Source organism: Natrix helvetica, assembly GCF_964273705.1.
Source record: "Natrix helvetica genome assembly, chromosome: 1".
In the NCBI taxonomy this organism is placed as follows: Eukaryota; Metazoa; Chordata; class Lepidosauria; order Squamata; family Natricidae; genus Natrix; species Natrix helvetica.
This window is the reverse complement of record NC_138548.1, coordinates 345,721,813-345,793,901: the sequence shown is the minus strand read 5'-3', so window position 1 is coordinate 345,793,901 and position 72,089 is coordinate 345,721,813. Positions and strand designations below refer to the sequence as shown.

The window sequence follows — 72,089 nt, the reverse complement described above, 5'->3', positions numbered from 1 at the left end:
GGGAGGGCAACAGAACGGGGGGGGGGGGTCAAACACAAAGCCCATCGGCCAAATCTGGCCCATGATGTGGTTGGATCCGGCCCATAGGACCGTTCTGGAATATGTAAGGGGCCAGCTTGCATCGCTTCGGCCTAATCCACCCAATGCAAAGAGGAAACATGCCAGCAGTCTGGGGTGTGGCATCAAGCTGGCCATGCCCACCCAGTTGGTCATGCCCAGTGAGTGGCATCAAGCTGGCCATGCCCACCCAGTCAGGCATGCCCACCCAATCAGCCACGCCCACCCCCAGAGGTCAACCAGCCCTGAGGCAGGCCTCAATGAAATTGAGTTTGATACCCCTGCAATAGAGGGAAAAGAAGGACCAAATAAATTGGAGGGGAAGGAAAGAGAAGTGGAGTGGAGAAAGAGAAAACAGAAAGAGTGGTGGGGAGCTGAAGACTCAGACGGTTTGAAGCTCTTCCAGTGTGATGACCCCATTGCTCCACTATATCATGGGTGAAGGATAAGCTGTCCATTCCACTTTTGGATCAAGAACCATGGGTGGATCTTCTCTCCTTTAAAATTTATTTTCGGAAAAGCAAAAATTTCGGTATTCGTGTCAGCATCAACAAATCCTAAGAGGCCTTGTGGGTAGTCCAGAGTAACTCGGATCCTTTTCAGAGTATGGCACAATGTCAAATTTGTCCTGGGATGGGTGATTGCCTCATACCGCTTGTCAATTCGCTGAATTCCCCAGTAGCCCCCTCTAGAATCAAAAAGAATCTGCCCGTTTCTGTTTGAAGTTTCCCTAACAATTCCCACCCCCCACCACTCCTCTCCCTCCACCACCTCTACCTCCCAGCACATCTTCCCAGCATTGAAGGCCTGGTGGCTTATGACACTGGTCATCAAGTCATATCTCAGAGGACTGCTAGCCACGGGCTGTTTCATGGCTTTCCATCTTACGCTTTTCAAATCAGAGGAGACATAGAGCTCGGGATGAGCTGTGTTCGGATCCAGAGTCAGATTTGCTGTGTGGAAGAAAGAAAAGTTGCGGGGGAGAAGGAATTACCACCTTTCTCATGCCATCTGGTTTATTTAATTGATAAAAATATTGCAACTGGTGGCCAAGTTATGCTGAAATTGTATCTTCTAAAAGACCAAGAGGCTTGCTCACAATCTGGTTCTATCTTTGTCAAAAAGAACAACAAAAACAACAACGCCCTATTCCAGTAAGGGAAAGGGTGTGGGATACATGAAGAAAAGAAATTAATCTATTTAATCCCTGGGAAAACTGGCAGATAATCCTCAAGTAAAGCAAGTTGGTTTAGGAGAAAAGAAATTCATAGCTCATTATTAGAGCAAGGTAAATTTAGCCAAGAAATTATAGACAATTACATCACAGAGTTTAACTTCAATAACATTTCAAATGATGGGTTTTTTTTGCTCCATAAGATAAAATTTATTTTATTTTCTGCTCCCCAGCAATACACCTTTTAACGCAGTGGAGGCATATTTTTTTTTGCATGTGATGAAGTCACATAATTTATGTAATTGAGATATACCAGTGACGGCGAACCTTTTCGTCCCAAACTGAAATGTGCGTGCATGTGCGTTCATGCTGGAGCAACGGAAACCCGAACACTAAGTGGCAGGTGCATGCATGCCTGTTTTATGGCCGTTATTTGGCGCTCACAAAGACCAACTGGCCTGAGAAGACATGCACACCGGAAACCCGAAGAGCAGCTGGTGACAGTGCAAGTGCCCACAGAGAGGGAGGGCCCTCTGGCACGCGGGCCATAGGTTCCCCATCCCAGGTATATACATTACCACTTGCATATCTTATCTAAAAATCATGTCCATTCTGTAAAATCTACAGTGTGGGTGTCTGTCCGTCTCTCTCTGTATGTAGGTATGTATTTGTGTGTGTATGTATGTGTGTATCTCTGTGTGTGTATGTGTGTATGTATGTATCTGTCTGTCTGTCTCTCTCTCTCTCTGTATGTATGTATGTATCTCTGTGTGTGTATGTGTGTATCTGTGTGTGTGTGTGTATGTATGTATCTCTCTGTGTATTTATATGTATCTCTCTGTGTGTGTATGTATGTATGTATGTATCTCTCTCTCTTTGTGTGTATGTATGTATGTATCTCTCTCTGTGTATGTGTTTGTGTATGTATCTGTGGGGTATATATGTATGTATGTATGTATGTATGTATGTATGTATGTATGTATGTATCTCTCTCTCTGTGTATGTATATGTATCTTTCTCTCTGTGTGTATGTATGTATGTATCTCTCTCTCTTTGTGTGTATGTATGTATGTATCTCTCTCAGTGTATGTGTTTGTGTATGTATCTGTGATGTATGTATGTATGTATGTATCTCTCTCTCTGTGTATGTATGTGTATCTTTCTCTGTGTGTGTATGTATGTATGTATCTCTCTCTCTGTATGTATATATGTATCTCTCTGTGTGTGTATGTATGTATGTATGTATCTGTGTGTGTATATGTGTATCTCTCTATGTGTATGTGTGTGTATGTATGTGTGTGTGTATGTATGTATGTATGTATGTATGTATCTCTCTCTGTATGTATATGTATCTCTCTCTCTGTGTGTATGTATGTATGTGTGTATGTATCTCGCTCTGTGTGTATGTATGTATGTATGTATGTATGTATGTATCTCTCTCTCTCTCTCTCTCTCTCTCTGTATCAGTGGTGGGTTTCAATTTTTTTAGAACCTCTTCTGTAGGTGTGGCTTGCTTTGTGGGAGTGGCTTGCTGACCATGTGACCGGGTGGGAGTGGCTTGCCAGCCATGAGACCGGGTGGGAGTGGCTTGCCAGCCATGTGACTGGGTGGGCATGGCCAACTTGTAAAATGTGGTGACACTCACTTAACAACGCTTTTGCTTAGCAACCAAAATGTTGGCTCAGGAACTCTGGCATTGAAGTATGCAAGTCTTTTTTTATTATTATTAAAAGTTTTAATAAATTTTACAAATATTGCCCCCTCCCCTCCCCTTCCCTTCCTCCAACCTCCCTCCCCTCAACCTCCCAGAGCAAAATACAGGGTATAAACATTTAACAATCATATGCTAACATAAGCTAACTGAATTCGACATCCTACCTCCTCTTGTGCTTTAATTCCCCTTTTGTTATGCTAACTTTAGGTAAGTTGTAACATTCCTTATGCCTTCACTCATAAGCTAATTGAAATTTTTTAGTCTGATATTTATTTTGAATATAGTCAAGCCATCTTTTCCATTCCAACTTGTATTTCTCATCTGAGTGGTCCTTCAAGTACGCTGTAATTTTGGCCATCTCTGCTAGATTTATTACTTTTAGCGTCCATTCTTGAATAGTAGGCAATTCTTCCCTCTTCCAGTACTGCACCACCAACAATCTTGCTGCCATCGTTAAGTTCAAAAGTGTGCAAGTCTTGAAGCTGTCAAGTTACAAGACCCTTGCACCCCTAACCCTTTAGGAAAAAAACCCAGGGGTGTTCGAACTTGATAGCTTTAAGACTTGTGGACTTCAACTCCCAGAATTCCTCCTCCAGTCATGTTGGCTCAGAAACTCTGGCATTTGAAGCACGCATGTCTTAAAGCTGTCAAGTTACAAAACCCTTGCACCCCTAACCCTTTAGAAAAAAAACCTCAGGGGTGTTCAAACTTGACAGCTTTAAGACTTGTGGACTTCAACTCCCAGAATTCCTCCTCCAGTCATGTTGGCTCAGAAACTCTGGCATTGAAGTGTGGAAGTCTTAAAGTTGTCAAGTTACAAGTCCCTTGCACCCCTAACCCTTTAGAAAAAAAAAAAACCCAGGGGTGTTCAAACCTGAGAGCTTTAAGACTTGTGGACTTCAACTCCCAGAATTCCTCCTCTCGCTCTTCATCTTGATGATGTGTGGACGGGAGGGGGGAGGGAGCTGGAACCGGTTCTAAATGGCACTGTAGATTTCTGGAACCTCTTCTATAGAAGAGGTTAGAACTGGCAGGAACCCACCCCAGACACACCCCTGGTGTGTGTTTATGTATGTATGTATGTATGCATGCATGCATGCATGCATGCATGCATGTATGTATCTCTCTGTATGTATGTAATGTATGTATGTATCTCTCTCTCTCTCTCTGTATGTATCTCTCTCTGTGTGTGTATGTATGTTGTATGTATGTATGTATCTCCCTGTGTGTGTGTGTGTGTGTGTGTGTAGGTATGTATGTAGGTATCTCTCTCTCTCTCTCTCTGTGTGTGTGTGTGTGTATGTATGTATGTATGTATGTACTGTATGTATTAATGTATATGTACTGTTGTAAGTCGAGGACTACCAGTAGTCCTTCCCCACAAAGAGGTCATGTGATAACCTTCTTTTGTGACCTTCTGACAAGCAAAGTCAATAGGGAAGCCAGATTCACTTAACACCCTCACTTAACAAAGGTCTCACTTAAGAACAGAAATTCTGGGCTCCATTGTGGTCGTAAGTCAAGGACTTCCTGTATATGAGCTTTGATGCTGCGTATCGAAAAGAATCCCATTTTACTGTATGCTGGAAAAGGCAGACCTTACCTGTCACACTGTCCTTAGCCGATCCGCAAGGAATACAATTCTTTACGCAACTGGAGATTGGCTTCAATGGACCATTGGGAGAGCTGTCATTCTGTGAAGCTTAAGCAATAAATCAACTTTAGAGCCTGGATGCCATCCGAGATCATTTATTCTGGATCACAAAATAAATACCTTTGTGATCATTTATCCTGGTTCACAAAACAAATGCCTCCACTAAATAGAAAACATTGGAATTTTGTAGGTTACCAGTTAACTGTTAAAAATTAATTATTATGTTAGTAATTAATAATAAGCATTTATTAATAACTATCAATAACAGTTAATTACACTCCCACCAACACTGACAGGGCAAGCCACTTGTACATAAACAGAATGCAAACCCCACTTCTTTCTAGCACTGATTATGCTACTTAGTTGGGTAATGAAACATCTGCAAGAAAACAATCAATCTTAGAAAGCAACAGGGACCCCCACAGTGAATAAATACATTAAACAGTAGAAAAACCAAACCAAGACAAAGAATAATAGACAAGGAGATATAAAAAATTACGGAGGCACGTCACTAATTCGCCTGTCCCCTGGGTCCCCCCAGGGCTGCTGGCATAACCAGATCTTGAGGGAATCTCTGGAAGCTAGTGGTGATACGCCCAATCTCATATTATCTCATATAAATCCTCTCAAATATGTGGTATGATCTATATGCATGTGAATTAGGGAGGTGTCTGCCTAATCACATACTTTCATCTTATTTTGGACCTAAGCCATGTTTTTCCTCTTGTCAATTTGTAAACAGATCTGGTCTATCTTTTCAAGTGCATCTTGAAGGAGCCATTCTGGCACAGTCTTGGAGGCAAATTCTGCTGACAGGCTTTAAGGATTCGATCCTGACTGGCTCAAGGTTGACTCAGCCTTCCAGCCTTCCGAGGTGAGTAAAAGGACCCAGATTGTTGAGGGCCATAGGCTGACTCTGTAAACCGCTTAGAGAGGGCTGTAAAGTACTGTGAAGCGGTATAGAAGTCTAAGCGCTTATAGCCTCTACAATTTCACCATTACAAGTGATGTATGCAGCATAATATATATTCTTCGGTATAGAAGTCTAAGTGCTTATAGCCTCTACAATTTCACCATTACAAGTGATGTATGCAGCATAATATATATTCTTCGCTCAGACTGATGGACTGCATATTGAGAGTCCATTCAGATATATTTCAGCAAATGGGATGGGAAAAACATAAAAATGCTCTCGGCATATTTTTCTGATCATCCAGGATATCTTGGAACATACAGTGGGAAACATACTGTACAGATAGTCATCAACTTATGACTGCAATTGAGCCCAAATTTTGGTGTTAGGTCAATGAGGTCACCAGATGACTGTGCCCGGTTTCATGATTTTTGTGTGTGTGCTGAGACCATGAAACCAATGGACATTTTTTGCTGGAAACTGGGAGTAAATAGCAATCGCATTTAGACTTATATACCGCTTCACAGTGCTTTACAGCCCTCTCTAAGTGGTTTACAGAGTCAGCCTATTGCCCCCCACAATCTGGGTTCTCATTTTACCCACCTCAGAAGGATGGAAGGCTGAGTCAACCTTGAGCCTGGTGAGATTCGAACTGCCAAACTGCTGGCAGCCGGTGATCAGCAGAAGTAGCCTGCAGTACCGCACTCTAACCACTGTGCCACTGCCAATAACGTCTTAAATGGTGGTCACCTGAGCACAGGATGCTGCAAAAAGGCATAGAGGTGGGCCATTTGCCAAGTGCCCCAAATCCGATCACATGACTTGGGGGGGAGGGGCTGTCCAAGCTTCAAAATTGGGTCGTAAATCGCTCTGGGAAGGTCTCTCGTAACTATGAATGATCATAAGTCAAGGACTACCTGTACTGATGGCAAATTGTGCTCCTGTGACAAATGTGACAATAAAAATATTACCTGAGTAGATGTAATTTTAAACCATCACTGTTTATCTGCATCACTCCTGCTTAGCAGATGAGGTGTACTTATAGCAATAGCACTTAGACGTATATACTGTTTCCCAGTGCTTTTACAGCCCTCTCTAAGCAGTTTACAGAATCAGCATATTACCCCCAACAATCTGGGTCCTCCTTTCACCCACCTCGGAAGAATGGAAAGCTGAACCAGTCAGGATCAAACTTATGGCAGTGAGCAGAGTCAGCCTGCAATACTGCATTCTAACCACTGTGCCTCCACGGCTATATGGTAGCAGGGGAGAATGATGACAGGTTGAAGGAAGAAAGCAGAACATCTTTTTTTACCTGGAAGAATGAGAACAATCAAAAGCACACCCAGGACCACATTTCCTACAGCCGAAATGCCAAACAAAACTTTCCACAGGAGAGGATTCATTGAAGGATCTGTGGGATTGGAAGGAAATTGTGAAGTTCATCCATTCCTTAATTTACATCATGTATTGTTGTACATCCTCCTCCTCCTCCTCCTCCTCCTCCTCCTCCTCCTCCTCCTCCTCCTCCTCCTCCTCCTCCTCCTCATGTTTCCAACCGATATGATCCTGTGCTTTCTTTTGCCAATTGGGCCCGCAAAACTTGCTGATGTCATCACTCCATCTTGTTTTAAGTCTCTTCCTTAGATGCTTTTTATCAGGTGGGATCCATTCTATGACTGCTTTGGTCCACCTGTCATCAGTTTGTCTTGCTATATGACCAGCCCATTTCCATTTCCATTCTTTTACTCTCTTGATGGCATTGCATACTTTCGTTTGTTCTCTTATCCATGTGCAGGTCTTTCTATCTTTCTTTCTATCTGGTCTTGTGATGACAAGCATATATCTTTCCACGGCTCTTTGTGCCACTCATAGCTTTTGTATCAATTGTGAGGTTAGTATCCATGTTTCACTGGCATATGTTAGAACAGGTAGCATGCATTGATCAAAATTTTTCTCTTCAGGCACAGGGGAAGGTTTTTCTTGAAAATTATGCTTAGCTTACCAAATGCCTGCTAACCACATGTAACACGTTCAATTTCCTTTATTGTATCACCTTCTATTGAGTTCCGTTAGCCAAGCTATCACATTTTGACATTTATATTTTATTAAGTTTTACTAGTCTAGGTGAAATGTTAATATATTTTTCTAGTCCATGTTGGGACCTGTATACTGCATGAGTCAAAAGAGGGCCGTGAAAATATTTACAGACCCTTTACATCCTGGACATAAATTGTTTCAACTCCTACTCTCAAAATGACGCTATAGAGCACTGCACACCAAGACAACTAGACACAAAAACAGTTTTTCCCAAATGCCATCACTCTGCTAAACAAATAATTCCCTCAACACTGTCAAACCATTCACTAAGTCTGCATTACTACTACTATTAGTCTTCTCAGCGTTCTTATCACCCATCTCCTCCCACTTATGACTGCAGGACTGTAACTTTGCTGCTTGTATCCTTACGATTTATATTGATATTGATTGTTCCTGATTGCTTAATTGTACTCTATGACTCTCATTAAGTGTTGCACCTTATGATTCTTGATGAATGTGTCTTGTCTTTATGTACACTGAGAGCATATGCCCCAAAGACAAATTCCTTCTATGTCCAATCATACTTGGACAATGAAGACTTCTATTCTATTCTATTCTGTTCTGTTCTGTTCTGTTCTGTTCTGTTCTGTTCTATTATGTATGATGTGCTATAAATAAATTAGGTATTGTAACATAAAAATTCTTGAACAGGTTGAATCCAACTGCATCCACAGGAATTTACTAAGTGACTATGGGCTGATCATACTCCCACTCTCAGCCCAGTCTACCTCAAAGGGATCTTTCGGTTGGAAAATAAAACAGGCGGGGGTGCTGTGGACACTGTTGTGTGCACCTGGAAGTGTGACGTAAGGCAACAACAATAACAAAACACTGCCACCATTCACCTAGAGAAGCTTATTTTTTTTAATGCAACCAAGCTTCCCAACTCAGCATTAAATAGCTTGCCTATTTACACATATTTTGGAAAAGCTTTATGTGACATACAAGCCAGTGATAAGAGAGTACCAAAATTAGATAGCAGGGGCAGAAAGAGTGATCTGCGGTTCTTCTCTTGGAGTCTGGGAAGATAATTTTACAGAGCATACAAAGATTTCAGAGAGGGGGACGTTTTGCTTCCTTATTCATGGCTAGAACCTTCTTGGCCTGAGTTCAGGTTCTTTTATTACAACGGTCGCGGGGAGGGGGGGATGCGAGGACAAAAGAAGATCACAAGGTCGGTTGGTAGACCGTGGCTGCTGGCTACGCCCGGTCGTTTGTACCAACCCCCGCAACCTAGGTGGTCGGGATCTACAGAGACAGGGCCTGCGGCTGATGCTTTGCAATGCAAGGTCCGTGACCAACAAGGCCCCCCTCATTAATGAGTTGATCTCTGAGGGGGAGCTGGACCTTGCAGGAATAACAGAGACCTGGTTGGGTCACGAGGGTGGTTTACCCCTTGTGGAAATGTGCCCACCAGGTTTCCATGCATTCCATCGGCCTCGGGCCCTGGGTAAGGGTGGAGGGGTGGCGGTGGTTATACGGGATGGTCTAGAGCCGAGGGAGTTCACTGTTTCTCAGATACCCGGGTGTGAGTCACTTGGTGTGAAATGGGGCCCAGGGAGGCAGTGGGGTTTGCTGATTGTATACTTGGCTCCTCGCTATACGTCAGCAGCCCTGCCCAAGCTCCTCGAGCTGATCTCGGAGACGGCGGTGGAGATCCCCAAACTTTTGGTTATGGGGGATTTCAACCTGCCGTCGACGGGAGCAGCATCCGAGGTGGCTCGGGAGTTCATGGCTTCCATGACAGCCATGGGCCTGACCCAACTAATTCAGGGTCCCACACATGAAGGTGGCCACACACTGGACCTTGTTTTTGTATCTGAGCAGTGGACGAGTGATCTGGGAATAGGGGACTTAGTCATTAGTCCCCTGTCATGGTCAGATCACTCTTGTCTCCGGCTAGACTTCCCTGGCACTACCCCCCACCGCGAGGAGGCGGAACCAGTTTGTCCAAGCTGGTACCGCCCCAAGCACCTGATGGAACTAGTTAGGTTCCAGTCGGAGCTTGGGCCACTACCTGTAGCCCTGACCCGCGCTCAGTCAGAGAACCTAGTGGCCGCCTGGAATAGGGCGACGGCTGGGGCCTTGGACCGGGTTGTGCCTTTGCGACCTCTCCTACGGCAGCGACCCACCCGGGCTCCTTGGTATACCGAGGAGCTGAGGGTGATGAAGCGCCAGAGGAGACGTCTAGAGAGCAGGTGGAGGTCCTCACGGTCCGAGTCTGACCGAACACAGGTAAGAGCCTATTTACGGACTTACCTTGTGGCATTGAGAGCGGCCAAACGTAGACATTGTGCCGCTCTTATTGCATCTGCGGATAACCTCCCTGCCGCCCTGTTTAGGGTCACCCGCTCCCTCTTGGTGCAAGAGACGCGGGGGGCACCCTTACAGGGAAGAGCAGAGGAGTTTGGAGAATATCTGCAGAACAAAGTCGCTCAGATCCGGAGCGGATGGGCCCCCTCCGGTGGTCTGGACAGGCCGTCAACAGTGAGTCTTGTGAGTCCATTCTGGGAGGAGTTTGACTCTGTTACCCCCGAGGATTTAGACAGTTTGCGTGGAAGGCTGCGACCCACCACATGTTCATTGGACCCGTGTCCCTTCTGGCTGGTACTGGCATCCTGGGAGGTGACACGAGGCTGGCTTCTGGGCCTGGTGAACGCCTCATTGGGTGAGGGATCCTTACCTACCGTCTTGAAAGAGGCGGTGGTGAGGCCCTTACTCAAGAGGCCTTCACTCGACCCAATGGAGCTAGCTAATTATCGTCCAGTCTCCAACCTCCCTTTTTTGGCGAAGGTTGTTGAGAATGTGGTGGCGCAGCAGTTTCCACGTCACCTTGATGAATCCAATTATCTAGACCCACGCCAGTCCGGCTTCCGACCCGGGCACAGCACGGAGACAGCCTTGGTCGCGTTGGTTGATGATCTCTGGAGGGCCAGAGATAGAGGTTGTTCCTCTATCCTGGTCCTATTAGATCTCTGAGCGGCTTTTGATACCATCGACCATGGTATCCTTCTGCGCCGGCTGGAGGGGATGGGAGTCGGAGGCACCGTGTTACGGTGGTTCGACTCTTACCTCTCCGGCCGGATGCAATATGTGTTGACAGGGGGGCAGAGATCGACCCCGAGGCCACTCTCTTGTGGGGTGCCGCAGGGGTCGGTCCTCTCGCCCCTTCTGTTCAATGCATATGTGAAGCCGCTGGGCGAGATCATCCATGGTTTGGGGGTTGAATACCATCTGTACGCTGATGATACACAGCTGTACATTTCAACCCCAAACCACCCCAACGAGGCTGTCGCAGTGATGTCCCGGTGTTTGGAAGCCGTCGGGGTCTGGATGGGGGACAACAGACTCAAACTCAACCCCTCCAAGACTGAGTGGCTGTGGCTTCCGGCACCTCGGTTCAGCCAGCTGACCCCATCGCTGGCCATAGGGGACGAGCTACTGCCCCCTGTGGAACGGGCGCGCAATTTGGGCGTCCTCCTAGATGCCCGGCTGTCAATGGATGACCATGTGGCAGCCGTGGCGAGGGGGGCGTTCCACCAGGTTCGCCTGGTGCGCCAATTGCGCCCTCTACTGGACCGGGATGCCCTACGCACAGTCACTCACGCACTGGTGACGTCTCGCCTAGACTACTGTAATGCTCTCTACATGGGGCTTCCCTTGGGACGCGCCCGGAGACTGCAGCTAGTCCAGAACGCGGCCGCGCGGGTTGTCATGGGGAGGTCTAGATACTCCCACGTAACACCGCTCCTGCGCAAGCTGCACTGGCTACCTGTGGTTTTTCGGGTGCGTTTCAAGGTCCTGATTACTATCTTTAAAGCGCTCCATGGCACAGGACCTAGTTATTTGCGGGATCGCATCCTCCCACATACATCCCTGCGGCCAATCCGCTCTCACAGGGAGGGCCTTCTCCAGGTACCGTCCACTAGGCAATGCCAACAGGCAGCGCCAAGGAGCAGAGCCTTCTCTGTGAAGGGCCCAACCCTCTGGAATGACCTCCCCCCCCGACATTAGAACCACCTTGGACTTCCGCTCCTTCCGACAAAAATTGAAGACTCACCTGTTCCGATTAGCTGGCCTAGCATAATTAATTATAAATGTTACAACTATGAACTCCTGGAAGCATACTCTCAACTGGTTATTTTAAGGGTAATGTTTTAATGTCTTAATTTTAATTGATTTTAGGGCTTTTAGAGCCATATTTATTCTTCTGTACAGTACTCTTAATTTTAACCTCCTCCACATATATACGTATATTTATATTTATATTTATATTTGTATTTTATCTGTTATTTGTTGTGTGGACTGTACACCGCCCCGAGTCCCTTTTTGGGAGAGGGGGCGGTTTAGAAATGCGAAGAATAAATAAAGAATAAAGAGCTACCGTGGCACAGTGGTTAGAATGCAGTACTGCAGGCTACTTCTGCTGACTGCCGGCTGCCTGCAATTTGGCAGTTCTAATCTCACCAGGCTCAAGGTTGATTCAGCCTTCCATCCTTCCGAAGTGGGTAAAACGAGGACCCAGATTGTTGGGGGCAATATGCTGACTCTGTAAAACCGCTTAGAGAGGGCTGTAAAGCATTGTATATAAGTGGCATATAAGTCTAAGCGCTATTGCTGGGGCTAGAAAGAGGAGGTATTGTAGGCAGATGCAGCTTCTCAAAGAAAATTTAGGGGATGAGGTATGTGCGCTTTGAATCTCTCCTAGGAGAGATGTGTTCTAGGGCATGGCCAAACGTTAACCTGCAATGCACCTTTCCTTCAAGCAGTCTGCTAGCCTAAAATTTGCTGTCCAGATTTCTGAGACCCAGGAATGAGAAGGGTGGATGGTTCCACCTTTAAGGTGCTAAGGAAAGACCAGCAAAGGAAGGTGATTAGTGGATTCCCCCAGCTTTGTTTTTCCTCCCTTTGTCACAGGGCTGACAGTGGGTGCCTCAGATAAAAATCTGCCGTCCATTACAATATTAAGGCAGGAGGGGAAAAATACAGGATATCGACCTTCCATATATAGAAAGAATCACAGTATCATTTACAGGGTCGGAAGGGGACTTGGACTTCCTCTGGTCCGATTCCCTACCAAGGACAAAAATCTTTCCACCAATCCAGACACTGGATTGAATGGATGGAAACTAATCAAGGAGAGAACCAACTTAGATCTAAGGAGAACTTTCCTGACAGAACAATGAATCAGTGCTTCCAGAAGTTGTGTGTGTCCCATCCCTGGAGGTTTTAAAGAAGAGATTGGACAACCTTTTTCGGAAATGGTGTAGAGCAGGGGTGTCCAAACTTGGGAACTTTAAGACTTGTGGATTTCAACTCCCAGAATTCCCCAGCTAGCCTGGCTGGGGAATTCTGGGAGTTGAAATCCACAAGTCTTAAAGTTCCCAAGTTTGGACACCCCTGGTGTAGAGTTTCCAGCTTGAGCAGGGAATTATAATAATAATTATTATTATCAGAATAGAGCTGGAAGGAATCATGGAAGTTTTCTAGTCCAACCCTCAGCTCAAGCAGGAGATCCTATGCCATTTCAGACAAGTGGCTGTACAGTCTCGACTTAAAAACCACCAGTGTTGAAACACCCACAACTTCTGAAGGCAAGCTGTTCCACTAGTTAATTGTTCTCACTGTTAGGAAGTTTCTCCAGGTTGTTTCTTGTCTTGCTTTCTGGTGCTTTCGAAAATAAGTTGATTCCCCATTCTTTGTGGCAACCCCTGAAATACTGGAATACTATACTATCATGTCACACCCAGTCCTTGTTTTCTCTTGACTAGCCATACCCAGTTCCTGCAAATGTTCTTCATATGTTTGAACTTCATTTGTTGGACAACAAGACCTCCAAGGTCCCTTCCAGCTCTATTATTCGGTTATTCTGAAAATGAGACTTGCAGATTTTACTGAATGTTAAAAATACATAAAAAGAGCATGTAGCATTAAAGTTAGAGGCATTTGGTATGTAAATGAGGCATTCTCTAAAGTTGCTTTAAACATAGCCTGATCAAACTACTTTAACAAAATGAAATTCAATGGTGAAAAAAGTAAGGTTCTACATTCAGGCAAGAAAAACGAAATGGACAGGTACAGTATAGGTGGTACCTTGCTCAATAGTAGTAACTGTGAGAGAGATCTTGGAGTCCTAGTGGACAACCATTTAAATATGAGCCAGCCATGTGCAGCAGCTGCCAAAAAAAGCCAACACAGTTCTAGGCTGCTTCAACAGAGGGATAGAATCAAGATCACGTGAAGTGCTAATACCACTTTATAATGCCTTGGTAAGGCCACACTTGGAATACTGCATTCAGTTCTGGTCGCCACAATGTAAAAAAGATGTGGAGACTCTAGAAAGAGTGCAGAGAAGAGCACCAAAGATGATTAGGGGACTGGAGACTAAAACATATGAAGAACGGTTGCAGGAACTGGGTATGTCTAGCTTAAGAGAAAGAAGGACTAGGGGAGACATGATAGCAGAGTTCCAATATCTCAGGGGTTGCCACAAAGAAGAGGGAGTCAAACTATTCTCCAAAGCACCTGAGGGCAGAACAAGAAGCAATGGGTGGAAACTAATCAAGGAGAGAAGCAACTTAGAACTGAGGAGAAATTTCCTGACAGTTAGAACAATGAATCAGTGGAACAGCTTGCCTCCAGAAGTTGTGGAAGTCTTTAAGAAGATGTTGGATAGCCATTTGTCTGAAATGGTGTAGGGTTTCCTGCCTAGGCAGGGGATTGGACTAGAAGACGTCCAAGGTCTCTTCCAACTCTGCTATTGTATTTGTATTTATATTTATTTGTACATAAGGCAAAGTCATCTCAATTTCATTTTTGCAGTAATTGATTAGACACAATCCCATTCCACTCATGAATCCTTAGTAATCAATCATGTCTAGTGGATTGGAACCATCTGCTCTACAGGAAAAAGGAAATCCACTTGTCAGTCCTGCTGCCATGTTCCTTTTGGATCTTTGGCGTGCCACACTTCTATTCTACTATGCTGTTTCTATAGTGGGGAATTGGGAAGGGAGATAGTTCAGAGTAGAATGTTATGTAGCCAAAATAAAATTCCTTTCTAGAAAGCCAAGGTCATCCTTTGTCTCTACACTTCTGCACCTGACCAGAACTGAATGGGTGGAACTGCCAGCATGGCAGTGGAAGATTGGACCATGTGATGGACTTATGGGTGTGGGGGTAAGATCATGAACTTTACACTTGGGTGGGGGAAACGGAAGAAGTTTCAGATTCGAGTTTCCCCAGATGTGCCAGCATGGCTCTCTTAATAAATTGGAATTTTGAGCAATACTTTGCCTTGGACTCTGATTTGCTTTTGGATGATATCTGGAACGCTGACACCACGCTAAGTAGATGCCACACAAATATTGCAACAGAAGCTGCTGGAATTTCCCACTCATAGCTTCTCTCCAGCCAGTGCCAGCAAAGTACATCACAGGACACAGTAACTTCATTTTCCACTCATGTGGAGGAAGACAAATTAGACTTTTAAATACTTAAAATGTGGGTGAAATCTGTTATATGCCTTCATATGCGTTCTTCCCTTCAATCCGCTATTTTTATTTAGCAGAGATGACCACAAAAGGAAACTAAACTTGTTGCAAACTTCTCTTCCTCCCACATATATGAAATTATAATCTCAAAGAAAGCAAGTTTATCTTATCTGGTCAAATGGATGTGAATCTGTGTTCCTTTTTCTTCCAATTTTATTTTATTTTCTTTCTGTCTAAAATTACTGCATTTATTATTATTTATTTATTTCTTTGGATTTCTAAACCGCCCCCTCTCCCAAAAAGGGACTCGGGGCGGTGTACAGTCAGATAAAATGCAGATAAAATACATGAATAACAATATAAATAGTATAAAAACAATTAAATACTAAACATTTAGATGGAGGAGAAGAGACTGTACAAGAAATAAATATGCTATGGAAACCCTAAAAAACATCCCCAATTAAAATACCCAAACCCAGTTAAAATATATCCCCGGGAGACAAAACTAAGAGAGTGCCAGGCCAGCTGATTGAAACAGGTGAGTTTTTAATTTTTGACGGAAGGAGCGGAGGTCGGTGGTGGTTCTGATGTCGGGGGGGAGGTCATTCCAGAGGGTTGGGCCCATCACAGAGAAGGACCTACTCCTAGGTGTCGCCCGCTGGCATTGCCTAGCGGACGGCACCAGGAGGAGTCCCTCCCTGTGTGAGCGGATTGGTCGTAGGGACGTGTGTGGTAGGATGCGATCCTGCAGATAACTAGGTCCTATGCCATGGAGCGCTTTAAAGATGGTAATCAATACCTTGAAACGCACCCGAAAGGCCACAGGTAGCCAGTGCAGCTCGCGCAGGAGGGGTGTTACGTGGGAGTATCGTGTACTCCCCATGATGACCCGCGCGGCTGCGTTCTGAACTAGCTGCAGTCTCCGGATGCGTCCCAAGGGAAGCCCCATGTAGAGGGCATTGCAGTAGTCCAGGCGAGACGTCACCAGCGCATGAGTGACTGTGCGCAGGGCACTCCGGTCCAGTAGGGGGCGCAATTATTAGGTGATAGAGAAGGAAGAAAACAATACTGTAGACAATTTGATGGGGCAATTTGATTTCTCTGAAGCACATTTTGCAAAACAAGAAACTTAACACATTATCCAGTGCTGTGTCAAGGAGAGAAGGAAACTTAATATAGGAAATTCATTCTATAAAGACTTCCACTGGCATGACAAGTTGTCACACGAGTTCCATTAGTATGATACTACCATAGTGGCAATACATACTAGTAATGCACTAGTAAAAAAATAGTGTTCCACTCATATGATGAGTTGTCAAACTTTGAGAGGGATCTTGAAGTTCTACCAGACTACCACTTAAGTATGAGCCAGCAGTGTGCTGCAGCTGCCAGAAAAGTCAATGCAGTCTTAGGCTGCATCAACAGAGTGATAGCATCAAGGTCACATGAAGGTTAGTACCACTTTATCCTACATTAGTAAAACCATATCTAGAATACTGGTTCCAGTTTTTGGACACCACAATATAAAAAAGATGTTGTGACTCTAGATAGAGTAAGAACAACAAAGGTGATGGGAGGCTAAAACAGATGAAGAAGGGTGGCAGGAATCAGGTATGTCTCGGGTATCTAACAAAGAGAAGGACTAGGAGACATGATAGTAGTTTTCCAAAGCTAATACGCTCATGGGTTGTATAAACAGAAGCATAGAATCAAAATCACACGAAGTATTAGTGCCACTTTACAAAACCCTAGTAAGACCACACCTGGAATACTGCAACTAATTTTGGTCATCATACCATGAAAAAGATCTTGAGCCTTTGGAAAAAGTTCAAAGAAGAGGAACTAAGATGATCAAAGGCCTGGAGACTAAACCATATGAAGAACGGCTGCAGGTTTTGGGTCTGGCTAGTCTAGAGAAAAGAAGGACTAGGGATGACATGATAGCAGTATTCCAGTATTTCAGGGGCTGCCACAAAGAAGAAGGGGTCAAATTATTCTCCAAAGCACCAGAGGGTAGAACAAGAAACAATGGATGGAAACTAGATAATCATGGAATTAACAACTCTGTCTTGCCTCCTCCGATCTACCAAAGTTCTTTCCCCAGTGTGTGATAGCTTTCTACTGGATTCCCCTCTGTCCTGCCTCCTCCGATCTCCCTAATTTCGGCCCTTAATCCTTCAGTTGTCTATTTTCGGGAGGTTTTCTCCTCCCCCCCCCCACTTCATAGGAGTCTCAAAAAAAATTGCCACATGGCTTGGGGGGGGGGGTCATGTGACTGAGTCTGCATGAGTGATGCCAAGTTGGCCATACCCGCCCGGTCACATGACTGCCAAACCACACCCACAAAATAGGCCACACCCACAGAATAGGTTCTAAAAAAATTGAAACCCACCACTGGAACATATGTAATACTCTTTCCTCCTCCTATTTTCCCCACAGCAATAACTCTGTGTGGTGAGTTAGGCTGAGAGAAAGTGACCAAGCCAAAATCCTCCAGCTGGTTTTTATGGCTAAGTCAGAACTAGAATTCATTGTTTTCTTGTTCCTAGTCCAGTGCCTTAAGAACTAGACAAAACACACACACACAGACAAACTGTCTCTGTCTCTCTCTGCATCCCTCTCATAATTGCTAGATATACAGAAAGAACTTAAAGCAAGGGACATGTAGATAATCAAGGAAAGTGTTCTCTGTTAAACAGAAATGACATTTGACAAATATAATTCCCCCCCACCAAAAAAACAAAACCCAATAGGGACTAGGTTCACTTTCACCCTTTTCTTAACTTCTCTTTTTAAAAAAACCTTATTTCCAATAGGCAGAGTAAAGTAAAGAAAAATAAGCTGTTAGATATTACCTTTCTTTCCTTTGATGGGTGGCAAAGGATGTTCTCTCTTACTTGGATCTATACTCATATATCCATCTTCATCCATCCTTTATAACTTTTTGGTTTTTTGTGGGGCAGTGGCAAGTTTTGTACTCTTCTTAAGAGGAAGTGACAGTCCGTTGAGGTTCTTCAAACAGCCAGTCTGACACAATTGTGTAACTGGTTTCGCAAAGCCAGCCTCCGAGTTAGTAAATATTTTTTGCCCAAGTGGGATAGGAGACCAGCTTATTCCTTACTTTCCATCATCAGTAGTGGATTGGTGGTTGAAGTTGCCCATAGGATTGTAGTTAGTTGAGAGGTATTTTTAGCCGGATTCAGACATGGAGGTAGCCATTTCTGCTCTTTACTTCCCAATCTGTTTCTGTAGGCTTAGTTACAGGTGTTTACTGCAATGTCTGAGGAAGACGTCAGGTGTCTGGATTGGGAAAGTAGTCGGAAGGAGTTGTGGATGGCACACCTCCTATGCAACAGAATGACTCATCCCAGGATATGGTGAAGAGCCCTTATTGACTCACAACTAGATTGCCGAAGAAGGTGCATGGAAATAAAAACTTCTACACAACTTTGGGGCCCCTTTGTAGGCAACCAGGCTCTTCTTCCATTAGAAATGTCTGTTGATATTTCATTGGGAACTCAATGTTTGGGTTTCACCCATTTTGTTTCTATTTCTCCAAGTCCAAATTGCACACCAAGTCTGATGGGCAGGTTTTAAAGTAAGAGCGAAGAACAGAATGATCGATTTTAGAATGGAGGGGTTTATTTTGGTTCCACTTAGTTACCAACATCCCACCCATATCATTAGACCACTCATGCTCTTGATGTAGAAGGAAGAAGGGAGGGAGGGAAGAGGAGGGAGAGGAAGAAGAAGAGGAAAGAAGGAGGAGGAGGAGGGAAAGGGGAAGAAGAAGAAGAAGAAGAAGAAGAAGAAGAAGAAGAAGAAGAAGAAGAAGAAGAAGAAGGAGGAGGAGGAGGAGGAGGAGGAGGAGGAGGAGGAGGAGGAGGAGGAGGGGGGGAAGGAGGGGAAGGAGGGGAAGGAGGAGGAGGAGAAGGAGAAGGAGAAGGAGAAGGAGAAGAAGAAGCAGAAGCAGAAGCAGAAGCAGAAGCAGAAGCAGAAGAAGAAGAAGAAGAAGAAGAAGAAGAAGAAGAAGAAGAAGAAGAAGAAGGAGAAGAAATGTCAAAAGTATGTATGTTTAAATACCAACGTCTAGGCCGTTTAATCATTGAAGGACAGTATCCTTTATATTTTAAAAAATCAGATATTGCACCAGTATACAGCCTCAGCTTACAGCTGGTCACGATGTGATCTACAGTTTGATGTGGGACCCTGCAGCCACACTGAGGTGAGGATACCTGAACCTCATTTATACAGAGAGTCCCAGCAGACGCCACGTGAGGTGTGAATTCTATTCAGGATTATCCATCGCTGAGGAGATAGTGGCACCTTTTTTTTGTGGGATCCTTTATATGTCTTCCTATGTCTGGATGTTCAGTCACCTATTTGGCTTTCCATTGGGAATTGATGTTTAAGTTACAATACATGATGTAAATTAAGGAATGGATGAACTTCACAATTTCCTTCCAATCTCACAGATCCTTTGAAGAAGAGACAAAGACAACCAGCAATGATATATCCTGTTTTCCCGAAAATAAGACCTCCCCAGATAATAAGCCCAATAGGGCTTTTGAGCGCATGCACTAAAATAAGCCCTCCCGGAAAATGTTGCCTCACAGCAGCTGCCATGAGGTAACCATGCTCGCCACCTCCTGCACTTCAAAAATAATAAGACCTCCCCGAAAATAAGGCCAAGTGCTTATTTCGAGGAGTCAAAAGAAAATAAGACCCTGTCTTATTTTGGGGGAAACATAGTAGTTTAACAGCTGATCTCCCAAAGAGGCCACTAGTGGGTGGCTCACGAACTAACATTCTAAGGTCCATTTTATTATTTATGTCACCATTATTGTGCCTTTTGTAACAGAAGCCCAAAGTCACCTACTTATTGCTCCCTCTTCCTATCACAACAATCCTATGAGGTAGTTTGGCCTGAGGGAGAATGGACGGTTTCAAAGTTCTCCAAGGAAGTTCCATGATTGAGAGGGGACTAGAACCTGGATTTCCCTGCTCCTCCTCGTCCAACATCTAAACAATACAATAGTTCTGTTTGACTGTCCTGCGAATGGAATTTGCCTAATCTGTTTTAAAAGCCATCTGGGCTGATGGCCTTCAACTTATAACCAATGAATTATATACAGGAGTTATACGCAACATGGACAATGCTTTTCCCTCCTTAAATTCAGTATAGGAAACATGAATGAAGAGTGAACACAACTGCAGTGGTACGTCTGAACCAGCCAAGCAGATTCTACAGTGTGTCTCTCTTCCCCAGCAAGAGGCTCCATGAAAGTTGGAACTTGATGGGGGCAAAGAAATAGTTACAGATGGAGAAGTTTTTAAAGCTGTGGGCAGTGGTGGGATTCAAATAATTTAACCACCAGTTCTCTGCCCTAGTGAACAGCTGGGTAGGTGGGGCTCAGTGGTCATGTGGCTTTGTGGGCGTGGCCAACTCAACATCACTCAGGTCAATGGGGGCTTCGCCTTAGCTATTACAATGTAACAAGGGTTAACCGGAGAGGCAGTTTCTGTAAGCAGGGCAATAAAGATTAGGCTAGAAGCAACACCATAGTGTTTCCTTCCTGCCTTCCTTACAGGATTAGCCCCGTAAAGTGGAAAAAAGACAAAATGAGATTTCTTCCAACAACCGGTTCTCCCAAATAGGTGCTAACTGGCTGAATCCCACTACTGGCTGTGGGGTGCTTAAATCTGGCCTGCGGGGCCGGCCTGGAAGTATCAAAGGACTGGCCTGCGGGGCCTCTGCCGGCCAAAATGTTTTTGTCCTGGAGAGTGCTGCAGAAGACTGGGGAGGCCAAAACTGAGGTGTGGGCAGAGGTGGAATTCTACCAGTTCAGACCGGTTCGCGTGAACTGCTAGCTCTGACAATCAGCTGGAAGCAAACCGGGTTGCCCCGATGATCAGATGGGCTCACCCACCTGCCCGCACTATTTTCCTACCTTTATCTTCTCAGCTGATTCACGTGGCAGAGCATATTGTCAAGCAAATCAGATGTGTTACTCCTCCCAAAAAACCCAGAAGTGAAAATTTCTTCAAACTGCGCACACGTGTGCAGCGCACGTCAGGCATCAGAAGTGTACGCACACACGCAAATCGCACGATCACCGAGCCAGTTGTATAACCGGGAGGTTCCTACCACTGGGTGCAGGGGGATGTGCATGCCCCCCACACCGCATTTGGGCTGGCAGGATGCTGCAGGAGACGTCAGTCCCATCTTCCCGCACTCCCCAACCTCCCTCACTGGCTGACGGAGGAGAACTACAATGCTGATCTGGCCCTCAAAGAAATCCAGTTTGATACCTCTGGTCCAGTGGTGGGTTGCCACTTTTTTTACTACCGTTTCAGGCTCCCATGTGTGATGCATCCGGACGGGTGGGTGGACCTCCTGCTACTACCGGTTTGTCCAATCCGGGCCGAACTGGGAGCAACCCACCTCTTCCCTGGTCTATATACCAAAGAACCAAGGGCTTTTGCTGAGTATGGTGTAAATACACCTCACACAAGCAATGAGTGATTAATGTGTAGAATTGTGTCAGGAAATTCCATATACAATGACAATAATTGTCTAACACACTCTGTCGAGTTAATTTAGGAAAGCAAAAGAAAGTCCTTTGTGTTCCAATGAATCTACAACAATTTCCATACTTACCTGATTTTGGGTTTCCCAGAGAAGGCAGGAAAAAAATGATTTTTGTCTCCAGATTCCAAATTATTAGAGGAGATCTCAGTTCCATCTACTCTTTGCCCACCGAAATGTAGTTTATTTGGGGCTTATAGATCTCATCAATTGACATTGTTCATAATGGGTGAAATCCAGATGGTGATGAGGTTCCTTCCAATTCACAGTAAACCACTTGATGAGTCATGCTAAGACAGAGTTTTATAATCATAATTTATTGCTCAAAACACATGGTTGGTTTTCCACAACTTGCTAAAAATGAGGCATGATTTTACCCCTTTTCCTTTTATGTTCTGATTGTTAGATAATTGGCCAGCGGGCTTGTTAGATTGGGTAATGGAAAGGCACACACAGGCTTAACGGTAACAACAGCTCTTTATTAAGTACAAGTGAGAACAATCCAGCGAAGGTTGAGTCTGACAGCAGCCCTTTTATAGGGAGCTGTCAGACCCTTCGACCCATAGGATTAAACCTCTGTTCCTGCCGTTGTATTGTACTCTATTTGCTCATTCACTGGAGACCCCTTTTGCTTCCTTTTTCCCCTTATTCTCCAAAGCACCAGAAGGCAGAAGAAGAAATAATGGTTGGAAACAATCAAAGAGAGAAGCAACCTGGAATTAAGGAGAAACTTCCAAACAGGGAGGACAATTAACCAATGGAGCAGCTTGCCCCCAGAAATTGTGGGCACTCCATCACTGTAGGTTTTAAAGAAGAGACTGGACAGCCACTTGTCTGAGATGGTATAGGTTCTCCTGCTTGAGCAGGGGGCTGGACTAGAAGACCTCCGAGATCCCTTCCTATTCTATTCTATTCTATTCTATTCTATTCTACTCTACTCTACTCTATTTAGAAGATAATGCAGCTATTTTCTAAATCAAAAGGGAAAAGGAAGGTCAAAGGAAATCAAAGTCACCCATGACAATGGTTTGCATGGAAAAACACAAGCAATGAAGGAGAGCTGAAGGCAGATAGTCTGAATTTCTTCAGTATGATGACCCCTTTTCTTCACCATCTCATGGATGGAGGAGAAGCTGTCCATTCCCCTTATAAATCAAGAACCAAGCGTGAACCTTCTCTCCAGCAAAATTTGCTTTAGGAAAAGTGAAGAGTTCTGTATTCGTGTCACCATCAAAGAATGCGATGAGGCCTTGTGAATAGTCCAGAGAAACTCGGATCCTTCTCGGCGAACGACTCAGTTTCAAATTTGTCCTGGGATGAGTGATGGCTTGGTGCTGCCCGTTAATTCTCTGCACTCCCCAGTAACCCCCTCGAGGATCGAGGAGAATCGGCCCATTTCTGTTTGCAGATTCCCTAACAATTCCCACCCCCCACCATTCCCCTTCCTCCACCACCTCCACCTCCCAGCAAAACTTCCCAGAATTAAAGCTCTCTTGGCTTAGGACGCTGGCCAAAAGATCGTATCTCAGAGGACTGGCCTTCACTTGCTGTTTCATTTCCTTCCATCTCACACTTTTCAAATCTGGAGATACGTAGAGCTGGGGGTGAGCTGTGCTTGGATCCAGAGTCAGGTTTGCTGTGTGGAAGAAAGAAAACAGTTTTGGGGAGAAGGAATTACCATCTTTTGTGCGCCATCTACTATTTCTTATAAGATTAAGATAAAGCTGGTTGGGGAAAATAGCAATTGAATCAAGGAATTGTATGTCTTTTCAGGATAGCTTTTGTTCAATTACCGTATTTTTCAGAGTAAAAGACGCACCTTTTCCCCCCCTTAAAAGAGTGTGGAAATGTTGGTGCGTCTTATACACCGAATACAGCTACTTTTGGTTTTTCCCGAAGCCCCGCCCCCTCATACCATTTTTATGAAAAACGGGCGAAAAAGGGGGACGTTTTGGACTTCCGCCACCCCCCCAGAAGCACTCTGTAGGCTTCAGCAGGGCTGAAAAAGGGGGGCATTTTTGCCTTCCCCAAGCCTTGCTGAAGCCTGCAGAATGCAGCTGGGGGCCAGGGAGGACAAAACCCTTTCTTCCTGACTTACTTCTTTGAAATCTTGGTGTGTCTTATATACCGGTGTGTCTTATACTCTGAAAATACGGTAAATACAGTAAGCCTTCTGTTTTACAGACACCCTATCAGTGGACTCCGGATGCAATAGAAAAAAACTAGACTTCATATTTTACAGTCCCTTGCGGGAGAGGGGGCGGTCTAGAAGCATTAAATTAAATACAGAAATGTTACCTGGGTTTTGCAAAATCAGTAATCTATATATATAAAAATGGCTGTGTGTGTGTGTATCAGTGGTGGGTTTCAAATTTTTTTAGAACCTCTTCTGTAGGTGTGGCCTGCTTTGTGGGAGTGGCTTGCCGGCCATGTGACCGAGTGGGAGTGGCTTGCTGGCCATGTGACTGGGTGGGAGTGGCTTTCCGGCCATGTGACCGGGTGGGAGTGGCTTGGCAGTCATGTGATTGGGTGGGCGTGGCCAACTTGTAAAATGTGGTGAAACTCACTTAACAATGCTCTTGCTTAGCAACCAAAATGTTGGCTCAGAAACTCTGGCATTTGAAGCACTCAAGTCTTAAAGCTGTCAGGTTACAAGACCCTTGCACCCCTAATCCTTTAGGGGAAAAAAGCCCAGGAGTGTTCAAACTTGACAGCTTTAAGACTTGTGGACTTCAACTCCCAGAATTCCTCCTCCAGTCATGTTGGCTCAGAAACTCTGGCATTTGAAGCACACAAGTCTTAAAGCTGTCAAGTTACAAGACCCTTGCACCCCTAACCCTTTAGGAAAAAACCCCTTCAACTCCCAGAATTCCTCCTCCAGTCATGTTGGCTCAGGAACTCTGGCATTTGAAGCACGCGTCAAGTTACAAGACCCTTGCACCTCTAACCCTTTAGGGGAAAAAAAACCCAGGGGTGTTCAAACTTGACAGCTTTAAGACTTGTGGACTTCAACTCCCAGAATTCCTCCTCTCGCTCTTCATCTTGATGATGTGCGGATGGGAGGGGGAAGGGAACTGGAACCGGTTCTAAATGGCACTGTAGATTTGTGGAACCTCTTCTATATAAGAGGTTAGAACTGGCAGGAACCCTCCCCTGGTGTGTATGTTCCAGCATAACTCTGGAACACCTCAAGCAATTTCAACCAAACTTAGTACATAGATGATTTACTCTCTGCGGACAAATACTGTGTGGGTAAGGCACTCCTGACACCCCTTGGGGGGGGGTGTTCTGTTAAGTTACAGCCTGTTTTGCCTTTAAATGGATTCTACTGTACTGCCATAAAATGGCTTCTACTGTATAGCGCATTGGAGTTCCCATGGTAACGGCTTCACAGTACTCCACAAGGGAGCTCCCTCTGGTAAGGGAGAAAATCCAACATTAGGAATTACGTTTGGTCCGGACATTTTCCCCCTATAAATAAATACCCAGGCAACGCCGAGTTATCGGCTAGTTTAAAATAAATTACAAAGTCACTTTGCACAATTAAGCTATACAGTTTTGCATAATTTACATAATGTTTCCCTATATTGTGCACAAAATGGCTCTTGTGTAAAATTTCCATAAATTCTGATTTAACAGATGTTTGGCTTTAACAGATATCCTTTTCCTTCCATTTCTCTGTAAAAGTGAGGTTTGATTAAAACTTTAGTTTTGCTCCTACTTTCCCTTCCTCTATTTCTCTCTTGTTCAAATGAATGATTGCTAGTTTTGGCGTGTTGAGCTCCTTGCCATATAGACTTGTCCTTTCATATGTTCTCTTCGTTGCCTCCACAAGTAGTTCTCAACTTACAATCATTTGTTTAGTGACGGCATTGAAAAAGGCGATTTATGACTGGTTCTCACACTTATGGCCGTTGCAGCATTTGCACAGTCATGTGATCAAAATTTGGGCACTTGGCAACTGGGCATGTTTTTATGATGGTTGCAGCATCTCAGGGTCCTGGGATTGTCATTTGCAATCTTCCTAGGGAGCTTCTGAGAAGCAAAATAAATGGGGGAAGATTCCAGATTCCAGCTTAACAATCCCATGATTCACTTAACTGCAGTGATTTGCTTAATGGCCATGGCAAAAAAAAAGTCATAAAATGGGACATGACTAACTTAATAACTGCCAACAGAAATTTGGGACTCAGTCTGGGCTGTAAATTGAGGACTACCCGTATTAAAGTTTAAATCCTTCAGTCCTTTATTTTTCTACTTTCCATTCCAGAATCTGCTGAAACGCAACAGCCCTGAAGCATTGGTTTCGAACTTTTTCAAGAGGCAACTGGACTTTCTGGTTTTTCTCTGAAGACGTTTCACTTCTCATCCAAGAAGCTTCCTCAGAGCTGAAGAAGCTTCTTGGATGAGAAGCAAAACGTCTTCAAAGAAAAACCAGAAAGTCCAATTGCCTCCTGAAAAAGCACCTTTGGGGCATCCATGACCAGGATGACTTGAGAATCTCCATAGACATTATCCTCTTATTTACTTTTGTATTTTGTATTTTACAATACTTTTAATAAAATGTAAATGGACAAGAAAGACTAGGCAGGAGAACACAGCTCACACTCCTGTTAAATTCCTGTTATTGCTGTCCTTAGGCAGGGGTGGGTTCCTGCCAGTTCTAACCTCTTCTATAGAAGAGGTTCCACAAATCTACCATGCCGTTTAGAACCGGTTCCAGCTCCTTCCCCCTGCCCGTCCACACCACCCTTGCCCCACCCACCACTCACTGATTGGCTGGCTCACTAATCGCCCCACCCGCCTCTAAGAGTCCTATCTAAACCTTAAAGTCTTAAGGCTGTCAAGTTTGAACACCCCTGGGGTTTTTTTTCCTAAAGGGTTAGGGGTGTGAGGGTCTTGTAACTTGACAGCTTTAAGACTTGCACACTTCAATGCCAGAGTTCCTGAGCCAACATGACTGGAAGAGGAATTCTGGGAGTTGAAGTCCACAAGTCTTAAAGCTGTCAGGTTTGAACACCTCTGGGGTGTTTTTTCTAAAGGATTAGGGGTGCAAGGGTCTTGTAACTTGACAGCTTTAAGACTTGTGTGCTTCAAATGCCAGAGTTCCTGAGCCAACATGACTGGTGGAGGAATTCTGGGAGTTGAAGTCCACAAGTCTTAAAGCTGTCAGGTTTGAACACCTCTGGGGTTTTTTTAAATAAAGGGTTAGGGGTGCAAGGGTCTTATAACTTGACAGCTTTAAGACTTGTGTGCTTCAAATGCCAGAGTTTCTGAGCCAACATTTTGGTTGCTAAGCAAGAGCGTTGTTAAGTGAGTTTCACCACATTTTACAAGTTGGCCACACCCACCCATTCACATGACTGCCAAGTCACATCCACTCAGTCACATGGCTGGCAAACCACTCCCACCCTGTCACATGGCCGGTAAGCCAGTCCCACAAAGCAGGCCACACCTACAGAAGAGGTTCTAAAAAAAATTGAAATCCACCACTGTCCTTAGGTCCCGTTGCAACTGAATGGTCAACTTCTTCAGCAATGCATATAGCCAGAGGAAAGCATAATAACTGCCAAACGGACTGGTATCCCTTTTGGCGTCGTTATTATCTTTCCCCCAAAAGGTCTTCAGCATTGAGCAACATCAGATGACCTCGCTGTCAGGCCTGCAGTTATATTCCTTTTTAGGATATTTGGCCTGCCACACTCTCTCTTATTTCATTATGCTGTTTCATTAGTGTAGTAATTGGGAGGGGGAATAGAAAGGAGTAGAATTGTGGAATGTGTTGTTGTCATTCCTTTCTAGAAGCCCAAGGTCATTTTTTGTCTCCGCACCTCTGCACCTGACCGGAACCAGCTGGGTGGAGATGCCAGCGTAGCCGAAGAAGATTGAACCATGCGATGGCTTTATGGGAGTGGGGATAAGATCATGAACTTTCAACTGGGTGGAATCCCAGGAAGCTTTTTGATTTGGGATTCCACAGATGTGCCAACATGTCTGTCTTATTAAATTGGAACTTTAAGGATAGCTCTGCCTTGGACTCTGATTTAATTCTGCATGATATTTGGAACGCTGACACTCACTTTATTTTGCACTCCGATGCCCCTTTTGCTGGGAAGCCACAATGACCACAGTGCAGCTTCAAAGGACACTGGCTCATCCTGTCACTGGAGCAACGTCTTATTTCTGAAAACACTTCACCAATGTGTGAGCTTTGACACCACATCTTGGATGCCTTTGAACCCACAAACAGGAATAACTATGTTGTTCAATGCTTGAGCAGTTGGAGTTTTACCTGTTATGCTGTTCATAGCAGATTGACAAGGAATACAGTTTAGCATGCAACTCCGGATATGGTAAGGTGCAGGTTCTGAAACAGCATGAACCTGGAAATCTTAAAAAAAAAATTGAGTTTAATGCCATCCAACACCACCATCTGTTTTTTATTGGTTCACAAGTGGTTCAGGGGAGTAGAAAACCCATTAGACTTTTGGTATTTGGAGTTATTTTAAGAAACAAAGTCCCTATGAATAAGAGTAAAATGTCAAGAAGTTGCTTTGTCTCTGATTCAGTTATTTTAAAGCATTTCCTCACCAATGAGCCCAATTCGCAAATTCAAGTTATTAATTTCCCGGTCACTCATGCCGTGCTCATCTTCTGTTCAGACTTTTGCAATGTGCTCTACATGGGGCTACCCTTGAAAAGTACCCAGAAACTTCAGCTGGTACAGAATGCAGCCGGGCAGGCAAATTTGGGCACCCAAAGAGCAGGGATTATAACACATTTCCTGCACAAGCTGAATTGGATGCCAGTTTTCTTCCTGGTCCAATTCAAGGTATTGGTTATGACCTTTAAAGAGGGGTGAAATTCAGCAGGTTCTGACAGATTCTGGAGAACTGGTAGGGGAAAGTTTGAGTAGTTTGGAGAACCGGTAAATACCACCTCTGGCTGGCCCCAGAGTGGGGTGGGAATGGAGATTTTGCAGTATCCTTCCCCTGCCATGCCCACCAAACCACGCCCACAGAAACGGTAGTAAAAATATTTAAATTTCACCACTGCTTTAAAGCCCTATATGGCAGGGGACTAGGCTACCTACAGTATCATCTTTGTCCTATTACATCAGCCATTCCCACTCGATCAAAGCAGGGAAGACATGTTGTGGGTCCCATTGAACAATTCTGACTGGTGAGATCCAGAAAGAGAGACTTTTCTGCTGTTCTCCCCACCCTTCGGAACATCCTGAACAGCCATGGTGGCACAGTAGTTAGAGTGCAGGCTGCTTCTGCTGCCTGACGGCTGCCTGCAATTTGGCAGTTCGAATCTCACTAGGCTCAAGGTTGACTCAGCCTTCCATCCTTCTGAGGTGGCTAAAATGAGGAGCCAGATTGTTGGGGGCCATAGGCTGACTATGTAAACTGCTTAGAGAGGGCTGTAAAGCACTGTGAAGTAGTATATAAGTCTAAGTGCTATTGCTATTCGACCCACCCATGGAGGTGAGGCTGTCCTCTGCTGTCCTGGCCTTTCGGAAAGATGTAAAACATGGCTCTGTGGCCTTGCTTGGAGTACACAATGGAGCACACAGCCATGGTGCTGATTCAGAGGTGGGTTCCTACCAGTTTGAACTGGTTCAATCAAACCAGTAGAGGTTTGGCGGCCTGGGTCACTGGAACTGGCAGCGACCCAGGCCTGCCACGCCCCTGAACCAGTTCTCTTATGGGGCCGCCATCTTGTTTTTTTCAGTGCAGAAATTTATTTGTTTTTTTTCATTTTCTAAGTTTTTGTGTATGTGCAGACCATTTTATTTGCAAATGCGCAAATGCGCTTGGTTTGCGCTCGAGCGAAGCACCGAAGTAGCAGTGATGCCAGCAGCAACCCACCTCTGGGCTGGTTAGTACCCTGAAAACTCTTCCCTCTCCCTTTGATTAACTTTTAACGTTGAATTTTACTTATGCTTGCCTCTTTTAAACATTTTACATACTGTTTTTATGTTTTAATATTTTATTTGTGTGCTGCCCAGAGTCCCTCTGAGGGAGATGGGTGGTTTCTGAATTTAATAATTAAAGAAATAAATAAAGTATTTTGGGTGTGAATATGGTTCTGTGTATCTCTATAACAATGCGGTGCAGCATAAAAAAAGCATGACAAGCTAGGAGACTGCAGAACTTGTCTTACCTCCACGCACGAAAAGAATCAAAACCACAGCCAGAGCTAAATTTCCCACCATCGAAATGCCAAGCGTAATCTTGCAGCAGAAATTAAAGGAGCAACCTGTGGATATTAATCATAGAGTTTAACCTTCCATCCCTCCACCAGTTTCCATAACTGTGTTGTGGGGGTGTTAAAATATTGGGATTAGGCCCAGGTTTACACTCAGCCATGGAAACTCACCATTTGAGGGTCAGGCTCACTCTTTCAGCCCAAACCTTCCTCACAGGGACATTAGATGGGGAAGTAAAGCAGATGCTACAGGTGTCCACAGGATCTTGTTTTTGAAATTATGAAAGTGGCATTGTTTGTTGCACTACAAATTCTGTTCCTCTTGTTATATTGTGTGAGATGAAGACAGAGTTACAGAAGGGGGTCCATCAGGGGTGAAATCCAGCAGGTTCTGGAGAACTGGTAGTGGAGGTTTTGAGTAGTTTGGAGAACCGGCAAATACTACCTGTGGCTGGCCCCAGAGTGGGATGGGAATGGAGATTTTGCAGTATCCTGCCCCTGCCCCACCCACCAAGCCACGCCCACAGAACCAGTAGTAAAAAAAATTGAATTTCACCACTTGGGTCCATCATTCTTCTACCCTTTCAATCATAATGGAGCTAGAAGGGATCTTGGAGGTCTTCTAATCCAGCCCACTGGTCCAGGAGGAGACTCTATACAATTTGAGGCAAGTGGCTGTCCACTCTCTTCTTAAAAGGTTTTCCATTTCCTTTCAGAAGATGCTGAAAGAGAGATTGCTTTGCATTTCTCCTATATTTCCTTTTGGTTTAACTAATTCCTCAGCAGGGCCTATTGTAACCATAAGAACCAGAAATAAAAGTCCTAAGAACAATTTCAAAGTAAATGCTAAAATGAAACATAAAACCAAGAGATGTGGCAGTCCAGTTTTGCACCTAGAAGCTAAATAGGTTGCCTCTTTCCAAAAGTTTTCTGGGAAGGCCTTAAACGAAGACTCAGGATAATGAGCAAATGATAAGTAGGCAGCAGCTTTTGCAAAGGCCAAAAACGATCATGTGGTCTTTCCTATGGATAATTTCAACTTCTTCCAGAGTAGCTTGTTGTGGCCTGGAAGCAGAGTCGGAGAGTGAGGAGGTTGGGGAGGAACATGGGCCAGTCCTGGAGGCTGGGGAAGGCTCGGATAAGAGCTCTGTGTCAGAGGCAGAGATGAGGCCAAGGCCGTCTGGCAGTTCTCAGCTGATTCAGAGCTAGACAGCAGTGAGGCAGAGGAACAGCTGGAGCCTGTTCCCAGTGTGCGCATGCACAGAGCTGCCAGAAGAAAAGAACAGCTAAGAAATCAGGGTCGACTTGGGAATAAAGCCACAGGTGGACGGTGAATGCCCCCCCTATAGGAAATAAAAGAGGAACGAAAGAGGAGTGGGCTTTTGCAGGAATCAATACATTCATTTGGTAGTTAGATTCATTTCAGGAGTGTGAAGATCTGTCCGTGAATCTCAGAGATTCTGTGCCAAGTCTTTCCTTGCATAGCACTGTGTTTGGGAAATATTTACATGGCAGCTTTCCAAAATAGATAAGATCTGTGGTCATAAATTCACCTTTGAAAGACTGTTTGCCAGGCCTTTGCGGAACGTGAATGAGAGAAATTCACTTTCACTTAATAAAAGGGGTTTTGTCATGACCAGGAATCTGCTTTGTGCTTTTCGGGGAAGCCTAGGTCAGAAAACAGCTAATCCTACTTTGGCCACAAGTGGGAGCCATGAAGGGGGGGCGGGTTGCTTCCTTATGTGTAGCTGTCTTAATAATAATAATAATAATAATAATAATAATAATAATAATAATAATAATAATAATTATTATTATTATTATTATTATTATTATTATTATTATTATTATTATTATTATTATTATTATTATTATTATTATTATTATTATTATTTTATTTGTTAGCCGCAACCCTCTCCCGAAGGACTCGGGGCGGCGTACAATAAAAACAAATAAAATACAGATATGGACAAACATACACAGGAACAAAGACATATACATGTGCGTGGAGGAGGTAGACAGATGAGTGGAAACAATTAAAAACACAATTTAAAATCCCTTAAATAAAATTACAAAATTAAAAACCCGTCAGGAGCGATATGAAATTATGGTTGAGCCAGGTCTTGACTATATGTTTTTGTAGAGAGAAGGAATTGTAAGTAGGTGCAACCAGTGACATGCTGTCAGGTGAGACAAGTGAGGCACAATCTCACCGCTCTCATCATGAAAAGAAAAACAAATGTAAAAGGAAAAAGCTGAGCTAGTTGCTGCCTCACCATGGATGACTCTGCTTAACTGTTTAAAAAAAGCCTCTAAAAAAGTGCCCTCTACTATGAGGCAGGAGAACTGCATGCCTCATCTAGTCTGACTTCAGGCGTTTTATGATCACTTGAGCAGAGTTAAGCAAGGTTAAAAGCCTAAAAATTCCTGACGTAGGTGAGGCATGCAGTTCTCCTGCCTCATAGTAGAGGGCGCTTTTTAGAGGCTTTTTTTTTTAACAGTTAAGCAGAGTCATCCATGGAAGCCAGGCAAAGAGCCATGCTGTAGCACACACACTTTCCCCCAGCCTCTTTCTTTTGGAAGGCTCGGATCGGCTCCCCTCCGGCTTCTCTGCCTCTCCTCTCACCCCAGCCTGCCAGCAGGAGGTGAGTGGGTGGGCTTTATTGCACTCCAGGCATTTCCCACCCAGACAATAGGCTGCACTTGCAATGGTGGAGGTGTTTGGAGAAGGCAGAAGGGGAATTGGGGGGTGTGTGGCAGAGGAGCTGCTTTCAAGCCACTGGAAAAGATATCCAATCCAACTTTTGTGTTTGTGTGTGTTTGTTTGAGAGTGAGTGAGAGAGGGAAGAGGGTAGGAGAGATAGTCCAATCCAACTTGTTGTGTGTGTGTGTGTGTGTGTGTGCGTTTGAGAGAGGGGGAGGAAGGGAGAGAGGGAGGAAGGAGGGGAAGGGAGAAGAAAAAGAAAATGAAAAAAGGAAACTTATTTCGCAAAGGAGAAAAACAAATGCTGTCATTTTAAATCAAAACTGAGCATGCCTGACTGTGAAATTCTGGAAGTTGAAGTCCACAAGTCTAAAAATATTTGAAACCCACCACTGTGTCAGTGCCTCACCAGCCATAAACCTCACCGCACGTCACTGGGTGTAACTTAGCAAAGAACATTATGGGGATGAAGTGCTATGCTTTGAATCTTTTCGGTGAGAGATCTTTTCTAGAGGCAGAGCCCTGCACTTGTTCTTGAGCAGCCTAGAAAGTCTTCTAGCATAAACTCTAAAGATCTTATTCTCTTCCAGGAAGGAGACCTGTGGATGGTGCTGTCCTAATAGGATAGGATAGGATAGGATAGGATAGGATAGGATGGGATGGGATGGGATGGGATGGGATGGGATGGGATGGGACGGGACGGGACAGGACAGGACAGGACAGAATAGAAGAGTTGGAAGGGACCTTGGAGGTCTTCTAGTCCAACCCCCTGCCTAGGCAGGCAACCTTACACCACTTCAGACAAATGGTTGTCCAATCTCTTCTTAAAAACTTCCAGTGTTGGAGCATTCACAACTTCTGGAGGCAAGTTGTTTCACTGATTCATTGTTCTAACTGTCAGGAAATTTCTCCTTAGTTCTAAGTTGCTTCTCTCCTTGATTAGTTTCCACCCATTGCTTCTTGTCCTGCCCTCAGGTGATTTGGAGAATAGCTTGACTCCCTCTTCTTTGTGGCAACCCCTGAGATATTGGAACACTGCTATCATGTCTCCCCTACTCCTTCTTTTCATCAGACTAGACATACCCAGTTCCAGCAACTGTTCTTTATGTGTTTTAGCCTTCAGTCCCCTAATCATCTTTGTTGCTCTTCTCTGCACTCTTTCCAGAGTCTCCACATCTTTTTTTTTACATCGTGACGACCAAAACTGGATGCAGTATTCCAAGTGTGGCCTTAACAAGGCATTATAAAGTGGTATTAACACTTCAGGTGATCTTGATTCTATCCCTCTGTTTATGCAGCCTAGAACTGTGTTGGCTTTTTTGGCAGCTGCTGCACACTGCTGTTAAGGAAAGACCACATAGTTAAGGAAGATGGTTAGTGGATTCCCCTGGCTTTGTTTCTCCTTTCCTTGTCACAAGCCTGACAAAATTGTATAGAATGTGAAGGATGTGTGTTTTTATTTTATTTTATTTATAGTTTTATTATGTATGATGTAACCTGAAGACGGCATTTAATTTCATTGTACGAGGTGCAATGACAATAAAGTAAACTTAAGAACACATGCTTATCTTTAGAAGCTTCAGATCATATGGGCATCAGCATGTATTCCATCTTCTTTGCTTTTACAATGTTTCATCTGCCTAATATGACCTGATCATAAGATGGTGGAGAAGAGGGAAACAATATGAAATGTAGCTCAAATGTAGCTCATAAAAATCTGACGAGGAAGGAGTATGTGCATTTTGTAAAAAAGAAGAAGAAGAAGAAGAAGAAGAAGAAGAAGAAGAAGAAGAAGAAGAAGAAGAAGAAGAAGAAGAAGAAGAAGAAGAAGAAGAAGTTATATGAAAAGCCGTTATACAGACACCAAAAAGTTGTTAGACCATAGGAAGTTGAAATACAGGAAGTTCAATCAATAAAAAACTTCAGTTTTTATGACAATTTTATTTAAAGTTTACAAAAACTTAAAATAACACAGGTAAAGAATAGAAGAAGCAAGGAGAGAAAGAAAAAGTGCAGAAAGAATGAATGACAAAGAAATAGAAGAAACCTCTGATTTCCTTTTCAGTAAATAGAAGTACAATTGTAAAATTATGTTTACCTATAATTGCAAAAAAAAAGTCTCTCATGTTTTCTACTATCCAGTTTTTTTTCCTCATAATCAAAACCATAAATCATAAGAACACATTTTTCCAATTCATTCAGAAAGTCTAAAAGGGGTCTCCAATCAGCTTACAGATGTAGATAATATTAGTATTTGTATTTATTAGTTTGTCAAACATGTACAAGATAGCAGGTATAAATGTAAACATGGATATAAATGAAAGAAATGAATACAAATAGATGGGGACAGTAGGACAGGGACATTAGGCACACTGGTGCATTTATGCATGCCCAATAATAACAATAACAACAACAATAATAATTTTCCTCTGATCAAAGAAGCTAATTTAACCATCATCATGAGAACATTAACATGATTAGAAATTATTTTTTCCATCATCTTCAGCAACCATTCCTCCATTGTGGGGTAGCATAAAACCTAACTATTATCACAAATTCTAAATCTACTGGTATTTTTTAATCCCTCTAAGGTCTTGTCCCATTGCAGCAAATGAACAAATTTGCTTCAACGTTTGAAAACTCAATTGTTCACCATGCCCACCTATCAAAATGGCAAATTTAGTCTGTAGATTTCAGATGTATTCTCCAGGAAGAAAACAGAAGAAAAAAAAGAAAATTTCTGCATGCACCTATAGATATTAAGAAAGACAATCTTGCTTTCTCTTTTTTTTCTACAATAAAAAAGATAATAAAAGGAAATATAAGCAAAGAAATTCAATACATTATGCTTCATATAATTACTGCAGCCAGAATCTCCTTTGCCCAAAATTGGAAACAAAAAACCATTCCCTCAAACGCAGAGATCATAAAAAAGGTTCCAGAATGCGTGGAAATGAATAAATTAACTATGGAACTAAGAGACAGAGAGGAAACAGAGTACTACAAGAAAAGAATACCAATAGCGGAAAGCTGTAAAAAGTCATTGTGATTACACAATTGTGATTTTAATGTTTAAAAATGCTGAATAGAAATGATATTTTAAAAAAAAGATAAAAGTCCTAGGGACTGGATTTACTTTCACCATCTTCTTAAATTGCTTTTAAAAAATTTACTGCCCACATTCAAAGGGCAATAAAAGGAGCTTTAAGTTGTTACCTTTGCTCTGTTTAGAAGCTGGCAAGTCTCTTTTTTGGGCGTCCATATATACTTGTCCATCTACATCCATCTTCCAGAGCTTGTTGTTAACGGCAGTTGCAAGTTTCACAGTCTTCAAAGGAGAAACCACTAATTCCTTGAGCTTCTGAAACAGCCGGTCTGAAGCAATTACATAATTGCCTTCAGAAACCCAGCCCTACAAATGATGTTTCATTCAAAGAGTGTGGGGGGAGTGGGAGGGTTATTCCTTAATGGTAATCATCAGTACACAACAGTGGTGGGTTCCTACCTATTCAGCCACTACCTATTCGGTAGTTGTTTGGCGGCCTGGGTTGCTGGAACCGGCAGCGACTCAGGCCTGCCACGCCCCTGAACTGGTTCCCCGCCGCCGGCGCCATCTTGTTTTTCAGTTCTGTGCGTACACAGAACAATTTTAATTGCACTGTGCATGCGTGCGCAGTGCGCATCAAGCATGCACATGAGCAAACCGGCAGTAGTGCCTGCCGGAACCCATCCCTGGTACATATCTGATGCTTTGTGGACAAAGACGATGATGAAGATGATAGGGGACAACTAGCGAGTTGTGGGCAGATATTTCTAGGTGTGTTGAGACTCAGAACCTCAATTTCTAAGGACGATCACTCCATTTCCATTTGATTGATGAGCCATGGTGGCACAGTGGTTAGAGTGCAGTAGAGTGCAGGCTACTTCTGCTGACTGCTGGCTGCCTGCAATTTGGCAGTTCGAGGCTCACCAGGTTCAATACAATACAATAGTAGAGTTGGAAGGGACTGTGGAGGTCTTCTAGTCCAACCCCCTGCCTAGGCAGGAAACACTATACCATTTCAGACAAATGGCTATCCAACATCTTCTTAAAGACTTCCAGTGTTGGGGCATTCACAATTTCTGAAGGCAAGCTGTTCCACTGAGTAATTGTTCTAACTGTCAGGAAATTTCTCCTCAGTTCTAAGTTGCTTCTCTCCTTGATTAGTTTCCACCCATTGCTTCTTGTTCTACCCTACGGGGCCTTGGAAAATAGTTTGACTCCCTCTTCTTTGTGGCAACCCCTGAGATATTGGAACACTGCTATCATGTCACCCCTAGTCCTTCTTTCTATTAAACTAGACATACCCAGTTCCTGCAACCGTTCTTCATATGTTTTAGTCTCCAGTCCCCTAATCCTCTTTGTTGCTCTTCTCTGCACTCTTTCTAGAGTCTCCACATCTTTTTTACATCGTGGCGACCAGAACTGAATGCAGTATTCCAAGTGTGGCCTTACCAAGGCATTATAAAGTGGTATTAACACTTCACGTGATCTTGATTCTATCACTCTGTTGATGCAGCCTAGAACTGTGTTGGCTTTTTTGGCAGCTACTGCACACTGCTGGCTCATATTTAAATGGTTGTCCACTAGGACTCCAAGATCCCTTTCACAGTTACTACTGTTGAGCAAGGTACCATCTATACTGTACCTGTGCATTCTGTTTTTGTTGCCTAAATGTAGAACCTTACTCTTTTCACCATTGAATTTCATTTTATTAGATAGGGCCCAATGTTCAAGTTTGTCAAGATCCTTCTGTATCTTAAGCCTACCTTCTGGAGTGTTAGCTATTCCTGCCAGCTTGGTGTCATCTGCAAATTTGATGAGTTCCCCATTAATTCCCTCATCCAACTTATTGATGAAGATGTTGAAGAGTACTGGGCCCAAAACAGAGCCTTGGGGTATTCCACTGCACACTTCCCTCCATGTAGATTCAGTTCCATTGAGGACTACACATTGAGTGCGGTTGGTCAGCCAGTTACGAATCCATCTGGTGGTGAAGCTGTCTAACCCACATTCTTCTACCTTATCTAGTAGTAGGTTATGGTCTACCTTATCAAATGCCTTACTGAAATTCAGGTTGACTCAGCCTTCTAGCCTTCCAAGGTGGGTAAAATGAGGACCCAGATTGTTTAGGGGCCATATGCTGACGCTGTAAAAACCATTTAGAGAGGGCTGTGAAGCACTGTGAAGCCGTATATAAGTCTAAGTGCTATTGCTATGGCTATTCCTTTTTTTCACCATGTTTTAAGAAAGTTCAACTCCATGGCTTCATGACATCTCCAGAGGGCTGGATTGGGAAAAAACAGGGTAGCTGTTCCATCTCCTAATTAACCTCTTATAATACAGTAGTGATGGAAGACTCATTCCTCCTTACGGTCAGGACTCCATTGTCAGTGAGGGTTCTGTGGCAACATGAGTTCTTCTGCATACAGATAGTCCTCAACTTACAACAGTTCATTTACTGACCATTCGAAGTTCCAACTGTGGGGAAATGCATATGATTTATGATTGTTTTTCACACTTACGACCAGTGGTGGGCTGCAACCAGTTTAACAACCAGTTCGGTGATCATGTCTGTGCGTGCGCCTAATGTGCTTGCACACAGCATTCAAAATACAGCAGTTTGAAGCTCAGCTGCTTACCTATTAAGGCAGTCCTGGTAAGTAAAGCAGAGGAGGCGCGGACATCAGCTGTGCTGCATGAATCAGCTGAGCCAGGAAATATAGGGCAGGCTAGGGCGGGGGCAGGTGGGCGGGGCCAACTGATCATTGGAACTACTAGTTCACCACTGCTTACGACCATTACAGCATCCCTGTGGTCACACGATCAAAATTTAGACCCTTGGGCAACTGATTCATACTTATGATGATTTGGGGTATCCCCGGGGTCATGTGATCACTTTTTGTGACCTTCTGGCAAAGAAAGTCATTGTGGAAGCCAGATTCACTTTACAACCGTGTTACTAGCTGAATTAACTGCAGCGATTGACTTCACAGTTGTGGCAAGAAAGGTCATAAAATGGGGCAAAATTCACTTAACAACTGTCCTGGTTAGCAACAGAAACTTTGGGCTTAATTGTGGACGTGAGTCAAAGATTGCCTATATTGTAATTTTGGAGGCCTTTGTGAAATTCCCTCAAATGACAATGGCTGTAAACCGGGGGTGTCAAACTCGATTTCATTGAAAGCCACATCAGGGCAGTGGTTGACCTCAGGGGCCAGGTGAGTATGGCCAGGGTGGACACGGCCAGCTCAATGTCACTCATGTTGGGGGTGGCTGGGGTGACCTAAGCACTCTGCCAGCAAAATGGAGCTTGGGAGGGCTGTGTGCGGTCCTCCCAGCTTCATTTTCTCTGGCATAAGGTTGCAGGAGGCAGTCACAGCCAAAAATGGTGCTCAGGAGGGCTGCGTGAGGCCCTCCCAAGCTCTGTCTTTGGTGGCAGAGGCACCATAGGCCGGTCCTTCGCTGTTTCCAGGGCAGACCTGTGGGCCAAATCTAAGCACCCCACAGGCCGGATCTGGCCTGCAAGCCTTGAGTTTGACATCCCTGCTGTAGATAATTAGGCTCCCTCACTCATGAGACATAAAGTATATTAATGTCAACATGTCATTGGGAATTAAATGTAGTGTTCATTCTGGTTCCATCCATTATTTTTGTATTCCTCCAAAACCAAGGATTTTTCCCCGGGTTTATGCATCCCCTACTGTATTGCCATGTGGGCAGTATCTCTCCTAGGGAACAATGAGATAAGAGAGGGCTTAAACCACAGCTGCATAATGGGTCGAGAAAGAGAGGAATCTCCCTGGCTTCTCAGGCTGTAAAAGAGATGTCGGGAGATTTGTCTTATCAAACTTGCAAAATTGTTGTCAGTCCTCCCATACAGGAAACATGACCAGATAATCTAATTTTACTGTATTATAAGGCCTCACAAAAAGAGCATTGCAAGTCTGAAAGTATAATCCTCCCACAGTTGCTTTTAACAGCCTGATCAACTAGGGCAGGTCCTCCCTAACTTTCTTTCTCCGTTCTTTATGAAGCCGTGGGCTGTGCCATCTCTTATCTGACTGTTCCTTGGGCAGCATCTCTTGTCCCAACACTGGAAGTCTTTAAGAAGATGTTGGGTAGCCATTTGTCTGAAACAGCATAGGGTTTCCTGCCTAGGCAGGGGGTTGGACTAGAAGACCTCCAAGGTCCCTTCCAACTCTGCTATTGTATTGTATTGTATTGTATTGTATTGTATTGTATTGTATTGTATTGTCTTCCTCTCCCAAGGTTGTTCCAACATATCATTACACCTACATGTCCTTCCAAGGCCATCTTTAGACTGCATACCACTGCTGAACATTCAGCTATAATGTAATTGTGAAAAACATCACAAATTGAGTTGTTTTATTTTGGTTCCTGGCATATAACTAGCTCCCACCCCATCTTAAAATTTTAGTCACGCTCTTGATCCAATCCAACTATCTTAGACTTCTGCCATTAAAGATACTCATATATAGTTCAACACTTAGTTTCCACACATTCTTCTCACAAGCAGAGATGTAAACAAAGGTGGTATTCAGCAGGTTCTGACCAGTTCTGGAGAACCGGTATTGGAAATTATGAGTAGTTTGGAGAACCAATAAATGCCACCTCTGACTGGCCCCGCCCCCATCTATTCTCTACCTCCTGAGTCCCAGCTGATCAGGAGGAAATTGAGATTTTGCAGTAACCTTCCCCTGGAGTGGGGAAGGAATGTAGATTTTACAGTATCCTTCCCCTGCCATGCCCACCAAGGCATGCCCACAGAACCGATAGTAAAAAAATTTTTTAATCCCAACACTGATTAAAGATGATGAAGCTTCCATATCGTTCCCAGGAACTGCTAGTTCTGTTGTGTAAGAAGGTGCTATTTATTCATTCACCTTAAGAACTGAATGAATCAGTTCAAATGAATGAATCAGAATCAAAATCCTATATTTATATATATTGCTTTGTACAGTTCTTTTAATTCCATTTTTTAACCTCCTCCATTCCAACTGTACATATTCAATTTTTATTGTATTTTGATATATTTTGCATGGACTGTACACCGCCCCGAGTCCCTTTTGGGAGAGGGGGCGGTCTAGAAGCATGAATAATAAATAAATAAAATAAATAAATGATTCTGGTTTAAAACTAACAAGACTGATAGGCATCCACTGTTAATTGAGATGAACCCCGTAGAAAGATTCTGAAAGAGATTTACTTTTTCAAATTCAGTACGGAAAATACTGCACTCTGAATGCCTAGGTTTCAATATCTGAACCAGCCAAAGCACGTCCCAGAGTGTATCTGGGCAGCCATCTTTTTCTCCCCCAAGATTGCTGTTTAACATTGGATGATGGATTCAGAATGTTTAAAACTGGGAGTGGCTAGAAGCATAATGAGATCCAATGGCTGCAAGGAACATGATTTTGGGGTCAATTATCTCAAAGTCAAGATAATTATTTGTGTCCTAGTCCTGTCTAGCACACACATGCTCAAATATAGGAGACAGATTGAAACATGATTTATTCCTTCTAATTTTTGAGTTTAGAAGTATTATTTGAAATGCAGTTTATTACTGCAACATAAGGGATCTTTGATTTAGAATTTAAAACGCTGGTAGGTGAGACTAGGGGAAACCAGAAGGATTTAAAAAAGGTCAAAGGATCCCAGATTGGACCTTGCAATGTTATCCTAGGATCCTACATCACACAAGAAGGCAGAGAGAAACAGAAAAACTGGAAGAGAGATTAAGGCAGGTGGCCTGAAGTTCTTCCAACAGTATGATCGTCTTTGTCCCTTTGTGTCACGGGTGGAGGAGAAGTTGTCCATTCCACTTATGGATCAAGAACCACGCATGAATCTCCTCTCCAGCAAAATTTGCTTTTGGAAAAGTGAAGATTTCAGCATTCGTATCGCCATCAAAAAATGTCACAAGACCTTCTAAATAGTCCAAAGAAACTCGGATCCTTCTTGGGGAGTGGCACAATGTCAAATTTGTCCTGGGCTGAGTGATTGATTGATGCTGCCCTTTAATTCGCTGCACTCCCCAGTAACCCCCTCGAGGATCGAGGAGAATCGGCCCATTTCTGTTTGCAGATTCCCTAACAATTCCCACCCCCCACCATTCCCCTTCCTCCACCACCCCCACCTCCCAGCAAAGCTTCCCAGAATTAAAGCCCTCGTGGCTTAGGACGCTGGCCAGAACATTGTATCTCAGAAGACTGCCCTTCACTTGCTGATTCATGCCTCTCCATCTCACGCTTTTCAAATCTGGAGATACGTAGAGCTGGGGGTGAGCTGTGCTTGGATCCAGAGTCAGGTTTGCTGTGTCGAAGAAAGAATGGAAAAATGTTCACCATCAGCTATGGAATTTGCTATGCAGTTCTACAGTTCTGTACGGTTGTACAGAATTTGCTGATACAGTTCTACAGAGGAATTATTGAGTCTGTCGTCTGCATAACTGTCTGGTTTGGTTCTGCAACCCAACAAGACAGACACAGACTTCAGAGGATAATTAGAACTGCCGAAAAAACAATTACTGCCAACCTGCCTTCCATTGAGGACCTGTATAATGCATGAGTCAAAAAGAGGGCTGAGAAAATATCTACAGACCCCTCACATCCTGGACATAAATTGTTTCAACTCCTACCCTCAAAACAACACTATAGGGCACTGCACACCAGAAACAACTAGACACAAGAACAGAATGCCATCACTCTGCTAAAGAAATAATTTGCTCAACACTGTCAAACTATTCACTAAGTCTGCATTACTATTAATCTTCTCATCATTCCTATCACCCATCTCCTCCCATTTATGACTGTATGACTGTAACTTTGATGTATTAAATCCTTACAATGCATATTGAGTGTTTCCTAGTATGATTTGATTGCTTATTTGTTCCCTATGACTATCATTAAGTGTTCTACCTTATGATTAGTGAAAAATGTATCTTTTCTTTTATGTACACTGAGAGCATATGCACCAAAGATGAATTCTTTGTGTGTCCAATTACACTTGGCCAATAAAGAATTCTATTCTATTCTATTATAGCTCTTCAAATAATTTTTATAGTTATCCATTTGTTTTGCAAGAGTAGAGATCTACAGGTGGGATCTCTCCTCAATTCAGGGGATTTTTTTTCAACGAGATTACAAGGATGCTGATTTTAAATAAGTAATAAAATTGAAAATCATAAGTGATTTTGAATGTGTTCAGTACAATAGAGCTCATATCCCAGGGATCTATGAAAATGATGGAACCGAAATTAAAATGGTTTACACAAAAATGCCTCATCTTCTAGGCAAGACCCAAGAAGAAGTTGCAAAGAAAATTCAACTGTGGTTGCCTTTAAAAAACAACAACACATAAATGATAACACTTCAAAGCAGAAGCATCAGTAACTTGATGGTGCAAGAAAGCCCCATTCGTTGCAAAATCTGGACTAAATTTATTTTGAAACAATATCATATGTAGTGGGAAAACAGTTTTTAAATGTCAATGAAGATTAAAACACAATAGATTGTGATTTTTGTGGTCTGTCTGTCTGCCTCAGAATCACAGAACTTTATTACACACGAAGATCTCCAAGTTAAAACGGAGTTCAATGGAGTCTGGTAATTCTGCTTCTTGAAATGGTTTACCTAGCTTGAGCCACAAAAACCCAAGTATGCCATCTAAAAGGCTGATTTGTGATGCCACTAAAGCAGATAGAAAAGGAAATAGCATGCATGCTTGCACACAATTATTTCCTTCTGGGCTGAATAACTGCAGAACAGAAAGCTTCTGATATTGGCCCTCGAATGAGAATGGATGCCGTTACATGAAACGTGAAGCGCTGTACTTTAAAACGCAGTTAACATTTTTGGTCCAGCTTGCGATTTTATGGCTTAAAAGGTCACAGGAGATGGAAAGAGATTAGGGATTCTTCCTATCAGTGGCAGGATTCAAAATATTTTTTTTACTGATTCTGTGGACGTGGCTTGACTTGGTGGGCATGGCAGGAGAAAGATACTGTAAAATCTCCATACCCTCCTGAATTCAGGGACGTGCGGTCAGGGGAGGCAGGGGAGGCAGAGCCTCACCGCTCTCATCATGAAAAGAAAAAAAAGGGAAAAGGGAAAAGGCACACATGGTCCGATTCCCTGCCTTCCTGAGTCAACATGAAGGGGACCGTGGAGTGCGCTCCACCAGCTCGCGCTCCCCGGTCCCCTTCATGTTGACTCGGGAAGGCAGGGAATGGGACCATGTGTGCAGGAGGCTGAGACAGCGTCAGCCTCCTGCACACGTGGTCCCATTCCCCGCCTTCCTGAATCAATATGAAGGGGCAGCTCGTGCTCCGTGGTCCCCTTCATGTTGACTCAGGAAGGCGGGGAATGGGACCACGTGTACCATTCCCCGCCTTCCTGATGATGTCACCAGCCTCACCAGCCGTAAACCTCACCGCACGTCACTGCTCCTGATCAGATGGGACTCAGGAGGTAGAGAATAGATGGGGGCGGGGCTAATCAGAGGTGGTATTTACTAGTTCTCTGAACTACTCAAAATTTCCGCTTTGGGTTCTCCAGAACTGGTCAGAACCTGCTGAATACCACCTCTGCTTCCTATGGATCAGCCTCTCCGTTTCCTAACTCTTTGTCAGGCCTGCAGCTATGTTCCTTTTAGGATCTTTGGCCTGCCACACTTTCTATTATTTTCCTATGCTGTTTCATTAGGGTAGTAGTTGGGAGGGGGGAATAGAAAGGAGTAGAATTGTGGAATGTGTTGTTGTCATTCTTTTCTAGAAGCCCAAGGTCATCTTTTGTCTCCGCACCTCGACATCTGACCGGAAGCAACTGGGTGGAGATGCCAGCGTGGAAGAAGAAGATTGGGGCATGTGATGGATTTATGGGTGTGGGGATAAGATCATGAACTTTCAACTGGGCGGAATTCCAGGAAGCAAATCAGAGTTGGAATTTACACAGTCCGATGCCAACATGTCTGTCTTATTAAATTGGAACTTGAAGGATAGCTCTGCCTTGGACTCTGATTTAATTCTGCATGATATTTGGAACGCTGACACTCTTCCTCTTTCAATAATAAAACACATCCGAGATTGAGCCTGGCTGTCATGACTGTTTGTAAAATTATTCCTCTGTTTTCCCTTCCTTGCAAATTACTCTTCTTGCACTTAGAGTGGGAAGCCACAGAGGGTACTTCTCTACTTCATGCTGTTCCCATTTGGATCCTTTGAGCAACACCTGTAGAATCTTTTGCCTAGATTCAAGCTCTCCCATGGGACAACTTCTATGCTTCTGCTCCCTCCCATTTTTCTTTCTCTTCTAGAATTCCATTGGCCTTGCTTCCTCTCGCTTAGGACTCTTAACCTATCAGAATCCTGTAAAAAGTCTATAACAATGACCTCTGAGGAGACATCTCAGATGGATTCTTACACCTGTCTTTTATGAGTTCTGAACGTTTTAAAAGCCATAACTGATATCGATATTTCGACAGAGCTGATGTTTATTGATGGAAAGAACCAGAATTACCTGTTATGTGGCCTTCAGCCGATCCACAAGGAATACATTTCTGTAGACAACTTTGGATCCCTCTCCTTGCCTTGAATCCATTACTAGGAGCCTGCGAAGCTTAGAGAATACCTTGGTGTTAGAACACAGTTGCCATTGTTATCTTCTCTTTTTTTCTTACAAAGACATTGCAAGGAGTTTATTAATATATGCCGTCTTTTGGAGAAGGTCCGTTATAAGCTGGGTTCTATAAACTGGGTTGACAAAATCAGAAATGATTAGGCGATAAGCCACCAGGGGAAGCCAAGGGAGATAATCAAAACTATTAAAAAGTGAATGTTAGAATATTTTGGACATGTGATGCGACCCCTGGAAAAATACACCATAGTTCACTTAACCCTCCAGGAAAGATTGAAGGCAAAACAAGATCCAGGCAGAAGAAGAACATCATGGCTTCAAAATCTAAGGGACTGGTTTGGACAAAACTCAGCAGCACTTTTTCCTGGGGATGTTGATAAAAATAGGATCACCAACATGATCACCAACGTCCGATAATGGATATGGCAGAAGGAGGAGGAGGAGGAGGAGGAGGAGGAGGAGGAGGAGGAGGAGGAGGAGGGAGGGCAGCTTTGGCTAAATAAAAGCTAAGGACTAGCTGCTTAGTTCTTACCCCCTGTTTGGCTCTTTGGAGACCCTGCAGAGATCCATGTGGCCTTGTTTCTTCTGTGATTTGCAAACCACTTTGGGCAATTTTATTCTTGGAGGGGAGAAGCAGTGTTTGAATCTGAACCAGAGGTGGTATTCAGCCAGTTCTGACAGGTTCTGGAGAACTGGTTACAGAAATTTTGAGTAGTTCAGAGAACCGGCAAATAGGCTGGCCCCACCCCAGCTGCCCCCCAGCCTCCCAGCTGATCTTCTTTTATTGCCCTAAACAGAAGAACGGAGCTGGAAAGCAGGTTAGTGGGGTGGAGAGGGAATGGGGATTTTGTAGTATCCTTCCCCCTGCCGCACCCACAAAGCCACACCACGCCCACAAAATTGGTAGTAAAAAAAATTGAATTCCACCACTGATCTGAACGATAAATAATTTGATTTGGCTTTTTAAGGAAGTGATAGATGGAGTTGGTCACCCAGTCCTACCCAGGGCTTGCCAAAATTTGCACCATTGATTCTGAAGGGAGGTGAGGGAGTTTAGAAAGTGAGTTTCCACAGGCTGAGCAAGCTTGTTTAAGACCTGTACTGTCCTAGTCTCCCTTTAAATTCAGAGTGTAGAGTTTTTCTTGGGCTAAAAGTTGTACTCAGACTTTGAATGGCATGCTGGGCCCTACAGGAAGATCAAAGTACAGCCAGGACTAAAAATTAACTAAATTTAATGTTTCAATCCTTTCAAAACAGCCATACTTAATTCAGTTACTTTCCAATCATTGATTTAATTCTTTCTCCCTTTTCATTACATTAATGGACCAGTTTATATTTTTCAGCTTTATTTATTGAATGTTTATCCTGCTTTTGTTACTTTATAAATAAGGCAGTGAACCTATCTAATGCCCATTCCTCCTTTTTTTATTTTGTCTTCTGCTCTTTTTATATCATTTTTAATGGTTGTAAGCAGAATCATGTTTTTGAGATCAGTGGCCATATTGACTGATGGGTTGATTAATTGAATGATTGTTTGATAAATGAATGAATAGCAATAGCACTTGGACTTATTTAATGCTCCATAGAATTTTACAGCACTCTCTTCACAGTTACCATGTCAGCATATGGCCCCTAACAATCTGGGAGCATTTTACCTCATTTTATCGACATTAGAAGGATGGAAGGCTGAGTCAACCTTGAGTTAGTCAGGATCAAACTCTAGACTGTGGGCAGAGTTTGCCTCCAGTACTGCATTCTAACATATGAGCCACCAAAGCTGTGGTGACAGGCAAGATAGACAGGATTATGAGATTGATGCTCTGCCAATTTTTATGTGGATTGAATACATGTCCCACTTTTTTTTTTAAAAAAAGAGATGGGCCTTTGCAGTGACCCTCTTGAATTTTTGGTTTCCCTATGAAGCTTCATGGTGATCTCTGTAATCTGGACTCCATGCTCTACTTGTCAACTGTCCAAACATGGTCAGTTAGAAAAGAAAGGCTCTCAGGCCCATGGTTAGCCAAAGGTATACTTTGCTAAAGCCAAGTGGTTACAGAAGAAGCGAAGCTGGATCTGAAGTTTTCACACCCAAAACGTATGGTTAATTTTCTGTTGTTTCCATCCACCACCACCCCTATTTATCAAAGTGTGTCCAATTAGGTGCTAACAAATTGTTTAGGGAAACAGTCCCTGTCTTCGCAGGCTGGGTGTTTCTGCATTCATTTGCTTAACCTTGGAATGGCCAGCAATTCTCACAGGAGGGTGCAATGCTTAGTTTCAATTCCTTCTGCTAACCCTCCCTCTTATTCTACCCACTTGTCCCTACCCATGTTGCTATGGCAGACTGATAGCAAGCAATGCATAGCGTAGCTGAATGGAAGCCCTGACACTGCTTCTCTGCAGCCAATGGAAAATATTGTGAGGGGAAGAGGGAAGACTAAGATATTTATAACCTCTGCTCCCCAGATTTCCAGCTGTTAAAATGAGGAATGAACACAGTGTTCTCTTCAACTTTGATTTGTTCTCAAAATGGAACAAAATAAGTTCCCAGTGAATGAGCAAATAGAGTAGAATAATAACAGAGTTTGAAGGGACCTTGGAGGTCTTCTAGTCTAACCCCCTGCTTAGGCAGGAAACCCTATACCATTTCAGACAAATGGTTATCCAACATCTTCTTAAAGACTTCCAGTGTTGGAGCACCCACAACTTCTGGAGGCAAATTGTTCCACTAATTAATTGCTCCATCAGGAAATTTCTTTTTAGTTCTAGTTTTTAGCTTCTCTCCTTGATTAGTTTCCATCCATTGCTTCTTGTCCTGCCTTCATGTACTTTGGAAAATAGCTTGACTCCCTCTTCTACAAAACACAGCTATCATGTCACCCCTAGTCCTTCCTTCATTAAACTAGACATGCCCAATTACCCATTTTCTTCTCTATTTTAACTTGTGTTCCTAATCTGTTTTTTTCCTGACTGTTTTTGATACTTTGTGTAAAGACATGATGCAAAAAATGAGTTAAATAGTTCTGCTTTCTCCCCTGTTGTTTGTCACCTTCTTGCCGCTTTCTCCCACCAATGGACCAATCATTTCCTTGACTTTTTTCTTGTTTTTGACATGTTGAAAGAAGCTCTTTTTTAAAAAAACTTTTGTTTCAAGGCTTTGATGGGCTGGCTGCTAAAGCACGGTCATGGCACACACTTGAAAGTAAATCAGGAAGAGTGTAATTGGTGTGTGTGTGTCTGGCTGGCTGGCTGGCAAGAACAAAGAATGCTTATCAATAGGAAATATGCATGTGTAAAGCCTGTAGCAATTATGGGGAGTTAGAAAGCTGATAAAAGTAACAAGAGTTAGACAACTTACAGACCTCAGCCAAAAGTTAGCAATGGAGGTGGCCTGCAGCAAATGAAGTGTCTATTAGATAACTCCTGGGACATTCATTAGCCAAGGCTTAGGAATGGGACAGCTATAGACCAATAGAACAAATTGTAGAATTATTACTAAAATGTTTATTAGAGGATATTTCTTATTATTTCACCTTGTCCCGCCTTCTCCTTTAGTGAAAATGTATAAAGCTTACTTATTCCTTTGTTCTGGGTTCTTGGCCTTTTGACCAGGAATCCTTTTCCTTGGAGTACGCCAATAAAAAGCAATCAGAAAACCTGCATCTCGTGTCTGGCGTCCATCATTGGCTTCGGCACCAGGCTCAGACCCGAATTGGGGACAACACCTTAGTTAAGTGATGGTGATCCTTTTCGGCACCAAGTGCCCAAACCGGAACATGTATGCATATGCATGTATGTGTATACATGCCGGAAACCTGAAGACCAGCTGGGTGGTGCGTGCATGTTTGTTTTTTGGACATTTTTCAGCCTGAAAAACAACCTGAAAAACGGCCTGAAAAACAGTCTGGAAAATGGCTTTTGACCGTTTTTGATCATTTTTCAGTGGATTTTCAAGCCATTTTCCAACGCTTCGGTGCCCTCAAAACTAGTTGGCTGGTACAAATGTGTGCACCAGAAACCAGAAGAACAGTTGGCAAAAGCATGTGTGCCCACAGAGAGGGCTCTGCGTGCCACCTCTGGCACACGTGCCATAGGTTAGCCATCACGGCCTTAGTTCATTTTGAGCCTTAGCTTTTCTCACTTCATCTTTGCAGGCTCGGGCTATTTGCTGATATTCTGCCCTAGTTATGTGCCCTCTTCCCACTTTTTATACTTGACCTTTTTGTCTTTCAATGTATCAGAGAGTTCTTTATGTAGCCATGCTGGTTTCGTTTGAGAGCGGTTGTTTTTCTTCTTCACTGGTATTGTGCTAGACTGGCCTTTTATGATCTCGCTTTTTAAATAATTCCCAAGCTTCTTGAGTTGTTTTCACCTTTGAGGATTCTCATCCATGGAATTGGTCCCAAGCTCTCTGTAAGTTTATTGAAATTAGCCCTCTTAAAGTCCAACAGTCTAGTTTGACTTTGTTCTATTGCTTGTGCTTGCATAATGCTGAATTCCAATATTGCATGATCACTTCCCCCAAGGTTCCTGTAGAATCAACACCTTCTATCACAGTAATGGCGAACCTTTGGCAGGCATGCCACAAGTGGCACGCGGAACCATTTGTCAGGGCACGAAAGGCGGCATGTCCCTTTTCCCCTCCCAGGTTGTTATCCCAAGAAATTGGAGATGCCATACAGCTGAGTTCACCATTTTTTAAAGCCATTTTCCACGCTCCCCGGGCTCCAGAGGCTTTATAGGAGCCTGGGGAGGGCGAAAAGAGCCCCCCCGCCCCCCAGAGGCCCTCCGGAGGCTTCAGGGACCGGCCGGAAGGAGTCACTTCCGGTTTGCTCGGAGGGTCATTTTGAGCACTCCGAAGGCGTCAGGGAAGCCTCCGGACGGTCCCTGAAGCCTTCGGAACGCTTAAAACGACCCTCTGAGCAAACCGGAAGTGACTGCCTCTGGACTGGAAGTGACTTCCAGTTTGCTCAGAGGGTCGTTTTAAGCATTCCGAAGGCTTCAGGGAAGCCTCCGGATGATTCCTGAAGCCTCCGGAGGGCCTCCGGGGGGACGGGGGAGGGTCTTTTTGCCCTCCCCAGGCTCCTATAAAGCCTCTGGAGCCTGGGGAGGGCGAAAAAAGCATGTAAAAATGGGGGTCGTGCCTGTTGTTCGCGCATGCGCACTGGGGGGTCGCACATTGCATTATGGATGCAGCACGCCCGCACACGACCCCCCTGCGCTCCCCCCCACTTGTGGCACGCACGCCAAAAAAGGTTTGCCATCGCTGTTCTATCATCTATGTTAGTGAGAATTAAGTCCAATATGGCTGCTCCTCTAGGAGGCTCTTCCTACTTTTGGGGAAACAAAAAGGGTTGCTAGGTTTGTCAGGAACCTGTTTGATGTACACTTGGTGCAGAGTTTGTCTCCTAGTTGATATCAGGATAGTTAAAATCCCCCATTACTATGGTGATGTTCTTCCTACATACCCTAGTTAATGACTACAAAATTTTCATCTATTTCTTCTGTTTGGCTGGGTGGCCTATAGTATAGACCTAAGGCAATGTCATTCCCCCCCTTTTATATTTACCCAAATGCATTCAAGATAGTTCTCATCATTGTTGTGCTCTATTTCTGTAGAGACGTAGTTATTTCTTATATATAGTGCAACTCCACCTCCTCTTTTATTTGGTCTATTTCTTTTAAATAATTTAAATCCTTCTAGCTGTATATTCCATTTGTTGGTTTCATCCCACCAAGTTTCCCTAATGGCAACAATATCATATCTGCCCTCATTTACTTGAATTTCTAATCCGCCCTGTTTATTCCTCATACTCTGTGCATTGGTGTATAGACATTTGAGTCCTTTTTGATTGACATAACCTGTGTTGCGCCTGACTTCCCCTACTTCCTTACTTCCTATTTGATTAGTGCACACATAGTATGGCACTCACTATTAAATGCTTGATTTTACTTGACAGCAAGGATGATATTTTTATCCACACAAACATCTGTGTTACATGCACTGATAACACTATTAATTTTAGATTGCTGAGGCAGAAATGGTCTGTATCAATTAATTCTCTGTCCCCGTTGCTTGTTAGTTTAAATCTTTCTCCAGAAAAATCTGTGAATTTTTTTAGTCATAATTTTCATTACACAATTTTTTTTAAAAAAGAAACAACTTTAACAGTTTCCTTCTATGCAACATTTCCATATCAGTATACATCCATTATATGTGCATTTCCCGCCTCCCTCCCCATATGCCATTATCTATACATGTAATTCCAGTGTTTTTATACATACAAATATATTCAGTTCTTCAGTTACAGTCATTCATTGTATGTCTTTTCCATTTATACATATTTATTACTGATTTCTAATTCCTGTATCTTCTTCGTTTAATCTTTTCTTAAGCTTTACACCTGTCTTCTAACCATTTACACCATTCATTCCATACCTTATAATAATCTGCTTCTCCTTTATCTTTGATCTCTTTTGTGAGGCTGTCCATCTCTGCACACTCTAGGACTGTGATGGCGAACCTATGGCACGTGTGCCACAGGTGGCACACTGAGCCATTTGTTAGGGCACCCGAGGCATTGCCCTGTTAGCTCCAGCGTGCATGCGTGCACTGGCCAGCTGCCTTCTGCCTTCTTGCCCTTCAGAGGCTTCCTTGAAGCCTCTGGAGCACAAAAAACTGGCCCTTCGGGCAAACCGGAAGCTTGGAAACTGACTTCCGGTTTGCTTGTAGGGCCGATTTTCGCCCTCCGGAGCCTTCAGGAGCCTTCAAGACGCTTCCCTGAAGGCTCCAGAGAGCAAAAAAATGACCCTACGAGCAAACCACTCCAGAGGCTTCAGGGAAAGTTTTGGGGAGGCGATTTTCGCTCTCCCAGGCTCCTAGAAAGCCTCTGGAGCCTGGGGAGGGTGAAAAACACGTGCCAAAAATGGGGGGGTGCTGGTTGCGTGCGCATGCATGCTGGGGTCATGCGCATAGCATTATGGGTGGGGCATGCCCGCTCACGACCCCCCTGTGCTCCCCCCGCTTTTGGCACGCGAGCCAAAAAAGGTTCGCCATCACTGCTCTAGGACTTTCCTTATCACCTCTTCCTCTGATGGAGCAAAATTATTCTTCCATTTTTGTGCATACATAATTCTGCCTGGGGTTATGATATGTAAAATTAGATATTGTTGGTTTTTTATCATCTATCCCTGTCAATATTCCCAATAAAAATAATTCCAGTTTCCTGTCTATTTGGTTATTTCTTCAAGCCATTTTCTTAATCTATTCCAAACTTGTTTTACTGTGAATTTAATGCCAAGTAACATACAGTAGTCCCTTTATTTGAAGGATGCAAATCATCTCTTTTGCACAGTTTTTCATTGGACCAGCTGCAGGCATTATGACTAATAAAACCAAAGCCTTCCTTTTTATACCACTCCTTTAGCCACGCATTAAACTCTGCTCTATGCTGGGCTTCCCCTTTTTGTTCCTTATACACTGGTAAAGCCTCTGAAAAGGTAAGCCTACAGCCAATCCTACTAAGTTCCTGCCGCAAACTTTGGAAATCATTCTGCACAGAAAGTACATCTTTTTGGGACAGATCATTCATGCCGAGATGTACAATAACATCAATGTCACAGTCCTTACTGGCACTCTTGACTATCTTAAGAATACGCCTCTTATCTCTGCTGGCAGTAGCACCTGTCAGGCACCTGACCTCTTTCAAAACTTCCATATCCTTTCCTAAATTATCCTAAATAAGAGTAAGGTTCTACATTTAGGCAAGAAAAACGAAATGCACAGTTACAGTATAGGTGGTACCTTGCTCAGTAGTAGTAACTGTGAAAGGGATCTTGGAGTCCTAGTGGACAACCATTTAAATATGAGCCAGCAGTGTGCAGCAGCTGCCAAAAAAGCCAACACAGTTCTAGGCTGCATCAACAGAGGGATAGAATCAAGATCACGTGAAGTGTTAATACCACTTTATAATGCCTTGGTAAGGCCACACTTGGAATACTGCATTCAGTTCTGGTTGCCACGATGTAGAAAAGATGTGGAGACTCTAGAAAGAGTGCAGAGAGGAGCAACAAAGAGGATTAGGGGACTGGAGACTAAAACACATGAAGAACGGTTGCAGGAACTGGGTATGTCTAGTTTAATAGAAAGAAGGACTAGGGGAGACATGATAGCAGTGTTCCAATATCTCAGGGGTTGCCACGAAGAAGAGGGAATCAAACTATTCTCCAAGGCACCTGAGGGTAGAACAAGAAGCAATGGGTGGACACTAATCAGGGAGAGAAGCAACTTAGGAGAAACTTCCTGACAGTTAGAACAATTAATCAGTGGAACAGCTTGCCTCCAGAAGTTGTGAATGCTCCAACACTGGAAGTCTTTGAGAAGATGTTGGATAGCCATTTGTCTGAAATGGTGTAGGGTTTCCTGCCTAGGCAGGAGGTTGGACTAGAAGACCTCCAAGGTCCCTTCGAACTCTGCTATTGTAAAAATTTACATAACTTACAATTGAATCACCAACAGAAAGTGACTTTTCTTTTTGTATGCTCTTCTTGCACAACTGATGTGCAATACCTGACTCATCCCCATGCCCCCATCCAAAACAAATTCTTCATCTCGGAGCATGATCTCCCGCTCATTTGAGTTATCATAGTCATCACAGCCAGCTTGACCTGCCATCTTAGTATCCCCATTAAGGTCAGCATGGGTACTGTATCTGTTATTTGGGGACACAGCGAACGTTTTGTGTTTGTGGTTCATGGCTCTCACCCCGCCAGATCCCACGGTTGTCCATACTGCCCTTCTCCTGCAGGGTCTTTGTGGTAGAGGGGGCTGATAGTGGTGCAGCTCAGTAGAACTGAATGGCTGAGCTGGATACCTAAATTCTGCCTGAAGAGCACAGACTAGAGACTCTAAGTAAGCAATCTTTCCATGTAGACTAGCAATTTGTTTACAAATAGGACAGTATCGAAATTTGAAAAGAGTCCCACGGAAGACAGCCGCAAAACAAGTATTGCACTGAACTAAGCTAGACATTCTAAAATAAAATAGGTAAAGGTAAAGGTAAAGGGTGAGGGTCGTTCCCGACTCTAGGGGGCAGTGCTCATCTCTGTTTCAAAGCCAAAGAACCAGCGCTGTCCAAAGATGTCTCCGTGGTCATGTGGCAGGCATGACTAAACACCGAAAGCACACACAAAACTGTTACTTTCCCACCAAAAGTGGTTCCTATTTTTACGTGCTTTCGAACTGCTAGTTGGCAGAAGCTGGGACATGTAACGGGAGCTCACTCCGTTACGCGGCGCTAGGGATTCGAACTGCCGAACTGCCGACCTTTCTGATCGACAAGCTCAGCATCTTAGCCACTGAACCACTGAGTCCCTTAAAATAAAATAGAATCTATAAATAAAATAGAATCTATAAATAAAATAGAATCTATAAATAAAATAGAATCTATAAATAAAATAGAATTGCAAGGAAATATTGATTTCCCTGCAACCAAGTGTTTGAGAGAAGTTGGGGAGACAGGGGAGGAAAATAATTAATGGACAAATTGATATATTAAACAGAGAGGAAAAAATGAGTTTAGTAGCAGAAGCTAGTGTTCAAGCATAGGTCTTCAATCCTATTTTTCATGCTAAAGACATTTCATGTTTCAAAGATTATATTTTCTTGTCATTTTCTTCTAGTAGAATTGTGTAATCTTTAAGTCAATTTTGAAATCAACAGGCTTATTCTTAGAAATGTGACAGTTGGGGGTAAATGTTAAAGGGGGAAGGACTGGTCCTTTCAGATCAATCTTGACTTCTGGCAACTGCATGAATGAGCTGTTGCGATTGCTCAACAGGATCAAGTCTAGTGGTTATTAGTCAGGGGTTGGGTGCTGATTTTAGGGCCAGTTTTTATTTTTAGATTACAGGATAAAACCAGATCATTACCTGAAAACACCAGAACAATCACCGTGCACTTCAGAGCAATGCTTGCTATCAGCAATATCCAAAAAACAGTTCTGAGCCAGAAGTAAGATGGAGCATCTGTGGAGCATTGGGAAATAAATACAGTAAAAACAAATCAATAACATTGGAAAACATCAGAGTTGTTATGAAACACCTGGAAGTCCATTGTAGCGGATGGATTGCCTGCACAATATTGACAGATATAGGAGGGACACCTGTGGTGTATATGGGATGATGTCAAAAAAATCTAGAGATTGTTGTGGTCCGCCAGCGACCAGCAGAGCTGGCAGCAGATTCGGACAGTGAGGAGGTTGGGAGGAACATGGGCCAGTCCTGGAGTCTGGGGAAGGCTCTGATGAGGGTTCTGTGTCGGAAACAGAGAGGGGGCCAGAGCTGTAAGTCAGTTATCAGCTGCCTTCAGAGTCAGTCATCAGTGAGGCATACTAACAGCTGGAGCCTGTTCCCAGTGTGCGCATGTACAGAGTTGCCAGACGAAGGGAACAGCTAAAGAATGGGGGTCAACCTGGGAGTAATGAATGGCCCCTTCCAGAGGAAATAAAAGAGGAGCGAAAAGGGAGTAGAGTTTGCAGGAGACAATTAATTCGCTTAATTGGTTCATGACACTCTGAGACTCCTTGCCAAGTTTTGCAGAGATCAGCCTGTCAGCTCTCCAAGCCAGATAAGGTCTGTGACTGTAAATCCTCTCTTGAAAGACTTTGCTGGATGTGAATGAGCAGAATTCACAGTAAATTAATAAAAGGGGTTTTTGTGGGGACAAGGAGTTTGCTTCATGCTCTTGGGAAGCCTCGGTCAGAAAAGAGGTATAGGAAGATGGCCTTGCAGAAGCCATCCAGAAACCATTAGAATAACAGCAGAGATGGAAGCAGCATGTGTTAAGTGAAGCTTGGTGGAAAAATACAGGTAGTCCTCGACTTACGACCACAATTAAGCCAAAAAGTTTTGTTGGCTAAGTGAGACATTTGTTAAGTGAACTTTGCCCCCATTTTACGACCGTTCTTGCCACCGTTGTTAAATTAATCGCTGCTGTTTTAAAGTTAGTAACACAGCTGTTAAGTGAATCTGGCTTTCCCATTGACTTTGCTTGTCAGAAGGTCGCAGAAGTGTGATCACATGACTTTGGGGACACAGCAATGGTCATAAATGTGAGTCAGTTGCCAAGCGTCTGAATTTTGATCATGTGGCCATGGGGATGCTTCATCGGTCGTAAGTGAGAAAAATGGTCATAAGTCACTTTTTTCCATGCCGTTGTAACTTCGAACGGTTACTAAATGAACTGTTGTAAGTCAAGGACTTGTATTAGACAAAAAAAAAAGGGCACTGCCTCCCCCTTCTAATTCCTGCGGGTATAAGATGAAGGCAAACTTGTGAAATTATTAATATATTTAAATTAAATATACAGGTAGTCCTAACTTATGACCCCAATTGGGACCAGAACTTCCATTGCTAAGCAAGGCGGTTGTTAAATGAGTCATGTCATGTTTATGACCTTTTTTTTTGTTTCCGTTAAGCAAATCACCACCGTTCTTCAATGAATCACACGATGGATTGGTGAATCTGACTTCCACCCTTGACTTCGCTTGTCAGAAACCAGCTGAGAGGGCCTCAAGGGATGATCACGTGACCCTCTTGGGTCCTGCAACTGTCATAAATATATTTAGATTGCAAAACACCTGAATTTTGATCATGTGGACCTTGAGGATGTTGCGAAGGTTGTCGGGGTGAGGACTGGCCATAAATCACTTTTCCTTCCAGTGGCCACTAAACAAATGGTTGTAAGTCAAGGACTACCTCTATAGTTCTAATATTCCTGTGGAGTTTCTTTTCTGATGGGAATTCCCTCATAGACCTGAAAAGATGGCAGTTGGGGCAATATAACTGAAGCCCTATCATGCAACAGACATAAAAACGAAGTGTTGAGGCTTCAACTATGCCAACCATCTTGACTTTTTTACACACACACACACACACACACACACACACACACACACCAGAGGTGAAATTCTGCTGGTTCGCCCCAGTTCAGGCAAAGCGGTAGTGGTGGCGGCGGGAGGCTCCGCCCACCTGTTCAGGCGTCATCACGGACACTCTGCGCATGCACAGAAGCATCATGCACTCAGTTTGTTCGCACCCATGTGCTCCCAGTTCCGAACCAGTAACAAAAGTAAGAAGATTTCATCACACACACACACACACAAACACACACACACACACACAGTAGAGAACCCTGTGCTCCAGCCTTGTGTATCAGCAAGCCGATATCAGCTTTTAATAGAAATGTTCTCCGGCTGAAGCCAAACACCAAATGTCAAGCACAGCTTAACTTTTCAGAAACATAACTGCTGTGCAAAAAGGCAGCCGCGATCAGCCTCAAGGGCTGATCTAGCTCAAAGCGCGATTCTAAATTCAAAGAACTGTTCTCATCTTGAAACCACATAAAACTCATCTTATTGCTAAGACCAGACCACAACAAATTTAAGTGTTTTTTTCAATGAACTTTAAAAGAAAACAAAAAGAGACCGCTACATATATTTTTTTGTCCCTGTTTGAGACTGAAATTAGACAGCAGAGGTGCACAGTTCAAAGCGTCTGGCCTATAGGCAGTTCTCCTCTCTGTTTTTTGGCCCTGCAAGTCTTTTGTCCCTGAAAAAAATAGCTGCTGAAATTTGGTTGCAAAATAGCAATTTAAATTTAATTCCTTTCAAAAAAAAAAAAAACCCTGTCTTTCTTTAGGCTTTACGTTAATATCAAAAGATTCTTTCAAGAATAGCTTCACGGCTCAAAAAATAAAATAAAATAAAGGCAATTAGAATATGAATTCAATACCTTTGGGCTGAGTTGATATTAGTGTGGGGTGAACTCCTGGTTTTGCCAGATGGTGCGGTTGAGGATTCATGTTGACTAACTCTCTGCTTAAAGAAGCCTTTTGAAATAAAAATGGAAAATGAAAGAACCACAAACCAAAAGACCAAAAAAGGGGGGTGGGGAGAGGAAGCTAATTTATGTAACCACTTCGTTTCCATTCCTTAGCAGCCTCTATCAGTTTTATCGATAAAGTAAAAGCTGGATTTTTGAATGCTTTCTCCCGAATTAAACTGCTTTCCAACTATTTTGGAGGCTTTAAAAAAAAACTTTATTTCTTTTATTTACTTCAGCTTCCAGACTACTCCTATTTATTCCAACCTATTAAAACTGCTCCTATTTATTCAAAAAACAATCAACCGATGGAACAGGAGTTGCCTTCGGAAGTTGTGGGGGTTTCATCACTTGAGACTTTCAAGAAGAGATTGGACTGCCATTTGTCAGAAATGGTGTAGGGTCCCCTGCTTGAGCAGGAGGTTGGACTAGATGACCTATAAGGTCCCTTCCAACTCTGTTAATCTGTTAAACCCATTTATTGAAAGAATAAATATTTCTTTTTCTCTCCTTGGGGTTCAGATTAAGTCATTTGTTACATCGGTGCACTCAAATCGGAGCTTGTTGTTTCTATAATAAATTTCATAAAACTATTCCTTTCTTCTTTTCACCATTAGGTGCTCTTTGGTGTTCAGATGAGGTCGCAATACAATTACATAACACTTGGGAAGGAAGATGCAACCCACTAGCCCAGCGCTGGAAGTCAAGATGGAGAAAACCTGCACAGCTACCATGTATTTGCCCCTGGTGCTCAAGTAACTTGGCACAAAGGACACCCAAACACTGCAAAAGACCAACATACTGAAGGTGATCAGCTTGGCTTCATTGAAACCTCCTGGCAACTCTCTGGCTAGGAAAGCCACGGTGAAACAGATGGCCGCCAGAATGCCCATGTAACCAAGAGCGCTGTAAAACATAGCAACAGACCCTTCGTTGCATTGCAGTACCAGCTGTCCAATCTGAGAATCGGTGTCAAGTTCTGGGAAGGGAGGAGACATTCCAATCCAAGTCATGCAGATGCCACACTGGATCATGGACCCAGAGAGTACCACAGCCATTGCCAAATTCTTCCCCAGCCATTTGTTCATCTTGTTCCCTGGTTTTGTAGCCATGAATGCCAGCACCACAGTCAGAGTTTTGGCCAGCACAGCGGAGACAGCGATCGAAAAGATGATGCTAAAGGCGGTTTGGCGCAGGAGACAAGTCGCTTTCTGAGGGGGGCCAATGAATAAGAAGGAGGATAAGAAGCAAAGCAGGAGGGAGACAAGAATGGTGTAGGTGAGCTTTTGGTTGTTGGCTTTGACCAATGGTGTGTCTAGGTATTTGATGAAGATTCCTAAAATCAGAATTGTAGTTAGACTTAAGCAGACGGCAAAGAAACTCAGAGTGATTCCCAGAGGTTCATCATACGCTAGAAAGACTATAACCTTGGGGATACATTGATCTCTGCCATTGTTTGGATATTGAGCTTTGGAGCACTCATGACAATCAACTGCATCTGAAAAACACAATATATTTAGAAACTTCACCACCTGGTATTTTTCCACAATAATTGACATTTTCTCTTTCATCCTCGCTTTTATTGCAATTTATTAAAGAACATCAAAATCTAGAATATGGGCCACGTGGAAGAAGGCAAATCTAGAGATTGAAAACTGCTTGAGATAATACCAATGCATCAGACTGCAGAGACATTTCTATGTCATTGACATTGGCAGCCCTCATCTCTAACACAGCAAGGTAAAGTTAATTGCAATTGTTTTATGCCTGCCCAAGTCAAATTATTATAGGGAACATCTTGAGTCAATGAATCTAGGGGACTAGGGGAGACACGATAGCAGTGTTCCAATATCTCGGGGGCTGCCAGAAAGAAGAGGGAGTCAAGCTATTCTCCAAAGCAACTGAAGGCAGAACACGAAGCAATGGGTGGAAACTAATCAAGGAAAGAAGCAACCTAGAACTAAGGAGAAATTTCCTAACAGTTAGAACAATTAATCAGTGAAACAACTTGCCTCCAGAAGTTGTGAATCCTCCAACACTGGAAGTTTTAAAGAAGATGTTGGATAACCATTTGTCTGAAGTGGTGTAGGATTTCCTGCCTAAGCAGGGCGTTGGACGAGAAGACCTCCAAGGTCCTTTCCAATTCTGTCATTCTATATTCTAATCTCTCAGAAAGTGCCTTGGTTAAAGTTGCTAGAAGTCATGGCACAGCAGAATTTTTCACTCCACTCCATTAGCTACGGTGACGCAGTGGTTAGAGTGCAGTACTGCAGGCTACTTCTGCTGCCTGCCAGCTGCCTGAAATTTGGCAGTTCAAATCTCACCGACTCAAGGTTGGCTCAGCCTTCCATCCTTCCAAGGTGGGTAAAATTAGAACCCAAATTGTTGGGGACAAAATGTTGTTTCTGTAAACCGCTTACAGAGGGCTGTAAAGTAATGTAAAGCAATATATAAGTCTAAGTGCTATTGCTATTAAGAGAAATTGAAGCATATCCAATCCATATTTGCCATATATTTGCATGCAAAATAAACATACAAACAAAATAGCTATCTGGACATCTGCCCTGAGTGGAAGCTTCTGGCTATACAGCTCCCCATCCTGCGGTGTATTTAATAATTTTTTAAGAGCTGTGAAGGTGAAATAATGGTATGGCTGCACTTCTTCTATTTTTGCATCAAGGGCTTTTTTGACAGCTACTTTAGTTAAGGGTAGCTGCAATGGCTAGAGAACAGAAGAGAGGAAGAGGTATGTTTAAAACCACAGTTTCCAGTTTCCATACTTGAGATGCACCTCCCTTGGGGAAGTGCAGACAGACTCTGAGGACATCTGAAGCAGGAGTGGGTTCCAGTTTCTGTTACTGCCACTTCGCTCAAGGACGCACTTCATGTCCCTGAGTGAACGTGCATGCACAGTAGTAAAAAAAACTGCTTCTGTACATGCGCAGAAGCAAAAACCAATTGCGCCACCAATAGAACCAGTTTGGGGGTGTAGGCAGCCGAGTTGCTAGCTATTCAGCCGAACCGGTCTGAACCGATAGGAACCCACCTCTGTTCTAGAGTCAATGAAGCAGTAGGCGTGAGCTTAAATGGACTCCAGAGGATGGTAGAGGACAGGAAGGCCTGGAGGAACGTTGTCCATGGGGTCACGATGGGTCGGACATGACTTTGCAACTAACAACCACCACTGCATTCTAACCACTGCAACACCACTGTTCTTATATAAGGATTTTTATCTTCTCTTGTGTTCATGTGCCAGATTGCTTTTCTTCAAATGCTTTATACAGTCCCAGTTCTCATCCAATCATTAAAAAATAGCTCCAAAGCTGCTTCTTTTGAAATAAAAATGTATACCTGTTTAATATTTATTTTAGCAGTCAAAAGTCTCCATAGTCTCCATTTGTGGATGTTGTGCATGGACAAATATGGTCCAGCTGAGAACCACAGAGAGCACCACCAGAAAGATTCTACCTGGGGCTTTTTTAGACTTCCTTTTTAAGATAACATAGAATAGAATAGAATGGAATGGAATGGAATGGAATAGAAATAGAAATAGAAATAGAAATAGAAATAGAAATAGAAATAGAATGGAATGGAATAGGAATGGAATGGAATGGAACGGAATAGAAATGGAATGGAATGGAATAAAATAGAATAGAATAATAACTTTATTGTCACTTTGAATGTACACTAATCGGCATACATTGAAATGAAATGTTGTTGCATACACTCTCAGGGTGTGCATTTGGGCTCAATATGTTGAGGCACAAACTCTTTTGATCCAAATGCTTTGGATTTGAACTCGCAAAGATGACTAAAGCTTCTGTAAGACCTTCAGGAAACAAAAATTCTCTTTGGTCATTCGACACACATCATGTTTTCAGAGCAACCTACCTGTGTGGGTAGAAATTGTCCCTTCTCTGCACGGGGCACAATCATGGCAGCACACTTGGCGTCTTTTAGAGATCACTTTGCGGTATCCTGGTTGGCAGGGTTCGGTACAGACGGAACGAGGCCTTGTCTGAAGAATGTCAAGGAAACAACAGTGCTTGAGCACCTGTGTTTTTATGTGTGCCAACACATTTGTGAGTTTTGTGTCAGCAATGCCTAATGGCCATGAAGCCTTTTCCCCACCTTGAAGTAGTTGCTATCTGAGGTAATCAGTTCTCTCCCCCCCCCCCCCGTCTCTAATGGTAGGCCTGGCCCTATGAAATGGATTCTGATCCGTGAAACTTTAGGTTATTTATCTCTTAAAAGTCAAGCTGCTGCAAAATATTTCTTCCATATCTTCCCAGTAACAAAGAAGCTTGCCTACAATTAGATAAGCCTAATCAAGGTATTTTGTGTGAACTGTGGGATAAGATTGGTTACAGTCACCCAATGTTACTTTATCGCTAACAGATAACACCGTATAATCAAAACACGCTTTCCCCAGTAGTAATGTATGGCTGTGAGAGTTGGACTATAAGGATGGACTATGAGAACCAAAGAATTAATGTTTTCGAATTGTGGTGGTGAAGAAATCTAGGGAAGAGAAGGACCCGGGGAGACATGATAGCAGTGTTCCAATATTTAAGGGGCTTCCACAGATAGGAGGGGGTCAACCTATTTTTCCAAAGCGCCTGAAGGTCAGACAAGGAATAATGGATGGAAACTGATCAAGGAGAGATTCAACCTAGAAATAAGGAGAAATTTTCTGACAGTGAGAGCAATCAATCAATTGAACAGCTTGCCTTCAGAAGATGTGGGAGCTTCGTCACTGGAAGCTTTCAGGAAAAGACTGGGCTGCCATCTGCCAGAAATGGTGTAGGGTCTCCTGCTTGGGCAGGGACTAGATGACCTACAAGGTCCCTTCCAACTCAGTTATTCTTATTCTGTCTCTTGAGAGTCCCTTGGACTGCAAGGAAATCAAATCAGTCAGTGCTAAAGGAAATCAACCCTGACTGGTCTTTGGAAAGACAGATGCTGAAGCTCAAATACTTTGGCCATCTAATGAGAAGAAAGGACTCAAGGGGAAAACCCTGATGTTGGGAAAGATGGAAGGCAAAAGGAGAAGGGGGACGGCAGAGGGTGGGACGGTTAGATAGTGTCATTGATGCAATGGGCATGAGCATGGACAAACTTCAGGAGACAATAGAAGATGGGGGGCAGGGAAGCCTGGTGTGCTGTAGTCCACCAGGTCGTGAAAAGTTGGACACAACATAGCAATTGAACAACAAATAAGTGACAACTGAGAGATAGCAGTTGGCTATGATTATTTTACAAATTCTGCTGAATTTCAACTCACACTTTTAATTCTTACATTAATTGGCTTTGTGGAGTTTCCTTCCCACCTGATTAAACCAGCTGGGCCACACAATAGCCTCTTCCTGAATGCTCATCACTAGACCTGTAGAAATCCAGCTCTCTAGTTTTCCCACGGTCTTCCGTACAGCTGACTTGTTTGGAAATACAACCAAATTCACAATGTCATAGTTGGCCACCAACTCCCCATCTTCGTCAAAAAATACCTCTTCTCCAATGACAGTGTTAAAGTGGACAGTTTTCAGAAAAGAGTGAAGCTGGAATGAGAAAGGGAACACAACACACACACACACAGACACACACACACACCAGGTAAATCAATTTGAGAATGTCAGAAAGATATATCTGCAATAAATTTCTCTGGAATGCCCGGTGCACATAGAAATCAAGCCTTTATATTATGAAATGTAATATAAAGCTATAAGAAAGCTTCTGTAAAGCTTAAGAAAGTGAGGATTTAATACTGTATTATATACTTACAAGGTACTCCTCAACTTACAAATCATTCAGTTAGTTACAACAGTTGTAGTTGTAATCATAAAATACATTCATCACAAATCATAAATACAACACCCAGTGATGATAGATACCATAGATAGATAGATAGATAGATAGATAGATAGATAGATAGATAGATAGATAGATAGATAGATAGGTAGGTAGGTAGGTAGGTAGGTAGGTAGATAGATAGATGATAGATAGATAGATAGATAGATAGATAGATAGATAGATAGATGAGAAGAGAAGAGAAGAGAAGAGAAGAGAAGAGAAGAGAAGAGAAGAGAAGAGAAGATGATATTATTGTTTTATTAAGAAAATTTATATGGCTGCCCAACTCATTCACAGTGATTCGGGGCAGATTATAAAGATAAAACCACCAGATATAAATACACATAGAAAGATAGACAACAGACAGATACATAGATAGAAAGGCAGAGAGACAGACAAGTATATTCAATCTTCAGTTTGTTTGTTATAGTGTACATTGCACCGTGTTAGTGGTGGTTGTTTTTTTCATTAGTTTGTCTTTTTGATCTCATGCTTGCTATTTTTAATAATACTTTTCTCAGGCGACCTTCCCACATTGTCTGTTTCAGTGCTGACGGAAGTGCCCCCTTCTGACATTGCAGGCCTGAGCAGGGCTGGGTTACTGTATGTTAAGAGCATTCGAAACAGTTTATATTACCAGTGAAAGAGATCAGCTCCTCCTTAAGAAGGCCCAGATGCTGAAATAAAACAACCACTTTTGCCCAGCGAGCAATTTCCCTGAATTTGCAGAAGTGTCACTAGGCAGAACCTCAGGGCTGTTTGACTCATGACATGCCCACCCTCCCCCGGTGCCTGCTCTCCCCTCCATTTCTATATTTGGGTGAATAACAAACAGGAAACAGCACAATGAAAACAGCAAACCAGTGTGTGGGTTGCAATGAAGCAAGAAAAGAAAAAGCAAGAAATATTCATGCTGGGAATACCTCTTAGCAAACAGAACGGCAACATCACAAGTACAAGTATCAGCGAACCTCAAGAAAGGTTATGGAAGACACAGAAAAGATGAGCAAGACACCTAAGTGATCGAGTTCATTTATTTACACAATCTGTGGTCACCTCTGCTACCTGTCCTCCTGAATTCCAGTATGCTTCATCTCAGTCATGCAAAATCCCTTTGCTGGTCAGTAAATATCAGCTCATACTGGATATTTTTTTCTGATGTTTTCCATGGTTTAATTGAGCAAAGATTTTACATGATTAACTTGCTTTAATTTGCTTACTTGCTTTATTTATTTGTCATTTTTGCTGTGATTATAGAAGATTTCTGTTGGCTCATCATACTAGAGAAAACTCAATAATCAATCAACCAAACAAAATCTTACAAATACCTTAAACAGTTTCTGAGTTTGGGTAACACATTAAGCCATAACTTAACCACATAGGTCTGGATTCACCCAACATTTAGCACTAAAATGTGGTTGGCTGACACACTAAAACCGATGCGGCTTTAATGTGTTATGTGAACATGATTGTTGTGTGAGGAATGTCTTTTGTATGTGGTTGCTTGGATCACATTGTGAAAAATGCTGAGTTTTCAATGAATTTTCTTTCTGATGACATGTAAAGAAATACACAGATGTTACCCTGGTGTCCTGGCGCACAGGTTGAATTAGGTTAGTGATGGCTAACCTTTTGGTTGCTGGGTGCCAAAAATGTGAGCGCACGCACGCGCAATAGCACACATGTGTACTGGCATATGTAATGCAAAGCGCGCACAACCACCACCACCCCAGATGCTCCCCCCATGCACCCGCCGCACTGCTTTCCTCCAAGCTGAGCTTGGTATTTCTTCCAGGGGGGGGCAGGGGAGGCCCTTTTCGCCCTCCCCAGGCTCCAGAAGCTTTCATGGACCCTGGGGAGGATGAAAATGTACTCTACTGCCCCCCCCCAAGGCCCTCCGGAACCCGGAAATGAATCCCGGGGGCCGGGGAAGGCCATTTTTGCTCTCCCCACTCCAAAGGCTTTTCTGAAGCCTGGGGAGGGCAAAAACAGCCTCCCTCGGCACTCCAGAAGGCTGAAAATCAGCTGATGGCTCATGTACTGGCAGATATGGCTCCGCGTGCCACCTCTGGCACACGTGCCATAGGTTCGCCATCACGGATTTAGGTGATTTTCACTCATGGGCATCAGCTATTAACTAATGGGAACAAAAATGATGAACTATGGCATTACATCATAAGCCTTACCCTTCCATGTATGTTCTTCACATTCAGCCACACTCACTCCTGCCTGATGAAACTCTTCTTTCCTTACAACTTCCAGGAGACTAGATAAGGATGTATAGTCATAGTATTTGCATCATGCTGTCACAACTCAATGTTTCATCATGAGTTTGCTCCTTTACGAAAGCCTGTGATATATCTTACATGGCAAAACAAGTCTTAGGAAACATCCTTAGATCTGGTCAAAACCACAATCTGTCTACCCTAAAATTGTCCATTCCAGCCTTTCCCAATCTTCAGGTATACAAACACAACAACTCTCCAAATACCTAACAATATAGGGGGATGCCACATTGACCTTCTGTGATTTACGATTCGCAGCACAGGAGGACAATAGAGTCCATGGAAGTGCTCTTCAAGCCTTTCAGCAAATGAAGGATCCAATCACCCATTGTTTTAAAAAAATGAATGTAGAGAGGGACCAAGTCTACAGGCTGGAAGGAAACAGCAGCAGACATTCCCAGAGCTGGAATGAAATAAAAAGATTCTGGAAAAGAAAACAATCCAACATGTAAGATTCACTTTAGCTTGTAATTTAAGTGGAATTCACTCTCACCTTCCATGGTTGTAGAAGGTTTGGAAGATCTACCTTGTGTTCTTTTGGAATGACAACATGGCTAGATAAGGATGTGAAGATATCCTGGAGGGCGTGTGCCACAGCATAGACTGCGTGGTAGATGTTGTAGCTCTCCAGGGACATTCCTTTTTCGGGCCAATCTGGGAGGAACCCTGCCATGTTTCTTCTCACAAGGCCCCTTTTCCATGTCTTCCTTGACAATCTATAGTTAGAATCATGGAAGTCAAACATTTCTGACCAAACAGATTCAAGTGAGTCATCTTGAATCAATATAAGATCATGGGATTTGGATCTTTGGTTTCCCTGGATGGTGAAGGTTAGTGCTCCATGGAAGGGTTTGATGTCCCAATATCTAAAAGTTGTGCTTAAGGTGAAACCCCACAAAGCTGTGGAGATCCAAACTTTCCCCAGAGGGGTTTGATTGGCTTCTTCAATGTTGGTCAATATCAGAGGCAACAGAAGCATTGTGTCAAGATCCCCATAATAAATGAGCACCTTGCTTGTCCAGCGTGTAAGAAGCGCATCAAAATGCGAGAATATCTCATAAAAATCATTAATCTTCTCAATATGAATTTGTGGAATCTTAAATGTGAAGGCTACACAGATCCCACTCCCGAAGATCATTGTCTCAATGGTCTTCATAAACCAAACTCCGCCATCGTGTTTTGGGGCAATGAGTCCAATCCATGTCCACTGAAAATGCAGGAGCAGCTTCATGATCCCCACGTATTGTGGGGTTTCCTTTGGGCTCATCCAGAAAGAGGAAGGGAACTGGGCTTTATCACTCAGAATGTGGTTAACAAAGCCATAAGTGAGCTAGTGAGGAAAAGAATCAATGCTTAGTGTTGAAAAATAGCACTCAGTCTCTTTAAAAAATAATAATATTCTGAAATAGCTTTAGCCTCTCTGTGAAGTCTGATCAAGGGGTGTTCAAAAGTTCATCTTCCTGGATTGATTCAGCTTTACTTAGAATAATTTATTTTTATTTTATTAATCAACTCTTAAAACTTCTCATTTCCCTCACAGTGGGGACACTGGGTAGTGTACAAATCAAACATTAAACATAAAAAGAATATATAAAATTTAGTTTTTTATTTTAAAAAAAGAATGTAGCTTTTCTTAGTTCTAGGCTCCTTATTCCCAGACCCCATAAGGACTACTGATGTTCTAAATCTTCTGAGCATATCTGCGCCAGATTTTACCACCAGACTATAATTAATTGTTATAAATGGATTGTTTTTCAGTATAGTTTTCATTGCTATTCAGTTTTTTCTTAATTCTAAAATACGTTTGAAGTCTTGTAGTAGTAACTCCAGGATAATAAATAATATATTCAATGTTAGAATATCACACAAACATAATGCCCATCTGTCTGCCATTTTTAAATGCATTTTTAAATTTATTTTCAAAAATCCATATTAACTTGCTATATATTTACAATAATTTTCAAACAATTTGCATAATGTCAGGTTTACAATTGAGAAAGTAACAAAAGGCAATCTTCTATTCAAACCCCAGTTGCTTATTATTGTTTTTCTGATGTCTTAAAATTGGAATTGCTTTGCATTTCTGTCTACTGGTCCAAACTGTGTCTTTAATTCTGTGAAATTTATCATATCTAAAACAGGTATGTGTTTTATATGAAAACAATGATATATTATTCCTAGTATATGCATTTCTACATGGTCATTTTTACAAATGATCTTCTGTAATCACATATTTTTGCATATTTCTCCAGTCTATACGTTTCTATGTAAATGTTTATTGAAATATTTAACTTTATTAATACTATAATGCAAATAAATATTAACATTTAAATCCCACTCCAGTTTGCATATAGCTTCACGGCATGCAAAATATAAAACTTGAGAACCAATATAGTACATTCCTCTCTCTTCCATATTTCTGATATTGCTTTAAATGTATACTTATATCACCTAAGTTGTATAGAAGATGTTTATGGAAGTTGCTTGAAAATATGTAATAAATAATACCCCAAGGAAATTTAGAAAATATTCTGAAAGCAAATCTATAAAGTAGAAATTATTTTCCTCCATTGTTCTTAAAAATAACAATTCATGTGATTTCCATTCTTTGTTCTTTCTTGGGCCTCACTGAACAAGGCGCAAGGGGAGCCTCCAGAGGTCCATTCTAGATGGACTTTTTTCTTCGGTCAGAAATCCAGAACCACCATTCAAATTCTATCAGTTCATGTTCTTATATATCACAATTTATTTGTGGCAGACTTCAATAAAAAGCTCCCATACTGAAGAAAAGAACTGGCTTGCTTTACATTGTCCACACAATGTCCTTTTTCAAATTGTTGCAGAATTGATGGAAGTGGTTCACTCAAAAGTGTGGACTTGTTCATACCTGAGGGATCTTGTAAATGCTTAACAAGGTAGCCATCTGAAAGAAGGTTTCAAAGTCCCCTCCTTGAATCACAGCCAAAGCAATGTCTTCCCTTCCACACGTGAAATTAGGGACCATCCCATGACTGGAAGAAAGTATATCTATGGAGGCTTCATAGGTTGTCCTTGTGCTGAAACAATTTTCATAGATATTGTAGCCGAGAGTAATATTGGGCAACAGTAGGGAGTTTTGGTTGATCTCCTCTATAGCTATTAAGATGGCAAAGATATGTTGGAAGTTCCTTTCCAGTAACCTAGAATAAAAGTTAAACTGGACATCAGCCCATTTAAATGCTATTTCTTAAAGGTAAAGATTCCCCTTGCACATATGTGCTAGTCGTTCCCGACTCTAGGAGATGGTGCGCATCTCTGTTTCAAAGCCGAAGAGCCAGCGCTGTCCGAAGATGTCTCCCTGGTCATGTGGCCAGCATGACTAAATGCTGAAGGCGCATGGAACGCTGTTACCTCCCCACCAAGGTGGCCCCTATTTTTCTACTTGCATTTTAACATGCTTTCGAACTGCTAGGTTGGCAGAAACCGGGACAAGTAACGGGAGCTCACTCCGTTAATCGGCACTAGGGATGCGAACCGCCAAACTGCCTACCCTTCTGATCAACAAGCTCAGCATCTTAGTCACTGAGCCACCTTGTCCCTTTTGCTATTTCTTAAGCTTGCTCTTTCAACTAAAAATCTCATTGTACTGAACATTTCAAAGGAATTGCTCCTTCAAAAGCTTTTAACCCATCCATTTGAATCCCAGATAAGGTAGCTTCAAGATGTCTCCAAGAAGACATCACACTAGAAAATGATAGTTTTTTTAAAAAAAAATCAGCATTCCTGAAATCTCAATAAAAAGCAAAGTGTGGACATCTGTTCCAAGAACAGATGTCAAAAAAGAAATAAATAAGGAATTTAGGTATTGATAAAGTGCTCTCAAGTTGATGTCAACTCTTAATGACTACATACCTTATGATTTATCCACTGGCTCATACTTCACTAAAAACCTCATGTGAACCTTGGTGTTTCCTCTCTCTACTTTGTAACATCTCTCATATTTTAAAGCACTTTATTTTTTTTCCAAGATTGGGAATCTAAGAGTATGCTACTACTGGTTTTTAAAAAAAACAACCTAGATTGCTGATTGCACCAAGGAAGAACTAAATTGGAGACGACAAATTGAAAGCTAACTTACGGGAAAAAGTCTCTGGAAGGGTCAGATCTGAATTTGTGTGTTGGATACACAGTTGTCCTGGTGGGTATGACTCCAGCAACGAGGTAATCCCCCCATTGATAATAGTTATAAGGATACATTTTTAGCATTGACCGACCTGGTCTTTGAGTTGTTACTGCCCCAAAGTTCAAATAAAGCAGTAATAGCAGAACTGTCATCTTTTTTTAAAAAAAAAATACACTGACTTTGTAGAAGGCTTACCTTTAGTACTTAAAAAGATATTTCTGATTTTTGGAAGGATTGAACCTACATGGTTCCTAATTTATCGGAATCCAAAGCTCGAATCATAGTAACTATTGGTATAATTATATACCACACTTTTTCTGGATTTGCTGAAGAAATTATTAATGATTTTAAATACCATAGGTTTCATCATCTGAAGTGACACATGAAAACCTTCAAGGTTCTTGGCACTAGGGACAAATAACAGCAGTGGCACTAGGGACAAATAATAGCACTGGCAATTATAGTGATTTTAATAATTACAATAGAAAAAGTTATCTCCAGAAATTGTACGCATGCATGACAGCTGCAGGTATGTGGGCACGGCAGGAGAAAACATGTTTGCCAGCGTCCACCTGAGTCCTGTTATGCTCCATTATGAAGCTCTGAAGCCATCAGCTGATTTTCAGCCTTCTGGAGTGCCGAGGGAGGCTGTTTTTGCCCTCCCCAGATTGTAAACTTTGCCAAGAACTTTGTTAGAAAAAAAGAATGACAGTTTAAGCTACTGGTTTTAAGGGGTTGGCCTAAAAACCAGGAGACTGTGAGTTCTAGTCCCACCAGAGGCATGAAAGCTGGCTAAGTGACTTTGAGCCAGTCATTGTCTCTCATCCCAACTAACTCACAGGTTGGTTGATGTGGGAAAAATAGAAAGAGGAAGGAGTATTTAGTATGTTTCCTGCCTAGGGGGATTGGACTAGAAGACCTCCAAGTTCCCTTCCAACTCTGCTATTGTATTATTGTATTGTATTGTATGTTTGGCGCCTTGAGTTATTTATAAAAATAATAAAGGCGGTATATAAACAATAAGTAAATAAAAACATATCCGATGATGTTCAGCACATCCATCTTGTTGCTCACTCTTCTTCCTGCTTTTTCCCTCCAGCATACTTTTGCATCATACAGAGAGAAAAGACCAAAAAAACACAAACAAACCCCAATATGGATCCTCCATTGCTGGGTTATTCATCATGCCGGCCTCCATTCACCCTTTGAAACCACCGCCTGCGCTTTGCCAGATCAATTTATTCTGCCTCTTTCGCAGTTTTTAATTTAATGTCGGCATGATGAAAGTAAACATTCTGAGGCTGCGTTTCTCAAACTTGGCAATTTGAAGATATGTGGACTTCAACTCCCAGAATTCTCCAGCCAGCTGTGGTTGAGAAAGGTTTTAAGGGTTTTAGCGCAGCGCAAGTCCAGTACAAGTCATACAATCCCAAAGTCTTTATTTCACAGATGGAGCATGAATCCAGGGCTCTCCTGTAAAAATCAAAAACCAAACAAATGCCAACGTTTCCCCAAAAGTTACATATAGAATAAACAATAACAAAGTTGGGAGGGACCTTGAAGGTCGTCTAGTCCAACCCTCTGCTCAGGCAGGAAACTGTA

General features: G+C 42.9%; 2 protein-coding genes and 1 long non-coding RNA gene across 3 annotated transcripts; all 3 read right to left on the bottom strand.

Moving 5' to 3' along the window:
* Positions 1-22,191: 22,191 nt before the first annotated feature.
* Positions 22,192-36,310, bottom strand: LOC309384650 (butyrophilin subfamily 1 member A1-like). The gene is made up of 4 exons (XM_081938371.1): positions 35,829-36,310; positions 29,864-29,959; positions 27,987-28,085; positions 22,192-23,330 (listed from the first exon to the last, which is right to left on the bottom strand). The coding sequence occupies exons 1-4, from the start codon at positions 35,896-35,898 to the stop codon at positions 22,810-22,812; spliced, it is 786 nt and encodes a 261-aa protein (XP_081794497.1). The 5' UTR covers positions 35,899-36,310; the 3' UTR covers positions 22,192-22,809.
* Positions 36,311-41,793: 5,483 nt separating this feature from the next.
* LOC309382607 lies at positions 41,794-58,212 on the bottom strand. Its single transcript, XR_014173682.1, has 4 exons — positions 58,101-58,212; positions 55,239-55,334; positions 45,192-45,290; positions 41,794-41,988 (listed from the first exon to the last, which is right to left on the bottom strand). It is a non-coding gene; the product is annotated as an uncharacterized lncRNA (long non-coding RNA).
* A 568-nt stretch (positions 58,213-58,780) lies between these two features.
* LOC309400994 (vomeronasal type-2 receptor 26-like) lies at positions 58,781-59,761 on the bottom strand (the record flags this gene model as incomplete). Its single annotated transcript, XM_081969862.1, has 1 exon — positions 58,781-59,761. The coding sequence occupies one exon, from the start codon at positions 59,759-59,761 to the stop codon at positions 58,781-58,783; it is 981 nt and encodes a 326-aa protein (XP_081825988.1).
* Positions 59,762-72,089: the final 12,328 nt, after the last annotated feature.

Excerpts from the sequence above, each read along its gene's own strand:
- LOC309384650 (XM_081938371.1), bottom strand. The coding sequence starts at position 35,898 with ATGGATGTAGATGGACAAGTATATATGGACGCCCAAAAAAGAGACTTG. Across the intron at positions 28,086-29,863 it reads GATTCTTTTCGTGCGTGGAG|ATTTCCAGGTTCATGCTGTT; the intron begins GTAAGACAAGTT and ends TTTTTTTTTAAG. Across the intron at positions 23,331-27,986 it reads TGCTATGAACAGCATAACAG|CAAACCTGACTCTGGATCCA; the intron begins GTAAAACTCCAA and ends TCTTCCACACAG.